We start from the raw sequence: 72,089 nt of genomic DNA, 5'->3' as shown, positions 1-72,089 counted from the left end.
GTGGAATGGTGTCTGCACATTACCTGACAGGACCACAGTACGCTGATCCTCCTGCTTTGGCCTTATATTTATGTTGGTCATGACCCTTGGTAAGCTAACTGTGCTGTGTCTGTGCGAGTGTGCAATATTTAAAAACCGGCTAGTACGCAACTGTAACAAACCAAACAGAAAACCCAACTGTACGTGGTGCTCCACTCATGCCACCCATGGCATTAACCGAGGGTTTGTAAAGCCCTATTTGCACAGGATTAGTTTTATCTAGGGACCACATGAATGTGGGACGCATGTTTATTTATTTTTTTATTATTTTACGGTTTTCTTGCGTCCAGTGCCTACTTTTCTTCTTACTGCCCGCCATGTTGAAAACAATGTGAGCGAATGTTACGCAATATGCAGTGTGTTGACATCATATCTGGGAGATGTCCATTAATTTCATCAAAATCTCAGGCTCCGGTTATCCCGTGCGAATGCGCTACATAAAAAGCAGACGTTGGGGAGTCATTTATATAGATAATACCTATCTCGTGCGAATGGGGCTTTAGCCACACCTTCAATGCTGCACTGACTTTGCACAGTATTGATGGACTTGGACCTACAGTAGAGAGCTGGGTTTGTGCCAGTGCCAACTGTCTTTGCTGGTATATTTTTTTCTTTGATTCTCACCATAACACTTCCTCCTCTTCCTCTGCCTGCTCCAACACATGCGTTCACACCTATCAGAGAGTTTGTTACATCATTATCACTTGCAGTCTGAGAAAGACTATGTGAAGATATACAATATAAACCCTTAAATTAAGCTTTCATGTAAATAGCCATTTAAAAAAGGTTGCTGCATTTACATTTTATTGTCTAGAATAGTGCAGTAGAATATCATTTTTGGTTTAACTACCTTTTTGTAAGCACCAGTGTTAATTTGCATTTACTTTGTCTTAAAAAAAGAAACATTTTGATTTTGTCTTGATGCAGTCTTGAGAAATTCTTTATTTTATTTTACATTAGATTGACAAAATAAACACTGATTTTAGTTTAATACTTTATCTCAATATTGTCGTGGCTTGGGTTTTAACAAAGGTGTAGCTTTTTAAGTAGTTTTAGAAATATCACAGACAATATTCCATAGACTTAGCAGCATTCTAAAGCTAAAATGTACCATTCACACATTTAAATTGAGCTCTGATTAGCATCTCATCAGTGTTGCCAACTCCTCAGTAAAGAAAATAGTCCCCATAGGCACAAGGCGTCACTGTAACAGAATTGCCTTATTATATAACTGATTTGCATGTCTAATTACTGCTGGAGCAGAGTGAAATCACATCACTAAAGCATGAATGTGTGAGAAACAAGTGAGCAAATAATACCAACATCAATATTACCTTAACCTAAATATTAATCTGTCAAAGCTTTTCTTAATGTCACAATTCTAATTCTTCTGAAGAGAAATACAAAGTCCATGGTTTTCTTGTGGAATTGGGCTACTTTGGAGGGCCAACCACCTTCATCTTTATGACTGGTATATAAACCTTCAGATTGAGCATTTGCTATTCTAATTTTAAGCACCCACTGGGCTGCAGGCCGCTACTGGTCCATGGACAATTATTTGGTATCTGGCAAAATACAATAAAGTCTTAAAAAAATGAAACTTTTATTTTCATTTGTGTTTCGGATATTTCTTCATAGAAAATCACCACTTTCACTTGTGTGTTCATCGCTCACACTTCAGAGATGGTGAACAGATATGAGTCATGAGCACAGATATAAATAGATATGAACATGAATTAATGTCTATGCAACATGTGTTTTAGTGTGCTAACCATCATTTCTCACCTTTATACACTAACTTGCTGCTAACTCACAAAAATAGAAAAATAATAAAATAAAAACAATTATTTTGATTTTAGTTTTTGAATGTTCAGTCAAGATTTTTTTTTTTGTAATAGAATATATTAACAAATATCCAAGTGTATATTTGTTGTAGATTGTGCTATAATGCTTTTGTTTACATAGTCTCAGTTTAGCCTTAATCTAGTTTTTTCTCACAAAACAGAAAATATTAAAAAACTATGACGAGGCTTGATAGTAAATAGTTAAAGGAGAAAACCTGATATTTTGCAAATAGTATGTAGCAACAACAACATCAGCACTCCCTTAAGGGGGTTTTAGGGGCATTTGTCATAGTTGTCTTGAACAAAACATTCTGTACAATCTTTCTGTAGTTGCCGTAAACAGCTGGGGGGCCTGACTCCACATGTTCAGTGTCTGGTCAATAATCACTTTACATTCTTATCTCAGCACTCTGTCACTTTAGCGCTCTTACACTGAAGGCTCTCAGGAGCATTTGTTTTCCTCCTACAGCACAAGAGCTACAGGGACCACGCTGAGACTGGCTGGCATACTGTGCAGGATTGTGGGCAGTCTAAACACCGTCTTGCTTTGCAAACGTATCCCAAAGTGTTTTAATGTGTGTGTGGGCAGTGCAGCATCCTGAATGTCAGCAGACCACACACACCACAGGTAACACCTTTGTGTCTATTGTGAAACAAGGTGAACAATTGTTAAGGTTAAGGGTAGAGTTCAAGAGGGCAAAGGAGTTAATCCTATAGTTATTTATGTGCTGGAAAAACATGTAAACCTAAACAATATTAAAAAAGAGACAGCATATGCAGGACTTTTTGTCATGGGTACTGAACATCAAATCCCAACGACAACAAACTAAGAAATTTAAACTTTTGTTAACATTTAGCTCCTAAAGCCTGGACTAAACTTACAACTATTACGTTTTGAGTTTGTTTTTTTATTGTTAACTAACCCACTAAAAAAGCAACTTGTGCTTGGGGTTGGACAGTAGCAACACAGGTTAGGTTTACCATATCATGTGTTGTAAAAGTAATCTGAAAGGCTTGTTTTGCTTTTAATATTGTGTTTAAACTAGTGGTGACTTCATTAAAAACATTTATCTGATTAATTACAGACCTTGTAATTAATTAATCTTGATTAATATAAATGAATCACATAACATTATTTGACACAGGCAACATTTTTTCCAATTTAAATGTATTTTGGTATATGACTGAATCAATGAAAACAATATATGAGCTTGAAAAACAAAACTGCGTTTTGTATTTTCATCACTGAGTACTAACATAACGTGCAATATGAACAAAGAATATTATCACAAAGCACAAACTTACATTTAAGCTATATTCATGCTTTTCTGGATTTTCATGAACTTTCTAAAACTAATTGGTTTTTGTGTATTAAAATACTTGCAAAATAGTGGCAGAAAATAAACAGACCAACTGAGGAAGCTGATGAATTTTGTTTGAAATTGTATTTCTGGATAGCAGCTCATAAGTTGATAACTTGGGTGAAATGTGTCACGATGCATCACATTTTTTTTATTTTACTGTGTTATTAATTATTCGCAATTAATGCGTTAAAGTCCCAGCCCTAGTTTTAACTGCTAGCTTAAATCCTGCATGATTAGGTTCCTTTATCAGTTGGTTTGCCCAATTGGTTGTATTGATTTGTTGAATTGTTCGCCGATCTTTATTTTTTCTAATCAATATAGACAATCAATAAATATAGCGAGGTCAACCACCTCTGCTTTGCCTAATCTTTGGCTTTTGGATCCAAACGTACACACTTCATCACACGTGCAGCTATGGACTGGTGCATGCTATTAAGAAAATCCACATACTGTATCACACGGCCACTGTGATGTGTGTTAGTTACTTCAAATACAAAGGCTTTTTAAAGCTGATATCCAGAGTTTCTGAGAAATCTATGTTTATGTATGATTCTTTTGAAATGCGAAAAAATACCTAACTAGTCTTTTACTATGGTCTACTGCTGGTGGTCATTCATATACATTAATGTATATAAGTCCCTCCTTCGTCCTATAGACCCCTATACAAATGGAAACAATCGCCCAGTGCACCCAGCCAATAGGTTTCGACTTCCTGTTTTTGAGACTGTCAATCAAAGTTAATACGGAACTGTGCACAGAAACAAGGTCGTGCGTCACAACAGCAAACAGGTAAATATGATTTTGGCTCTTACCTGATCCATTAACCTACATCAATGCTACCCAATGCAACCTTGTTATGTTTCGCGATGCGCATGCAGAAAAGTAGAGACGCGGCTTCTGGTAAATTGCAGAGGCAGGGGGAGGAAGTGGGGCTGTTGAGGGCGGGACATCGGGATGTCCGCTCAGAAACTCCAGATATCAGCTTTAGACAACTTGTGAATGGTCAATCATGGTACTTCATGTTTACATAACCCTGTCATGAAGGAAAAAATAACTATTTTTACCTGTGTTTGCCATGTTGTTGGTCTTTTCCATCTGAATTGCCTGACTTGCAATGCTCGTGGGCATGTGGTGATTAAGGAAACACTCAGAAAAAGATGACATAGTCTTCTAGGAACTGATGGTTGGTTTATCATAATGTATTGTAAATAAACAACTTTCATATTGAAACGGTTTCCATGTCTTAAACACTATGAAGTAATGTGTAGCTTTTTCTTTGACTCAACCCAGGGCAAAATGAATTACCCTTGCTTATACATGTCAAAATGTGTTCATCAAATGAAATGACTTAATAAACAGAGTGTGGTGTAGTAAGACCACAATTATTCATTTGGAGTAAACCTAGTTTGAAGAACTTAGAATTTAGACTATGTATTGGTTTTCAAACAGGACAAATTATGTAAATATCAAAAAATAATTGTGGCATAATTTGGAAAAATATTTAAAAATTAAAATAAAAATAAAATAAATAAATGGGATCAATGAATGATTGTAGCAATGTTTAGCACTTCATCACAAAATAGATTGTTTTTAACTGATGGCAGTGTAAGTCTTTGTAGTGTAAGCTTTCAAAAACAACACAACAAGACTGTGTAACCACAACTACATTAATCAATGTCTGGTCCTCATGTTTGGAAAGAGTGCAAGTGTTGCATTAAGAAATAAGTCTTCCTCCTGGAATTCCCCATTATGCACCATAACCATTAGTTCACATTTCACCAAGACTTTTTCTTTCCATCTATAACTAAAGCATTACTCAGTCAATAGGAAATTGGAACAGTGCTCTTACATGTGATGGGGAGGGCTTCATAGTGTGGGATACTAGCTGGAGAAAACTTGAGGCTATCTGGACATGTTCACATTTCTGGCCAAGGGGAAGACATAAACATCAACATAAGTCAAGGAAGTTTCATGTTGTGCTTGTTGAGATCGTTAGATAGGTTGTCATTAGCAGATGTTTGATTTATTTTTCTACCCCCTGGTAGAGTCTGGCTCTTATTAAAGAAGTGTTTCATGTCCGTGGAACGTGCATGTTGGAATTCTGAGTATGTACTGAGCAGCAGTTACGCCACGGTCATGTGAGGAGATAAATTCATCAAACCAGAGCTTGATGCAACAATAAAAACCAGACAGTGACGTTTACTGACTTATTTCATGGGTCACGAGAAGAGGAAGGAAAGCTTCTAGATTATTGTGTAAAGTTCTAATTTTGCATTTTGGTTGTTAAAATGTTGCAATTTGAGGGGAGGGACTTCGTTTCAAACCCGTCATTTTTGATTAAGCAATTACTTATTCGCCTTTCCCTAAACCTGTTTGGATGACTACTGAGACTGGTTGAAAAGATTCAAATCTGTTTGGTCACAAAATAAACATACCATGGTATTTAATACTCTGTGCTGATTATTGAAAATGACACACATTGTAACTGGATTGGCCAGCAGAGGTAATGGATCACTGAACAAAGTAATGCATTTAAATTAAATCAGAATAAACAGTGCCAGCAATAATAAGTACTTATATGTTCACTTTGGAGCATATATTATTAAAAGAGGGTTTGTGTTGGCTACCTTTCCCCAGCTTTAGATTAAGATCTGCAAGCCACAGCACTTTAATTTGGAATATCTGATCCGATTTTGTCCAATTTTTTTTTTCTTTTTGGCTCAGTTGAAATTTCCAGCTGTTGTCTTGGGAAACAACTTTAATAGCATTGATTGCATTCATGTTTCCTTTAAAATTGGTTGAATAAATTATTGGAAATTATTAAAATCCTACACCATCTGGAAGAGTTCTCCTGACAAGTTGAAATTGCTGAATGCAGGTGGTTGTTTTATTAAGAGATCCCATAAAAGTATGTTATGTGTTTCAAAACATTGCTCTGCCTAAAAACGCTCAAGTCATGGTTAGATGAAAGCCAAGCTCCTTCAAGATGCCCAGGCACAATCTGTTTAAGTCGTTATCTAAGCTGCATCTAATCCAGCAATGTCTTTTTTTTTTTTACTGTGAATTTAACTCAGCATGCAACTCAAAACTTGCCTTCATGGATTTATTTTTAGCAATGCAAGGCAATAGTTAGTATCTCAATAGGCAGCCTTCTGCTTTAGGATTTATAGTTTGTGTTCGATGTTAAGTTGTAAAAAGCTGAGAAAATACAATCATTAACACTCATTTTCTTACACACGTATTATTACAACTGTGGGGCTTTGACCAAACATCTTTCCAAAGGGTAAGTGTAAAACACACCGGAACCAGAGCAGACTGCTGGTCTGCTTTGTGTGCGCTGTCAGTTTGTATTGGCTCTGGATCAAGTCCTAAACGATCCGGACCAGATCAATGGCCTGTTTGCCATGGCGTAGGAACACTCTGGATGGATTTGTGTTGCAGAAAAGCTGACTGTCCAATAAGAGCAACGCATAAATCAATAGATCCAAATATCTTATCTGATTAAAGGAGCCAGAGTTTGGGTTATGGTGCCCATGTGCAAACGACTGCCGTTGGTAGCGCTAGGTATTAAAGCATGGAAAAATGTTTTTTACTGCCCTCACAAAAGCTGTGATTATTTTATGTAAAAGTCTCTAATTGTAAAGTTTCTAACATATACTCAATTGTTTGCTTCGCACCAGGAACATAGTCTGTAGTCTGTCACCAGTTCATTTGGATACCACTTGGACCATAACACAGCAAAACAAACAGTGAAGAAAACAGCTGGACGAAATCATGTGAGATACCAGCTGAAACAATTTCCTAAACAGTTCTATGTGTGGGGCAACCTGGTTCTGGGACCTGGAGAGTGAAAAGGGGTGCAGCGGACTTCCCAGGATTTCTGATCTTTTTCACTCCAACAGAATGTGCTCTGTGTGTGCAATACTTACAGGTAGTGCTTTATTTGTTTGGCAGGGGTAGTTAAACTCACCTCTCTGGACTTTTGGATAAAGTCAATATTAGTCTGTTTGTATCCTAGTTTGGCTAGCCACCCAGTTCTTGTTACTGTAACATAGGTTTAGTCCACTTGGTGCGTTACCATGGGATAGAAGTTGCCAATCTTGAGTAAGAATCTGTCCTAAATAGTGGACATTTCGAGACAAGGCACAACTGGAATATTTGCTGCCATGTGCAGAGACAACAAAGCACAACAATGTCTTACTTTCAAACCCTCAAGTCCTCCAACCTCCAAAATCTATCGCTTACTGTTGTGGGTCTTTACGTAGCAGGGTGTACTCACGACAACAAGGGCCTCGTAGACTTACAGTAGCTTGTATTCGTTCACAAACTGCTTTGGTTGATTGTTGTTTCCTTGTTGTTGTTGCAAAACCAGCCAGGACCCCTGATGTTACAGCTGTTGCTCTTTTTCACTGCATCATGTCAGGAAAGGGGTTGAGTTGTGAGGAAACGACCCATTTCCAGGACTGGCAAGAAACTAGTAAGTATTTTTTTTAATCCATCTTTTTTTGAACTAGTTGCTCCTTTTCTGGTCAAGGGCGTCTGCTGGTGCCTATCCCAGCTGTTATCTGGAGGTAGGCGTATGGTAAACCCTGGACGGGGTGCCAGTCCATCACAGGGCAATCATACTTACACATAGACAACCACTCACACTGTCATTCACTCCCACTATGGGCAATCTAAAGACTCCAATCAACCTATCCTACATGTTTTTGGACAGTGGGAGGAAACTGGTGTACCTGGAGAAAGCCCACAAAAGCACAAGCAGAACAAGCAAACTCCACACAGAAAAGACCTACAGTAAGTGTCTATGTCAGGGCTTGAATCGAGGACCTTCTTGATATGAGCCAGATGTGCTAACCACTACTTCACCGTGCTGTCCTGAATTTTTAATAGTTGTGAAAAAATAATAACAAGAGCACTTAAAGCGCAAACCTCCACCAAGCCCCAAATATCCTCTTTGCCAGATATTCACAGTTATCTGGATCAGTGATTCTTGAACATGGTAACATGATCATTCACACTTTAAAGAGGCAGTATTATGAAAAAATTGCTTTATAATAGTTTTGCTACAGTGATATGCATCCCTTTAGCCTCATTCAGAGGGTCAAAGTTGAAGAAATTCAGTTTCCTTCTTTCCTTGTTATTCCATATTTAGTAAAAAGTCAGCTCCAAACAGGCAAGTTGGATTTTTCTCACCAGGTGACATTACCTAGCGAAAACTCCTCCTCCTGACAATCCTGGCTTCTCCTACCCTATATAGGAATGTGAGATCCTCCCTCTCAAATTATCTCACAGCTAAAACAAACACTGCGGTTTAATATAGAATATATATCATACTTTATTGTCATATATGTAAAGCTACATACACATAATGTGTTCTCTGCATTTAACCCCTTCCCGAGGAGCAGTGGACAGCCACGGAGTGGCGTCCAGGGAGCAGTTACAACCGCCTCGTTTCACTTTTGAGATGATCTGTTGTGTTTGTGATCGACCCAATGAAACGCAGCGATAGAACAAAACAGTGGACTATCACCTTGAACAATTCCTGTAATAATTAGTGAAGAGGATGACAAGAAAGCTACATAGCATCTACAGTGAGTGTTTGAAGCAGCTGAAACAGCTGATTGACTGTGCTGCTGTTGTCGCACACACACCCTGAAACAGTGTTTGTCTGACTCACAATCACAATAGTCGCTTAAATAGCCATGTGTTTTACTGTAATGTGCAATGTGTAATGTTTGGCTGAAAACAATTTTTTTACAAAACAGTTGGTAAAAATGTATGGGCTATTTGTAGAAAAATCCCGATGAAATGAGCAATCTGGATTGGTAGGGTCATTTAGGAAACAACACAACATAACTGAGTTAAATTTAATTAAGATCTGTCCATTACAAACTAACATGAATTTTTTTTAATGTCACCCTTGATGAGAGACAGGGATTGTGTTTTATTTTTGAAACTCATCCAGAATCATTTTATTGATTCAAATCCCCTACAAAATTGAATGGCATCTTTCATGCCAAAAGGTCTATTTGTGGTTGAAATTTTCAAAATCTGCCTTGTACTTTCGATGTAATCCTAATAAGTAATTACGTGTAGCTAAATTAAATTAACCAAACACCTAGATTTTAAAAACAAATTTTACCACCCCTGTCAAATAAACTCAATGTATTCATGGTCCAGATTTTCAAATTGACAACCCAAAATGTGCTGCAAAGACTAAGTTTTGCAATTCAACAGTCGGGACAAGACTGGTGGCTGTAATGTTGTCAACCATGTCCTGACCTGTTCAGCAGAGGTGGAAAACACTAAAGGTATTTTAACTTGACACCTAACGACGGAACGCAGTCCACGGACCCTGACATTCCGCTCCACCCCTGTTTAGCCTCACAAAGTGACCTTTCATTTTACACTGCAATTTATGCCACACACCGCACTCAGCAGATTTAAACACAAACATAGAAATTAACTCTGAAAGGTCTGTAATAAGGCCTTGCTCCAGTGTGTGTTAAAGGCAAAGGCAGATGCTGTGGGAGATGCTGAAATGCCAAGGATTTCTCAGGCTTTATTGTATTCTGACCACTGGAGCACCAAGTGTGTATTACAAAACTTAGAATATGCCCGTGATTGTTATAGAGAAACCACAAAATGCATCGGCAATAAGAATAAGGGCTTTAAAAGGCTTGGACATAAATTGTATGTTTGCATCATCACTAAGTTCATTATAAATGTTGGTTAATGGAGGCAAAGCTAAAATAAAAATTCTCCATGTATTGAGATTTTGCAATCTTTCGTTTGAGTCAAACGTTTGCTGATTCAAAGAAAGAAAAATAATTAAAATACCTTGATCTAAATTATTCATTGTTTAGTTCTGTGTATAATCGTACTGCATTTAATTCTGCCTGCTGCCAAATGCCAGGATACTTTGTCAGTGGATATCTTTGCGGTGGGATGGATTGAAATGAGATGCTTATGGCTGCAGTATGTAAGTTTTTTGGCTTCATTTGTTTAAAAATCAATAATAATCTTTGAACATGGACCATGGACCTGTGTTCCTTCTCTTGGCTGTGTATTTAGGCTTTAGAAATCTAGGAGCTTGACGCTACCTTTCAGCCATTCGAAGATCTTTCTACAAACAGAGTGTTGAATGAGTTGTTTTGGGTATTACTATTGGCTGCTCGACTGAAGTCGATACACATTCATTCATGTCCTATCGGTAGTAAAAGTGTAATGGCAGACTTTCCAGTAGGAAAAGTCCCCATTGCAGTATAATGACTGGCATACACTGTGCAATTTTTGGCTCATTTTGAGCCAATTTTTCACCTATTTTTGGGATCGGGCTGAGTTTCGGCTAAATCTTGTGTCGTGCATCGTGTAGTATGCATGGGGTCACGAACAGCTATTAATACCTCACGGCCAGTTACCGATCAGCAATCGTGTGGTTGCAAAAGAATCAAGCCTGTTTGAAATCCTGGTTGCTCCTTGTGACGGTATCGCACTGTTGACGCAGTGCCACGGACCAGCTTACCTCAAACTCTCACACTGCGCATGCGCAAACACCGTAGGGCTGCTGTAGAATTGACGAACCGTGCTGCCCAGTTTCTGGTCCAAGTGTCTATTCACTTCCAGGTTGTTCTTCTACTTCTTCTTCTGTTTTATTGGCAACGCTTCAGAGTTCTTCTTCTTTTTTTTATTATTGGTACGTTGCATTTCCGTAAACAAGACCCCCAGCTAGTTACTGAAAAAAAGTAGCTAGTTATCGTTACTAGTTACTTCATCCACAAAGTAACTCAGTTACTATTTTGATTACTTAACCAAAAAGTAATGCGTTACTGGAAAAAGTGACATTTGAGTTACATAGAATTAAAGAATGTATTATTTATTTTGGGTCATTTGTGTCTGTACAGCTTCATATCAGTGCTGTAATAATATATATTAATCCACTGTTGATAAATTGCTATAAAACAACCATAAATGATGTGCATATAAAGCACAAAACAGTTGCTCCAAAATTAAAACAGTAAATTTTCAGCCTTAGCACAGTAAAGTGCTAAGGCACTTTACTGTGCCTTAGCACTTTACACCTGGAATATGTGCATATTCCAGGTGCACATTCTGCTGTTGAAAATGCTTATGAAAATAAATGTGGAAAAAACAAATTCACAGCATTTTTCTCAGCTACACTGTGATGTATAAAAGACATAAGTTTATTTTATAACAGCTAATGGTTTGCAATGCTTTTATTTTGAAGGTATTTTGTGTTCGTTTAAGGTCACATGATATCCTGTTAGTCAGATCAGGAAATGCAAGGAAGCCACATGTCAGATCAGCATGTGAATCCAGTTCCATCCTCAAGAAAGGACTGATAAATCAATGTCGCAAGTTGTTTAATCTGATTGTGTACATGTTTAAGTTTATATATTAAGGATTATTTGTTTAAAAACGTAGCTAATAGGTCAAGGTTAAAAAACGTTTTTACAAGCCTACTGTTTACAGGATAGTTAATGCTAGTTCATGGCTTTGTATACAGTACAATGATAACTTTATAAAAGAATAATACAATATTTGTTTTGCATGTATTGTTATTGCAGTTTTCACTCCATGTCACTGTGAAGGAGTCACCAGTAAATCAACTTTGATTACAACGACGACTCATCTCTTCATTTTGAGTGGAGTTTAGCTTGGTCTTTAGTCTGCAGCTTCTACGCCTTGATGAGAACACTAAATACACAATGCTAGACATATCAGGCTAATGAGCTGCTGTTAGCAGTGACCCAGCAGCAGCGACAGGCTTTTTATTTACAACAACATACCGTGCAATAGTTTGGCTGATCTGTCCCTGGAGAACAGTCACGCCGTTAAAATCCAGCATCTGCATCTTTTAGAGACAAAAATAATACGTGTATTTCCGCTCTGGGAAGCTCGTCCCGCTCTCGCATTGACTCGCCATGATTGGTGCATGTGATGTAAACAGAGACACGCTGACAATGCTTCTTCTTCTACTGTTTTACCGTGCTTGGCACGGCGTCCCGTAAAAATATGTAGCGCCACTGTAAACAGGAAGTACACTGCATCTATCAAAGTAACGGACAAACGCATCATATTGTAACGGTAACGGCGTTGCGTTACAGTACTAGTTACTGTAAAAAGTAACATTGGGGCGGTAACGGTGTTATTTCTTAAAAAAATATTGCGTTACAGTACTAGTTACTGTAAAAAGTAACATTGGGGCGGTAACACGTTACAAGTAATGCATTACTGCCCAACACTAGTCAGAGTGTCGGTCCGTATAGTGTGAGAACATTAATTGTGAGCTGCAAAGAAACGGACTCTGCAATTGAGTCGCACAATTTGAGCTGAAGCTGAATACAACAATTGAAAAAATTGCACAGTGCATGTCTGCCCTTAGGCACAACAGTTACATGCCAAAGCAAGCCAAAAAAGGAAGACCAATGTGGAGAAGCAAAAGTCTAAAGGCACAAACATACTAGGGCAGAACGGACTCCACGCATGTCCACAAAGTGGACGTTGGTGACCATGTGCAGTCCGGGCAACATAGTGGTGTCAGAGGGAGAATGATAACTATAAATTATGTGTAAACCATAGACACACATATCCAAGGTAGAGATAACATGCACAATTCATTTGCAGTCTGGACGCGGAGTGTTGTGGATCAGCTCTGACCGGTAGCCGGATTGCTGCGGATGCCTACAGCACTTTGGGATGGGGCTCAAGGCAGCAGCCGCTGCAAATTGAGAGCAATAACTAGAGAGTGATACGTGCATCAGAAAACTCTCCAATAACACAAGATAAACTCCCTATATTTGTCATTAGTCTTTAATGAGAAAAAAGTGGCTAAGAGCTCCACAGTCATACGCTTTCATGAAGATGTTGAATAATTTGAAAGAAGGAGAGGGGGGAGTGTGGTTAATTCCATTCAATTGTCATGATTCTACATACTGCAGCTTTAAGCACTCCATGAAAATACCTTTTTTTGTTCAGAGTGGAACAAAGCCCTTTAAATTGGGTTGGATATAAGCATTTTATGGATATACATATATATATATATATATATATACATATCCTATGTGTTATGTATTATACATACATATATGAATACAACCATTTAGCTTTAGCTATGCACTTATTTTGACTTGTAATTTTTTGGCATTTTGTTGGAAGCAACATTGACTTTACATGGAATGTAACCAGTGGTCATAACACATGTAAAATGTTAAGATACAGCTCTACTCTAATGCAATACTGTATATAATCAAGCAGACTTTATTATTACCAATTTACTGGCAAGAAGCAGGAAACATAAACTCTCCTTTAAAATACTTACAAATCTAGCACAAACATGAAATCAAATTAAGGGTGGACTAAGTTATGATGAAAGCAATAACAATAGTGAAACATATTTGCTCGTGTCTTTCATTATATTTAGCCACTTCAGAAAAAAATCATTAATTTTCTCTTGGGACCCCAGTCAACCCATTATCAACAGCAAATTTTAATAAAACATTTTTGTTATTTCTTCATCAAAATCTATTGCAACGTCCTTGCAGACAGCTACAAACAGAGGATCCTACAATTAAAAAACAGAATATGTTGCCGAGCATTGTATATAGCATATAATTGATCATCCTGAAGTCTTTGCGTACTGTAGCTTGGTCATCCAGAGGTTGCAGGGCCCATCAAACCCCATCTGGAAAGCCTTTCTTCCCCCAAAGGGCAGATCTAACGGGTTATTCACACCTCTCCCATGTGGTATGTATTTGACATACAATCATGGGGAAAAGAGATTAGGTCGCTCAACTGTCCCAGACTAAGGGTTCAGTCAAGTGTGTGATACATCCGACCCACCCCATCTGCCCCATCTGGGTCTGCTTATCTCTTACTTTCTGCAGAAGAGGTTGGCCATCAGTCAGAGGGTGATACGAGCTGTGGTTTAGAGCGATTCTCAACTAGTGGGTCGGGACCCAAAAGTGGGTCGCAGATCTGTACTGGCTGGGTCGCGGAAAGCTGGCCCCAAAAAAACACCAAAAAATACTTAATGTCTGTCATGTTGGACTTGTCGTTTATTTTGAAAGAATTTTTTCTTTTGACAGGCATGCTGTGAAATGCATGTTGCACAGCAAAATATATAGATTTATGTAAAAAAAAAAAAAAGACTATATATGTGTGTTTTCAACATCTCTCTTTGAAAAAACCTAAATTTGGTTAGTTGAATTCAAAAAAAAAAGTGGGTTATGAGTTGATGATCGTAGCAAAAATGTGGGTCCCAGGGTGAGACGAGTTGAGAATCCCTGGTTTAGACCCTAAGTTTACTCAATGGAGATTTCTTCGCACACATAGCTAAAATATGTGGAGTTTGACAGCTCGGATAGTATAAGTCACCAAGCCATAACTCAATAGGCCTCCAAAATGATGTGTCAAAACATACATTCACCTAAATAACTAATTCATGATTTTCACTGACTTTGACATTATTGTCCCAGTATTGTGTGTTCAGCAGCATTCATACCCAAACAATGTTGCATCCTATTGAGTGACACAATGATAACATCCCCAACAAGTTTAGCCTTTACCCATGTTAGCTGAACATTTTTGCCATGACACAATCTTGTTTTCTTCTGGCTTTCATCTTCTTAGTTTGTCATTGCATTCCAAAATAATTTGTAAATTCGTATAAGAAAGGAAGTTCAAAGAGGGACTAAACAGGAGTGAGAGAGGAGAACCGAAATAGTTGAGGGTGTGTAGGCCTGGGTTGGACCACTGGCATGCATGAGGAAACAGCCTTCATTCCATAAAGCAGCAGATGGTTTAGAGGCACTAAAGAGTGCACAGCTCAGCCGCCCACATGCAAGTCCAGTGGTCCTTCCCACCCTCGGCTATTCTCGGACTCCCAACCCCTGTGGTAGTTTTCACTCAGCAACCACACAAATAAAACCAGAGTGAGATGTACAGGAGAAAGTTTGATACTAGAAGTCGAGATGCTTCCTGTACTGTTTGTATTTTGTTTTGTTTTTATTTTCTATTTGTCTTTGAGCTTATTACCTGTCTACTGTATCAACCATACAAAGGCAGCAATAAGCTGACCACAGCAACCACATCCCATGACTTTTGCATCTTCTGTTTGGTTTTTACAAATTTTGTGGCCAGAATTCTGTTAACAAATGATGTCCTGCCAGGAGACTGAATGCTAATATTAGCATGTTGCACAGTAGTTTTTAGTGCAGAACAAATACACTATCGCCAAAGGTATTCACTCACCCTTTCATATAATTAAATAAAGGTGTTTCAACCACTTCCATATATACTGTGCAAGGATGCCACCTGTGTAACAAGTCTAGTCTCAAAATGTCCTCCCTATGTAATATTTCACAAGCAACTGTCAGTGGTTTTCATAACAAAGTGGAAATGATTGGGAATGACAGCGACTCAGCCACAAAGTGGTGAGACATTTAAAAAGGCAGAACTGTGTCTGTGGATGCTGAGGTACATAGTGTAGAGTTCGCCAACTTTCTACAGAATAAACTTTATTTGGACTTAAGAATAACACAAGATCAGTTCATAGACCGCATCATGAAATCGATTTCATGACTTAAGAGCTGAATCTAAGCCGTACTTCACCAAGTAGTGTAAAGCATGCCTTTAATGCAATAGAGCCATGAAGATCTGTTTTCTAAAGGAACAAATTACATTTTTCCGTCTGTACATATGAGAGACCAGGTTTGGTGGTAGCCAAGAGAACCATAGTTTTGGAGACTGTTTAAATATTTTTCAGGTGTTGTTCTCAACCCTTTTAGAGACAGTGACATGTAACGTCAATATGCATTAGTAAATACTAATAAACAAATATTATAAAACTGAACCTTGAGAAATGTCATGTGTGCAATTGTGTGTGAGTCATGATTAGCATGATATACTTGTATGATATGTATGTTTTCAATCACCCAGAGAAATGATGGTCAACTCAACTCAATCAAAGCTGAAGCTCCTAAAAGTTAGTTATTAGCCTACTCCAGGGACAGCACTACACAGGGGCTAGGGGGTATTATTAATTTATTGAGTTCAATGCGGCCCATTGATTAACATATACTACAGTGTGTGCGTGTGTGATAGGGGTTGGGAGGGGCGGAAGAGTCTTTTTTTTCGCATTATCTTAGGGTTCACTAGTAGTCCAATGCAATGGATAATTAAGAAAAAAGAGTTCCCGTAGAAAATGAAGACCAAGAATCCTCTCTCCCAGGGAGCCTCTACAAACTTTTACCCATTTCTGTCACACTACCTGTCACCTCCGCTTCATGCGAGCACAGTTTTTCCTGCATGCGGTGCGTTAAAACATCACCTGAGAAACCAAAAGGCAAACCCTCGACTCAGCAATCTTGCCTGCCTGTCCAAACACGCAGAAACAACAACAAACACATTGTTCTTCTATAAAACAACTAGGGTGAGTTAGTTCTTCCTTGATGTTTTGCATTTTGGATTTACTGTCTGATTATTGGCAGGCGAAAGAGTGTCTGTCAGGTGTTGAATAGGTAACTTTTGCTTATTATTTTTTTTATTGCCATGGCCTTGTGGTCACTTGTATTATTCTTAAGTAATTTGTTAAATATTCTTTGACCAAATTCAGTTAAAACTACATTTATAGCTAACACTCTGTGTTGCACAACTTCTTTTATTGAAGAAAAAATGAGAAACTTTTTTTTTTTTTTTTTTAATTCTCAGCACCCCCACATATGAATCCCGCACCCCCTTAGCACCGGGAGAGAAAAACTCCTGGCGCCGTTCCTGGCCTACTCACTAGTGTTTCTTCTAATGATCAAATTCTGAAGGGTCATATTTCGATTAATTCTGTTTAAACGTGTTGGATAAAAAAAACCATCCAGATTGTTTATTTAAAACCCCCTACGATCATGTTTCTCCCATGTATTACTCTGTTAGATATCCCTGTAGCCATTATACCACATTCCCACATGGCACCAATCAACCTGAGAAATACAATGTTATGAAAACTTAAAAGTATGACCAAAAAATAAACCAGAAAATATGACCCAGAGTGATCCTTTAAGGAAGCCCCGCCCAAGGTAAAGACATGTTATGTAAGACTAAAATTTAAAGTCTCCCCTTTAAACATGATAACACAACAAAAAATGTGATATGTAATCTGATCACTTATCTGCCTTCAGGGACTAAGGAAATTGGATTTATAAAGAAGGAATTCCAAGAGGCAACAGGGGAAAAAGACAATAAAAGATTGGTGCAAAATTGCACTTAATGAAAAATCCCTTTCTGCAATGAATGAATGAATAAATAAGTAAATACATAGATGATTAGAGTATTCATGAACCTGCAAAAATGTATTCATCCACCTATAAAACTGTCTAGTGCTGCATCTAATTCATCCTTCAAACAGAATATATAAATAATAGATGACATGTCTTGTATAATGGTATAATGTTTCATAAAACCCGATAATACCTTTACTAAGTTTATCTCCTCCTTCTACATACTGTATATTGGAGGGTAATTGCAGTGTATTATACTGTGACTCACTGTTTAAGAATTAGTTTACATTTTAAAAGTTGATCCAGACTAGTGTAAAAAGACATAAAGGAGGAAAAAATAACTTGCATTTTTGTTTTTGTGTTGTTTGATTATTTGACGTTGTATTATGTGCCCTCTGTTGATAATGAAAGCAGTGTTTTGGCATGAGAGTGTTGTTATATGCAGGTATGATACCAAAGAGTACAACAGAAGACAGACAGGGTAACGGTCGGCAGGATAACAAAGAGACCACACAGCTACATATTAATAAACAGTTTGAGAGAAGGATCCAACCTGGAGTCCCTACTGACTCTGAATAACCCTTCTTTCTTCTTCTACTCTCTGTGTGTGGGTAACAGCTGAGGAGCTACATATTTAAACTGTACGTTCTTTCTCTTCATGGCCTTTCTTCAACTTACTTTGAATGAGTGAATTAATGAGGTCATTTTCTGTGATGTCTTTTTTAAGAACAGACTTGAAAACTGCTAAAACTTGTTTTCCCACAGCATATTCATTTAAAAAGTTTGCTGTTGTCTCTTTCCGAGCAATTAAAAAGAGCTCATTAAATAGTTTATATTCAAAGACATTGCTGAATGTGTAGGAATGTCTGGAAGTCTGTGTTCTACTGCTATTCTGACATTGTCCATGCAGAGATCAGAATAAATGAATGTTGCTATCATAACTATAGAATAGTGTAGTGCCATTGCGTATGGCACGACAGGGGGTACTTGAGAGAGAGAGAGAAAAATTAAGAAATGAAAACATTAAAATAATGGGGCTTATGTTTATTTTTTGTTAAAAATTATAATAATGATGATGGAAATGATCTTGCTTAGAACATGAACTGAAAATATAAGGGTCAGTCTTCGTCCCCTAAAGGCGGGATGACCAACAATGATAAAAACTGTTCAGGAGGCACTAAATAGCATTTAATTCCACTTGTTTACAAAATGAGATTCATTCAAATGTGTGTTATCACTCATAAACTCTATCATTATGCTCTATAGTTGTTTTTCCATAGTACCCTGAGCAAAATGTTGGACAAAGGGGGTATTTGGATTTCAAAATAAGAGAAAGGGGTACTTGAGCCAAAAAAGTTTGAGAACCACTGGTGTAGATGATTTTTAAGCATCTATATAAACGATGACAAACCATCCTAATTACCACAGCTGACGGATGAGAACATTTTTTAGTTTTTTAGTTACTGCGCCTGAGCATCAAATACCTGCATCTGGAAGGAAGCATTTAAAGGGATCCTCCACTGCATGAAACATACAAACATTGGCATTTGCTGTATTTGTAAACGATGCTGAAGAACGCAGAACAGGAAAACTTAGCAAGAGCTGCTGCTTCAGAGACACTGACATCCACTAATCCCCATTTTGGCCTCAAGGTTGCTTAAACCCTTAAACTTGCCCATTTTTTCATACCTCTATCAACATTAGGAATTTAATTTAACTTTTCCTTTCTGATACCTTACTGTGTTAAATTGTGCCATGTAATGGTAATGGATGCATCACTGTCTCTTTGTAACATGAGACAAATTTCCTCTGGAAAGCAATACTGTACTCTGACTGTGCAAGAATGTCAAATCAGTCAACAGTTTATTCTATTCTAGACTGTAATCTATAAGCTTCTTATTGCAGTGACATCACAAGATGGCCTATGCTAAAGTCATTCTACAGTAATTAATGATCTTTACTGTTCTTTTATGTCCCATTTTGAATGATGGCGCACACAGTTCATTGTAAAACCACTTCTTCCTACGCTTCTAAAAACTAGATTTCACCTTGGTCCACTTATAGGAATCCTGAGACATTGTGTGTACTGTACATCAAAACCACATAGTGTAACAAACAGTGTCTTTTAAATCTTAATATGATATATTTATACAATAATAGTAGATGAATTATTGTGGAACTTGTTCTTCCAACCATTGTTTTTGTAACTCCCAAAAAGTTGTTTTTTTTTTTTCTTTTTCCAAAAGCATCTTTTTGCTGTACTTAATCTCAAAGATCTCAGACAGTTCTTTTTTCTTTAAATGGTCTCATACTTTCTGTGTAAGGATGAAGTATTAGTTTCTTGAAGCCAAATGAGGAACAGTGAATCAGACCGAATTTGATGTTTTCTTCACATATTGTCTGTATGTATGAAAATTGGGTGTATTTGGACCATGCTTTCTCTTCTAATGTCACACAATTATAATACTGTAATGTTAGTGAATACACCAGACATGTTACAGGAGACATGACTCAAGTCTGGAGATGTCAACATTAAGTACAGGTGGTATTTAGGAGAAGATTATGCTGATCTTTGGTTTACTCCAGCCTGAACCACAGTGAGCTCTAGTCTGTGAGTCTCCCATAATTTATTGCACTAAATCTCTATCAGTTCTCTTTTCTCCAATCTTTTCCTGTCCTGAATGTCCACTAACTTCAGTTCTTCAAAGCAGGTTGGTCTCCACCACTGGTTCTGCTGAAGGTGATTTCCTTCCAAAGAGTATTTTTATACAACAATATGCTTAAATGCTTGTTTATTTACAGTGAATTGATGCTTGTTTTCCAGATATCCCATATTTTTCAACGTATAGTGCCCTTACACATTATGTATTTACTATCAAGCTTTGTAAATTAAATAGTATTACAACTTGAATTACACACTGGTGAAATAAAATGCTTAAATGAAGAATGTAGGCAGCAGAAAAACCACCTTCACCTTTCCTCCTCTCACGTAAAAGCGTTTTATCTCACAACAGTTCCACCTGCTGGACATTTGATATATAAAGAAAAACAGCTCATTGGAGATTTTATGCAAGAGGTTATTGAAATCCAGTTTGATGGTGACATATCTACGTTCTAAACTACACACACATATATATATATAATTTTTTTTTAAAGTATAGTGAACTTGATTACATCTAAGTTTAAGTAACATAAAGTTTGAATGCACAGTACTTATATTAACTGGTTTGCCGTAATGTACAATCCTTAAATAAATTGTGTATTTTGAGTTCCCTGTAATTACATGTTTAAAATGAGTTGATGAAACACAATAACATTCTATAGTTGAGTTCCCAGTTCTTGAATTAACTTGCATGTTGTTGATAATTATACAGCAACTCTCTTCGACTGTGGATCAGGTGGTAGTGGACCGTCTCCTGATCGAGAGGTTGGGGGTTCGATCCCAGTACCTGTCTATGTGTCGAAGTGTCCTTGGGCAAGACACTGAACCCTAAGTTGCTCCCAGTGGTCGACTAGCGCCTTGCATGGCAGTCCTGTCCCACTGGTGTGTGAATGTGAGAGTGATTGGGTGAATGAGCTGATATGTAAAGTGCTTTGAGACTGCTTCAGTGTGGTGATAAAGCGCTATATAAAATCAAGTCCATTTACCATTTTTACCATCTTCTCTATTCTACCACAAAAAATAATAAACACACAAAGGTCATGAGGGTGGCACCATGATTTAACAATTATTTCACTTGCCAAAACTAAAAAACAGCATAACATTAAAGATTGCAAGGATGTATTCCAGACAACACGGTTCAAAAGAATACCTTACCACAATTTCCAATTTAAACAATTTATCAGCCATAGACATAACCTTTCACCAGTTTTTAATTTAATTGTATTTTCTTTTTTGCTTAAGTGTCTCTCATCAGGATTGTGCAGTGAAGCAGGGAAGCATCAAAAAGACATTAAAACAGGCAGGACTGCAACACTGAAGGTCTCAGGATGAATAGTCCTGCTCTACAACATACCATATGATATTAATTAGACTTAGCATGATTGATAGCATTGATTTAGATGTATTGTATTGTTAAAATCATCAGTAAAATCAATTAAAATTATCAGTAAAATCAATTAAAATCATCATGACATCAACAACATGACTAAAAATCTCTCTCTCAATCATATGCAGTAGAGAAAAAAAGTGCCTTTAATTTTGATTTAAAAATGTTCACATTGGATGCTGACTTCAGCTCTGCTGGCAGTTTGTTCCACTTCTTTGCAGCATAACAACTAAAAGCAGCATCACCATGTTTACTGTGAGCTCTGGGCTCCACTATCTGACCTGTGTCCATGGATCTGAGAGACCTGCTGGATTCATACCTGACTAACATCTCACTGATGTATTCTGGACCAAACCCATTCACAGATTTATACACCAGCAGCAGAACTTTAAAGTCTATTCTGAGGCTGACTGGGAGCCAGTGTAAAGACTTTAAAACTGGAGTAATGTGCTCTGACCTCTTTGTTCTGGTTAAGACCCGAGCTGCAGCATTCTGAACCAGCTGTAGCTGTTTGATGCTCTTTTGGGGGATTCCTGTCAGAAGACCATTACAATAGTCCAGTCTGCTGGAGATAAAAGCATGGACCAGTTTCTCCTGATCTTTCTGAGCCATTAAACCTTTCATTCTAGAGATGTTCTTTAGGTGGTAGAAGGCTGTTTTTGTGATAGATTTGATCTGACTACTGATCTGAGTCAATCAGAACACCAAGGTTTTTGACTTGGTCTTTAGCTTTTAAAGATCGAGACTCAAGATAATTGCTGACAGCAGTCCTCTTTTCCTTGTTACCAAAGACAATCACTTCCATCTTGTCATGATTTAGTTGAAGGAAGTTTTCACTCATCCAGCAGTTTACTTTTTCTAAGCAGTCACACAACACCTCAATGGGACCATAGTCATATGGGTTCAGTGATAGATATAGTTGTGTGTCATCTGCGTAGCTCTGATAATCAACCTTACAGTTCTGTAAAATTTGTCTTAAAGGAAGCATATAAAGGCTAAACAGAAGAGGTCCAAGAACAGATCCCTGAGGAACCCCACAGGACATTGATAATCTGTCAGATTCAAAGTTTCCAATGTTTACAAAATAGCTTCGCTCCTCCAAGTATGACTTAAACCATTGCATTACTTTTCCATTTAGTCCAACCCATGTTTGCAATCTGTGCAACAAAATTGTATGATCTACAGTGTCAAATGCAGCACTTAGAATTGACTCAGTTGGTTGAACACCACCTTCTCAATGATCTTGGCCATTTTTGGAAGGTTGCTGATTGGTCTATAGTTAGCCAGTATAGAGGCATCCAGTGTTCTCTTTTTTAACAGAGGTTTCACAGCAGCTACTTTCAAGGATTTTGGTACGGTGCCTGATTGGAATGAGCAGTTAATTATCTGACACAAATCAGTGACAATTGACTTTACAACAGTTTTAAAGAAGTTTGAGGGTATTGTGTCAAGGCAACACGTTGATGAATTCAGCTGCTTAACAGTCTCCTCTATTGTTTTTGGGTTCACTGTAATAAACTCTAACATTGTAGTTGACTCATCCCTCAGTGGTTGAAGCTGTTCAAGCTTTTTGTGATTTTGCTGGTTTGTTCTGATGTTTGACCTTATTGATTGTATTTTTTCATTGAAATATACAGCAAATTCATTGCATTTTCCAGCTGACAGTAATTCAGGGGCTATCTGATCTGGGGGGGTTGTGAGCTTTTCAATTACAGAAAACTTGCTTGCTTTGAACAAGCCATCATTGAATTTTCGCAGACTTATTTTGTACAGTTCTAGATGAATTTGGAGTTTTGTTGATCTCCATTTACGCTCAGCTCTTCAACAGTCAGATTTCAAATTCTGCATTATCTCAGTCCTCCTCCAAGGTGTTTTCTGTGTGTTTGGTTTTCTCTTAGTTTTGATTGGAGCCACCACATCTATGACATTACAGACTTTTCTATTATACTCATCCAGAAGATCATCAACTGTCTCAGCACTCAATGTTGGTGTCATTGCTATGGCTTCCATAAACTGTGCACTTGTGTTCTCATTTATGTACCTTTTCTTTAAACACACATAACTAGGGGGAACAGATGTTACAGTCTCTAGGTCAAAAAAGACACAGAAATGATCAGATAGAGCTAAGTCTCTTACATCAACAGCAGAGATATCAACACCTTTAGAGATAATCAGATCCAAAGTGTGACCTTGAGTGTGTGTCGGACCAGTCACATGTTGTGTAAGACCAAAAGTGTCCATTAAAGCATACAGTTCTTTGGCAGTATTGTCCATGTTATTGTCTACATGAATATTTAAGTCACCTGTTATTATTAAAAAGTTGTATTCAGTGCATACAACTGACAGCAGTTCAGCAAACTCATCCATGAATTCTCCAGAATATTTTGGGGGTCTATAAACGACTAAAAACAGAACTCTTGAATCACCCTTCAGTAAGAATGACATATATTCAAAGGAGATAAAATCCCCAAATATTATTTCTTTGCACTGAAATATTGATTTAAAAATGGCAGCAACTCCACCACCTTTCCTGCAAGTACGACACTTATTTAAATAAATAAAGTCTTGTGGTGCACTTTCATTGAGAATAGTATTACTGATACCATTCAACCACGTTTCATTAAGAAATAAAAAGTCCAAGTGATGTGTCAAAATAATATCATTAATTAGTAGTGACTTGTTAACAAGAGATCTAACATTAAGAAGAGCTAATTTTAAAGACTTTACTGGAGACACTGGTGGACTTTTTGGATGACATGTTATAGGAGTCAAATTTTTATCTCTATAAAGCTTTGAGGGCCTAAACATGTTCACATTCTCATGAAAATGTGAACGCATATTAAGACTGGCACACACACACACACACACACACACACACACTAATGACTTATCCTCCTTTCACCCACCACTGGAATGAATTTAATGGCCATTTATAAATATACGTATTTCATCTAGCACTGCACAGTCAAAGTATTTCACACATTCATATTTTTTATTTTAAACATACATGGTGTTTTGGTTGTGTTATAAAACAATCTTTACAATAAAGTTGAATCTTTATAGAATGAAATATTCCTCTTAGCAGCCTGTTCACTTGGATGATGTGTTACTATGCTTATGGAAGTTATTAAGAGTTTGTAGAGCTAAGTATATGCTAATTAATTATAGCAGCTTTCATTTGTATGCCAAAAAAATTTGTGTCATAGTTTAACCCAACCGTCATTGAGAGTCATAGCGCCACCTATTGGTAAAAAAAAAATCATAGGCATAATCCTTGAAAATGTTCAGCTACGTCCCAACACTTTAAAATTTCTGCCACTCCACGACATGCAACACACCCCAACGTGCACCACGTCCCGACATGCTTGTGGTTGCGAGGGCCCGTTCAATGCTGCTTGCAGCTTTAATTATTCATTTATTTTTTATGTTTTGCTGGTTTTAGAGTTTGAACTTCACCTTTTGGTGTATTTGAACGAGTTGTGGCACAAATTATTATTGATGGATGAAAAAAAGTCTCTGTGCATGTTAAAAAATAAACTGATAAATGTTGCTGTGTACCTCCTGAGAGGTGTTCAAGCACCCCTATGGGAATGCATACCCCAGTTTGAGAAGAACTGTTCTAGTGTATATGCTATTCATGACCACATTGGATACTGACTAAGAATGATGGATGGTTTCCAAATGATTTTTTTTTACTAAGGTTGCTACTCTTATAATGTCCATAACCTTAGCTGAGATGATAGTGGAGATGAGAGGCAATGCACCAAATTTGTGTTTTGCCTTGTCTTACGAGAAAAAAAAAAAAAAGGAAAAAAAAGCACAAATGATATTGTTATGTTTGGTGACTGATAAATTTGACAACTTTTATCAAAGATATATAGCTATTTTGTGTTGGTATTTAAAATATTTTAAACACAGTGTTAAATAATAGATTGCGGATCGGAAGAAAAGTTGTCTTTTTCCTACTTGACAAGTAATGTCTGAGATTGGTAATGTCTGGGCTACTCCTTGGCCTTACAGAGGGTATATTGTAATTCTCACAGTTCTCCATTTTATTAAACTCAGGGAGAAAACCTTGAAAAACAAAGTAAAGATAAGGAAAAAGAGTTAGTGAACATATCCAAGCATTAACTCAAATTCACAGAGCTAAATTTAGCTAGAAAACAGCGCCAGTCGTTGTTACCTGTTAGAATTGAAAAAACACATGATACTTCAAGAAGATAATTTCTTCAATGCAAAATTATATTTAAAAAAAAAAAAATTACAGCTTTCAATTTAAATTTTAGCAAGTCAGGGTGAAAGCTATAGCTTGCTAACATATCTCCTCAAATCAACTAATAATGCTCACTGCCAAAATCAATATGGATTTTATTGGGTAATAATATTTTACACTGCCAAAAAAGTTTGAATTTGTCAATTTGTTTAAATTAAAATATACAAACTTATCTCAAACGCAGTTTTCATTTAATGACAACTAGAAGGACAGACAACATTTATTTATTAAATCAGTATCCTAGGCAGGAATATTCCCACAATGTCGCTAAAAATCATAGCTGTTATTGTGCTATAATGAAAAAACCACCAAACAGAATGCATATGTCCAACGTTTGAAGCTTCAATGCCCCTCCCATTTATCAAGCATTCACTAAGAAAAATGTCTTTAACTACTCTTAAAATAAGCTTCTAAAACATATGTTTTAGGTAACAGCCCTTTTTTCACGTCAATATTACAGCTGACTTACTCCAAATGTGTGTTTATAATATTATGGGGTTGAGAAAATGTGGTTTACTACTATTTTTTATGAATTCTAATGTTTGAGACCACAGTGACTGAGAACCTTTTTAATGTGTGTTTTCTGTTATGCAGCACAAGGAGAGAGAGGAGGGATTCATCAAAGTTCAGGGACTGCAATTTGTCAGCGTAACGTTTCAATGTTATTTAGTAAGCCATTTAACCTTTCAAAACTGAGTCTTTTTGATGGCAGAAAAATACTTTTTTGTGCGAGACAGAGCCCCCGTAACTCTCTGAGCGATCGATATCTGCTTTTACATGAACTATAATATCTGATTGTCAGTGCAGACAGGACAAAGGCAGGAAGAATCCAAAGAATTATATTAATTCGCCCACATTTTTGGTATCTGGCAGACCAAAATAGGTTAAATATATAGGTATTGAAACCAATTTATATTTTATTGTCAATGCTGTATCATGATATTCTCATGATTATCAGGACAAATTTACTCCTAAACCTATAGCTATTTCTTTTTTCAGGCAGAATCAAAAATAACATCATCAAACATTAGCACACGAAGAATATATCTTTCTTTTACACAAGCTTGTCCTACTGATGTTAAATGAAGTATGTAGCCTAGGCTACTAAAGCTATCCAAACAGTGATCATTTAGTATTTAAAACACTCTAAAGTGCCTAAAAGTGCTAAAAAATAACTAAATCCAAGAATGAACAGCTTTCTTTCCGTATCCTGCTTATTACTATTCAATGTATCAGTGTTTGTTTAAAACACATCACATGCATGAAGCAATCTGCTTTTGTGTTGCCAGATAGAACTGATATTTCTTCCCATGAACTGTCAAAACCACCAAATGTAGCCTACACTGCCTCCTTTCAGAAACTCTAAACCCAACCTGGCAACACACCTTCTGCAGTGATTGCTGCTACTCTGTCACAACTTTAATAACAGTAGCGTCTTACTTCCCCAGTATAATGAATTAAAATGTGTTTATTTATTGCTTACTGTTTCATTTTTATTCAGGCCTATTGATTAATTGATTATATAACACACACACACATACACACACAGTTGCTATAGAATACCCATTGGGAGTTAATATTTTGTGTCATGCTCAAGGGCACTTTTGTAACCTTCTGATCAAAGTACAACTACAAAATACATTTGTTTATGTTTGTTTAAAAAGATCAAGATTTTCCAGAAAAAACACAACAAACATGGTTTTCTGCATACAAGGCATTCAGAATAACTAAATGCTATTCATTAACAGATTAGCTATATGCAAGTTTTATAACAAATTATATGTTCAAGGTACAGAGACAAGAACATTTTTTATATATATATTTTTTCTCTTAATCAATAGCAACCTTTCGGAAAAAAAGACATTGTGATCGTCAATGTGTTATGACTGTGTACTTTTGGCTAAAATAAAATATCATTGAATGAGTAAAAAGGCATGTTGTGCAAAGTAGATGTGTAAGGTTTTCCTCTTGGTATGAGCCTATGGTGAAGGGTTACATGTATAAATAGAGAGTGCAATAGTTAATTATTGTAACTCTCCCTCCAACTGAATTGAGCAGAGGAAGCTCCAGGTTCAAGGTTGGCTTGATAAGTCTGGCTTTGGGGAAAGTTTGTTATTCTGCTGCAAGTTCTGCACAACTTTCCTTTGGAGAACACACAAGTGGAACGCAGATCCAGTGGTATGTAGTTACCTAAGCTTCCTTTATTTAAGAACACAACAGATCATTTTGCTTAACTTTAATGTTTGGTGACGTGTTATGTCATATTATTTTAAACTAAAGATCATTTTATTACAAAGGAAAGAAAGAAAACATACAATTTACAGAATAAGTTCTTGTTACTGTTACTTTTGTTTCAATAAAAAACCTCTGAATAGAAATTAAAGTTTGTAACCCAGGTGAAGTGAACTTTGATCAATTGATATATTATCTCCTGTTGACACAAAGATCGACCTTTGTCAGGTCGAGAGTAACTGTCAATGTACAACTAAGCTAATAAAAACATTGACCATTTATGAGAAAATATACACACTTTTCAATACACAACAATAGCTTCAGATCTAATGTGTTTTTCATTTGTCCAGAAGGTGTTGGAAATTTTTTTTATGTAAACTTGTTAATACTACTTAAGAAATATTTCTGTTTACAGTCAAACAAAAGTAAGATTCAACAATGCAAGAACTCCACAACAGATCATTCATAAATTATGTGTTATTCAAAAATATATAAATAAAACAAATGCATTACGGATGGATATTCAATTTACATACTGTCCAAAAAGACAGAGGGACACAATATAACAAACACCAACAAACTGGCTATCTATTATACTCAAATGTATAATTACACTGCAGTTTTCTGGCCATTGACTCAGCTTTCATTGCTTGCTCTTTTTGTTGTTGTTTTTTTTTTTTTGAAGTAGCTAAGAGCATATTTATATTGAGCATTGGTGACCTTTTTGTGCCTCTAGGCATGTAGATGATAGCATTAAATCATCTACATGCCATGTACGCACACAATAGGGTACAATTTCCTCTTGTGTGAGAGAGCTCCAGTCCATGCAATATCTACTTTGATTGTCATAATTTACTGTCAAAGGCAAAGCCTGAAAATTAATTTCCATCCCAAAAGGTGAATGATCAGTTGTAGATAGCTCATAAAAATGCTTATGTCTGTCAGTGAGGCATGTGCATCTGCTGTAGCATGACAGTGATTCAACCAAGAGGTTATGTGCCATGCCTCACTTACAAATGGACTTTGGATGACAGAATTACCACATTATCCTCACAAAACTGATTCAAATGATTAGCAAAAAGTGACTTTGTGTGTCTCTTTAAATTTGCTATGTAACTTGTTTATTTAATCAACTTCATTTTTTTTTTCTAAAATAAATTATTTTATTGTACCGGAGTGTTTGTGCGCCAATCCGGAACTCTTAACTCTTACGTCACACAGTTCTCAGGGACCGTTTAAGATGTAACACCAGAGAGCTGTGGTGGAGTAAACATTAGCTGTGTGCTACCTGTGAAGCTGTGAGGTCTGTAAAAATGTTGAATTATGCTTTTTTATAGCCACACATTTGTCTCATAAAGAAATATCCATTTTAATTTGCATTAGCTGTTCAACCATAGTGACGTATTATTAATATTTGTTTGAGTACATTCAAATCTAGGCTGATCTGAGCTAAAATGAAAGCAAGGTTGTCATGGACAGTTTATTATTATTATTATTATTATTATTATTATTATTATTATTATTATTATTATTATTATTATTATTATTATTATTATTATTATTTACACCAGTGGCTGTCATATGGCATGATGATTCTGATTATGAGTTTATCCAGGATTGTCTGTGTGAAGCCTTAGTAACGCAGTGCAGTGGACTGTAGACGGAATAATAATAATAATAATAATAATAATAATAAGAGGAGAGATCTGTTTGACCTTTGACCTGTTTCATTTATTAATTTGAAGGATGGTTGAAATAATTAACTTCAGTCTTCTAATGTGTTTCTAGTGTTACATATGCTCAACTTCTAAAATTTGTATTATTATACTTCTAATATTCTATTATTAATATTGTTATTATTATTGTGTTTAACTAGTACTCAATCTACCAAGCACAGCAGGTTATTCTTAGTATTTTCAGTGTAGTGTAAGTGTAAAATGACGTTTTTAAGGTTACTATACTGGGATACTTTGTGAATAATTAGTTAAAAATAATAAATGTTTGGTTTCTCTTTTCCATGTATAATACTTGTTTCTTAAATGTAGTGTCTCTTCACAGGTTAGACTAGCACTATTATTACGCTGCTTGGCAGCGTAGACATGGTTTGATGGGAGCTGTTACAGCTGGGCAAAAAAATGATTTATGGATTTATCAAATTTGTAGATATAAACAGATTTTATTTTGCAAATTTGAGTTTAAAATATATATATATATATGTATATATATATATTATTTTGTATTTATTTTTTTCCGTCCTTGTGGGTTATCGTACCGTAGCCCCCTCTTTGTTTACATGTGTTTACCCTCTGAGTAGGCTATATGTGCGCTACAGGCATGTTTAATTTTTATTCGCACTATGCTGAGATGCTATGGGAAGAGTTTATTATTTTTTCAATTGTAATGTTATGTGTTATAAAAATGTGGAGTTATCTGATTTCTTAATCAGAAAATTTAGGCTGCTGTGAAGTTGCTGTTGGACTTTTGCTTAAACCTGGGTTAAAGCTTGAAATTGTTGAATGACAGAGCTTCATTTACTTTTTTATTTTGGGATTGTTCTATGCATTTTAACTCTGCAGGACAATCACAGAAATAAAGTTGCACTTTTGACAATATATCTGCTTGCCACAACCCGAGCGAGACCCCTGATCCCTACTGAGATACTACAGTCCCCTCCAAAAGTATTGGAACAGCAAGGTCAATTTCTTTGTTTTTGTTGTATACTGAAAACATTTGGGTTTCAAAACATGGATATTAGGGGTGTCCCGATCCAATAGTTCGATAGTCAGACAGCCAGAAAATGAATGTCGGATTTTATTGGACTGCATCTAAAATCTCAGATATAAGCGGACAATAAGCAGACCATTTTCTGCTCCAACTTACTTCATGCTCGGACTGCAATAAGTGGAGATGGAGGAGTAGTAAGGGTAGTCAGAAGTTTAGTTAAATGACTGATTATCATTTGTTTTCTGCTCTTGTTATTAGACATGTTTATTTTGTTTACACTATATATATATACAGTATATATATATATATATATATTAGTGAAGACTAAGAGCAATGATTACATTGTTTTGGGTACAGTCAGTGAAACTGGAGATGTGAACTCTCAACTTTGAGCAGTGGACAGTGGACAATATTGTGTTGTTGTTTTTGTCCCCGTCCTCAGTTGTTCCCACCATATACTGACAGCAAAAAATAAATGAAGTGAACTTGAATTGTTTGCACTTTAAAAGTATAATTTGTTTTTATTCGATTTATTTAGGTTATTTTTCAGGGTCTTGTGATTTATTTTTTTATTTATTTTATTCAATTGTAGAATGCTGTAGACATTATTTTGAAGGTTAAAAATTATGTAACCAACTGGTTAATAATAAATGGGTTAGTTTCTCTCATACAGTACCTACTGTTGCTGACTTTTGTTCTCTGTTTGAGTAACATCACTTGATCACGCCTTTTCTAACATTCCACACTACAAAATAAGTAATAAAAGTATGTATGATTTGTGCTCATATTGTATCGACATCGGTATCGGTCAATATCCAAGGCTGCAATGTCGGTATCGTATCGGAAGTGAAAAAGTTGTATCGAAACACCCCTAATGAATATGAGACAAAAGTTCAGAATCAGAATCAACTTCATTGGCCATGTATGTTATACACATGAGGAATTTGACTCGGTGAACTGTGCTCTCTCTGTTCCAGCTTTTATTTCATGGTATTTACATCTAAATGGGAGTGGTGGCCTAGTGGTTAAGGACGCTGGGCTTGTAATCGGAGGGTTCCCGGTTCAAGCCTCACCTGGGCCGTCACTGTGGGATGTTGAGCAAGTGCCTTAACCCCAAACTGCTCCCCAGGCGACGCAAAATGGCTGCCCACTGCTCCTCAGGGATGGGTTAAAAGCAGAGGACGAATTCCATTGATGTACAAACATTACATGGCCAATTAAAGGCGAAAGCCCCCCCGATTTTTAAATGTGTTAAACATCTCAGGACAGAGCATCTTTTGTTTGAACCCACTCACTTTTCAAGTGAGCAAAAGTAACAGGAACAGACTTTATTAAATTAATTAATGTATTAATTAATTCTGAACTTTTGTCTCATATTCATGTTTTGGAGGGGACTGTATATGGTACACAGGAAGCCTCTATCATAAGAATTTAAGGTGCTGTTGAGCTGTTGATTTTCCTCCTCAGTTTCTCCATTCCACTCTACTGCCTGCCTGCTAATACCTCTCAGCGAAGTCATTTAGACAATAGTTTAAACAATTCAATCAATACGTAAACTCTAAAAACAAATAAACTAGAGCATGTTTAATGAGAAAACCATTTAATTAAACAATTCTGTATAAATAGAAAAAAAAAGTTTAAAAGTGATTAAAATAAATGGTGAACGGAGTTCTATGTATTTAATTGTGTGTTGTATCATTCAAAGACTCTGAAATCAGTCTCTTTAATCTTTTTTGATGCAGGCCTTAAGGATGGCCCACTCATCCAGCAAGGTGCTGGTTCTTGGTGCGTTAACTGGGGTGGCTGGAATCAGCTTGGCTGTGGTGTGCTATCGAGGTTTCAAATCCAGGAGGAGAGCCTCATGTCCTGCCTTCAACTTAAACTGCACCAACGTAGAGGGTCCTGGCATGACGGTGGTGGACGGACTGGGGGGTTTGCAACATGGTCAGGCCGAGGTGCTGGATCGCCTTGAAGCTCTGATTCAGTGCGTGTCCGAACTGAAGGATGAGATGAAGGCACTGAAGAACGCTCTGCCAACGCTGACAGACCAAGTCCGAGTCGAGCTGGGGGGACGAGAAAAGACCCGTCGTGTCAGTACTCTGAGTAGGACCACGCCAACACGAAGGAAACGTTTGGCAGGCGCCGTCAGCGAGGGCAGGGCCGAGGCGCTGAGCTCAGAGGACGCTGAGAGCGAGGGAGGGTGAGTTTGTCTAATCACTGAATAGACACATGTTGTTTCCAACTCATCACATATTTTTGTTCCTGTCCAGACACACACTTGGTTAGCTTTTTCTTGATCCCAATGATGCACACAGAGATTGTAAATACTCAAAAAAAACTTTATACTTGCCTTCAGGCTTATAGTTTTCACACTACATGACACCCAATGTACACTCCTCCCCTGACAGACTTACATCAACTAATAATTGTGGTTTAACTTAAAAGACTACAGCTTGGATGGATAATTGTTCCACTGCTGATTTTTTTATTTTTCATTTTTCAATTTACAAACCTTTTTTGGTTTGTGGAAAAAGGGATTCAAATCTCAATGATCTATTTACCTAGGTAAATAACGGATACATATTTCCTGTGCTTCAATAATTCTAACCAAGGTGGAACAAAGTAATAGAAATAAAAACAACCCAGTTTATTTTTGTACTACAATTCAGCAACGGTTATCAGGTTTTTTTCAGGCACCATTCTATAGCATACTCAAATAAATATGCTACCCATTTTTTGGGGAAAATGCAGCAAATATTAAAAAAAAACAAAAGAAATTTCCCTCTGTAGCACACAGTTTATGACTCACATGGATGTTGTTTACTTGAGTTTGTGCTATATTTGGCGACTTTCTACATTTTTGAATAGGGACTGAGGGAACGATTCACTCAACTTCCGATACGATTCACGATACTGGGTTTAAGATATGATTCTCTCACGATTTATTTTACAAAATGAGACTGTAGACAAATGATGATATAATATAAAATATTTCTTTTTTTTTTGGGAAAATACTGTACTATTTTCCTTTTATTTTTCATTTCTCAAAAGAATCCCTTGATAAACTATTCAAAACAATGCAAAGCATTTTTGTAAACTAAAGGCAGGCAGCTACTATGGTGAGCAGAGTAAACCTATCAACACACAGTTACAGTATCTCTCAGCTGTTCGCTGTGACAGCAGCTGTTTTAACGAAGCTGGAAGCGGTGGAGGGGTGCTAGTTTTATTTACATTTCTATTTATTTTTAATTTTTAATGTGTACATTAATGAGTACAGACAACATAAGCCATGGGTTTTCTTCCAAAAGTATTCAAAATAAGTAAATTAAAAGCTAAATCTGTGGAGGCGGCCACTGTGGACTGAACTAAGGAAGAGAACATAGGAGGGGTCCCCAAGGCGGAGGCTCGTCCCTCCGAGCATAAAGGCAGGAAAATGGCTGCTAGCAGGAGATTTAAAGATTACTCAAAAATATGTGAATCAATCAAAGACACACTGGAGGTTTGTTTTTCAGGAGGGAATGACACACTAACATGATATATAGTTTGAAAAAGTGATTTTTACATGATACCCCCCTTTAAAATGTAACTCACCTGCTCACAGTCACTGGGAACTCATCAGATATGGATTATTAAAGGTTCGCCTTAGTTTGACCTCCAGTCGATATCGGTTTTGTAAAGGAAGCATCTCAAACTGTACAAAACTCATGTCACCAGAACTCACATGCCAGTGTTTTTCTGGTAAAAATGGGCATACAATGGGATGGCTGATTGAATATGTTTTAGGTATAAGATGTCATGAGTGTTCTAAAGAACGGCAGGGTGATAGATAACATGAATTTAATCAAAGTCTTCTTGATTATGCTCTATATATTACCGACATGATCTTTAAAGACAGCCTATTGCTTCACATTCTATATCTTTATTTATGCCCATTGTCCACCCCTGTAATGTTATCAAAACCTCTGTGATGTTTTCCACTAAGTTTGAGTGTGTTATACACTTGTCTTTTTAGACTTATGTTTTTGCATGAGTAGAAATTATTTAGGAACAGACAGGGTCGATGTTTGCTCCCCATTCCAGTCTGGCAAAATAATTTGCCTAAAATGCCTTGGTATGGGCGCAAGGTGGTTAGCACGTCCGCCTCACAGCAAGAACATCCTGGGTTCAAGTCTTGGGGTGGACACTTGGGTCCTTTCTGTGTGGAGTTTGCATGTTCTCCCTGTGGGTTTCCCCCGGGTACTCCGGCTTCCACTGTAGGGGTGGGATCCTCTGGGTACCTCACGATACGATACTCAATACAAAGCTCACGATATGACGATACTGCAATTACCGATATATTGGTCAGCAATCAATCTACGATAATCTATGACATAAAAGGGAAAATTAAATTGTTTTTACAATTTTTATTTTATACCCCTGAAAGAAAATAAATTGGAAAAGGTGTCCTATAAACAGTGACACTATTTTAGTGCAACATTTCTGTAAATAAGTGTCAACATACCAATGTAAACAAATAAGTATCTCCAATAGTGCTTTCTGTAAACAAAAAATAGGGTCTTTCTAACCAGTGACACCATTACAGTGCAATATTCCAGTAAACAATATATTGGTTCCTTCAACAAGACGTACCTGCACATTTTAGTGAAAAAGCAGAAATGTTTTTGGGAAAAAAAAAATTAAAAATTGATACTTAGCGGGACCATATCGATAATCGATCATGCGGAAAAATATCGTGATATATCGCCGTACCGAGATATTGTCACACTCCTAGTCCCAGGCACTTCTCAAAAATCACTTTTGCTAATAGTAGTGTCCACCCCCAACACACACACACGTGCACACACACACACACACACACACACACACACACACACAAAAGACATTTATTTATGTCCACCCCTGTAATGTTTACAAAACCTGTGATGGTTTTCCACTAAGTTCGAGTGTGTTAAACACTTTATTTGTGCTTGGGTAGAAATTATTGTTTTATTTAATATACTTCACTCCCCATTCCAGTCTGGAGAATTAATTTGCCTAAACTGCCTTGGTATGCTGAAGCCTTAACAGTTCTTTTCCTTGGAACTGAGGGAAAAACAATTCATAAATAACATAACCTTACATCAAAAGCTTCTCCATTTACCATTTTTGGATATGGCCATTTCATATAATTCTTTCAGAACTCTTTTGAACTGTTTTGTTGCTGTTGTTTTTTGTTTTTTTTTTTAAACTTAATGCCAGCACAAATTGGATGATTTATATTTTCCTCCAAATGCTCAATTTTTGTTTAATTCCACTAACAGTGGAGCATGCGGTAATCAGTTAATTTAAACTATTATTTGGAGGAATGTCTTTCATCGTTTCACAATATCATTTGAGACAAATTTTGTAAGCTAAAAAGCAGGAGGCCTAGTTTTAACAAAGATCTAGTAAAATGTAAACAAGGAGATGACATATTACCACTGCACACTGTGAGATTTACTATGGCCCTGATCAGTCCACGCAATTATGGAGGATAATTGACAGTCACTGACCTTTTCCTATTTGAATATGAAATTATATTGAGTCATTCTTCAAGTCTTCAACCTGAATGACTTTATACTATTGTTATGAATGCTAAGAAGTACTTGTGCTTGCACATTTAATGGCAATTGTGCCCTTCCTCTTTACCACAATAATTAGTTCACCTGTTTGAACCTCTCAGTTTTATCTGTGACAGGTTGTATATTTTGCCTCAGGTGATGCAGAGTCATAAAGACTAATAAAGAAACTGGTCTTTTACCTTCTTGAACTCATGCCAACCTAAGGTTTGTGTTCCTCTTTACTGAGCTACTAGTTTAAACCTCAAATCTAACCTGGGCCACTGTGGGATGTTGAGCAAGTCGTCTCACCCTAACTGCTTGTAATGTACGTCACTTTTGGATCTAATCAATTAAACTGTAATCCTGTTATGAAGTAAACAAACTGGATGAAATAGGTTACGATGATAATCCATGACAATTTTTATTGTAAAGTTTTATCTGGATTTCATTTGATTCAATTTCACTTTTCAGCGTTCAAACGCTGCGAAATATTTCAAATCATGACAAAACCTGAGAGAACACATGGCAAAAGATGCTTTAGCACAAATCTCTTCCTTTTCGGATCTTGAAAGCAGTTGTGCCTGTTGGTCGATTGCTTAACCTGTCTTAACTTCAGCTGCATATTTGACAGAAGCAAGCCACACAAAGCGTGAACAAGATGCCATAACAACAACGCAGGGTGCAGCCGCATCCAAAACACTCAGGGTTTAAAGTGTGTGGCGATCCTTAGATCAGAGCCCTTTAATATGCTTCCAATGAAATTTCTATAGCAAATACCAAGCCCAGTACGCAGACTAAACATGGTGCACACCCACAATAGTTATTCTTCTTTGTGTTCACTGTTTCTTCTAAGAATCCCATGGGTCATGTTGGGGTGTGGGAGATGTTGTTATTAATGACACTGATCTTTAATACAATGCTAAATGTATAAAATATAATCCTTCTAGAATATTACACATGTAAAACAAGTGTTAACAGGTTAAAACTGATAAGAAGGAACCCTTGTTTTTCTGTTGTGGCTCATCATTTTCTTGTGGGGGTACTTATCGTTTTACATGATCATTAGCTTGGTATTGTTATGGGTAATCTACATTACTTGGAATGGGTATAAGTCAGTTCGTAGGTATTAACACTGGAGTCAGATGAGTCTTCTTTTATGATTTCAGCTCACGTTGCCTCTACTTAACCCTCCTGATTTGCTTGGGGGTGCAGACAGAGACGTACGGCTGCCCTCTTCCAGCTGTGATCCTCTGGATTTGAGTGATGGTTCTCTGTGGCATCAAATGCTCCTAATTACAGTTTGGGGTTATTATGCTCTAAAAGAAATAACACACCCGTATGATTAAAGAGCCTACCCCGCCACTCCTATGTTCGTGTGAGCGAAAGGTGTGGAGGTGAAGTGGAAATGATGCTGTGAGGAAATTCCAGCCCCTTAGGGAGTGTGTAAGTGTTCCCTCAGAGGAGCCGGTAAACATCTCTAATCCTCACATCCTTTTTAAAGGGCTCTCCATGTCTGTTCCACTAGCTTAGTGTCATAAGATCCCCAGATAATTTACCTCTTGGTTAGGGCTTCTAGAAGTTTGTTCAAATCCAAAGCTTTATATTCGAGACAATATTATTAGAATTTAGTGCTAGCCTCGTTGTTAAGGAAGTTGGCTTGTTCAGAAGAGGTCAGAGTACATTAATCCAGTTTGAAAGTCTTTACTCTGGTTCCCAGAAAAGACTGTGTGAATAGGTTTGGTCCAGAATCCATCAGTGAGATGCTAGTCAGGTATGAACCTAGCAGGTCTCTCAGATCTATGGACACAGGTCAGATAGTTGAACCCAGAGTTCACAGCAAACATGCTGACGCTGCTTTTAGTTGTTATGCTGCAAAGAAGTAGAACAAACTGCAGCAGAGCTGAAGTCAGCATCCAATGTGAACATCTTTAACTCCAAGGTTTTTTTCTCTACTGCATATGACTGAGAGGGAGATTTTTAATCATATTATTGTTGATTTATTGTTTTTACTGCTGATTTTAATGTTCTTATTGATTTTTAATAGGGATGTCCCGATACACCTTTTTCTCTTCCAATACAATACCGATATTACAGCCTTGAGTATTGGCCAATACCAATATCGATGCGATACGATATCAGCACAAATCATCCATACTTTTATTACTTATTTTGTAGTCTGGAATGTTAGAAAAGGCTTGAGATTAGTCAAACAGAGAGCAATAGTCAAAGATTCTAGTTCACTTCAGTTATTTTTTACAAAAACAGACCAATATCCAATATCAATATTGGATTGGGACACCCATAATTTTGAAATTGTTAAATGTTTTCTGTTGCACTTTTTAATCATGTATGTGTATGAAATGCGCTATACAAATACATTTTCCTACATTCCTTGTAAGCAGAGGGTCATCAGTTTGTGTCCAATGTGGGCCATTACTGTGGAACCTTGAGCAAGTCCCTTAACCCAAACTCTAAACCTTTAACTGCTACACCGTGACTGCCCACTGCTCCTCAGGGATTGGTTAAAATCAGATAAGACATTTTGTGTATGTACCTGTACATATTTGACATTTAAGTTGATATTATTATTATTATTATTATTATTATTATTATTATTATTATTATTTGCAGCTGGTGTAAACATCATTGGGTATTTGGCTGTTTTAGCAAATCGTGTTTTGAAGTTGTACAGTGTGGGCCTAATGTGACTCCATCATCAGTATATGGGAAACTCGAAATTCTTTTGAATTACAAATTATTTTGTTCAGGCCTTAAGTGTGAATCTAGATTCCCAGGAGGGGGCAGCATCTAAGTATAAACAAGGACTTTAAAAAGTCAAACAACCAGCTCTGCTGCCCAACATTAGAGATATCCAACAAAACACTGTTTTATTGGTGATTGCTTTGAAAATAATTAACTTTATCTTGTAGCATCAAATATTTAGTACTTTTATACATGTTTTGCCTGTTTGTCACGGAATCTCGTGTGCAGCCAATCTTGGCAAAGCAGTCTACCTGTTCTCAGTGTGTAGTTCTGCATATTACTGCTACAGATGTCAGCAAACAACTGAACAATTAGTGTGACGTGTGACATATTGTCAGAGTTATGCATTGGGACGTGTCAATCAAAACGGAGTATGTCAACAGTTTCAGCTGTTTACTCACTCTTCATGTGTCACGATGACTTCCTCAAAACTACCTCTCAGCAGGTAAAGAGACACATCAATCACACTGTCGACTCGCCAAGCTGTCAGAAGCCTCATTTCCAAGTATCTTGTAGGAACTTGTATTTCCCACTGAGTTCCCACTGAGCTTATTCACATCGCAATGCTGTAGCTCAAGGACATTGCAGCTTCTTTTTATTTCCCTTTTCACAAAAAAACAGCACTTGTGACATTGGATAGTTGTTGATTTAAGCAAGATGTTTTGTTTTGCGACGGGCAAGCCTGATCAACTCAGAGAAATGTTTAAAAAGAGAGAAAGGAACTCATTGTCTGCTTTGTGATTAAAAGATTTAGTCTGACTTTGCTGTGACGTCTTCAATGTGTTCCTCTGCAGCTGTATTAATTCAGAGGTTTACATATATCTCCTAAAATTAATTGCTCTATTAAAGCTCTTTCGAACAAATACTTTAATTGACTGTAGTTTTGAAATGGATAATGTATATCTTTTAAGAGCACTCATTCAGCCCCCACAGCTTCAACTTCTGAACTTTGCTAAAGAAAGTCACTTCATGTTTTCTTCTTGTATTTAGCTCATACCTGTCAAGTTTTACATTTGAAAATAAGGGAAATTTTCTTGCACCCACTACCAGCCGTCCGACCCGCCCAACCAAGCTCCCGCATCCCTCATATTTTAAGACGGGTGTACAAGATATCTAAAATACCCACTTGTCAACCACATACTAAATACAATTAAGTGATTAGAATCTGGTAGGTCGACCTTTATTAACATTGAAATGCTGTGAACATTCCTACTTGGGCTGGGCAATATGGACCAAAACTCATATCTAATATATTTTCTCAAAATGGTGATATATGATATAAATCTAGATAATTTTATCAAATAAAGTCTGACCAGAAAGACAATTCTGGGGTTAAATTTGCTGATGCAAAATGCTACACAGGGACATTTATTAACAAACTGCTGCACAATATGTGCATTCAGAAATCCATCTAACTGAGCTTTACATGTTGATATGAGAAGTAAAAGCAGCGACTCCTAAAACTAGTATTTTGATATATAAGCTTTAAAATAAGCTGTATATACAGTATATATATACTGTATATATATATGTATATATATATATATATATATATATATATATATATATATATATATATAGATAGATATATGAAATATTCTAGTTTTCTATATCGCCAAAATAGAAAACTCGATACATGTTGAATCTCAATATATTGCACAGCCCTAATTCCTAAGTTATAAAACAGCCTAAATAAAAACATAAATGTGTATATGAAGCACATGTGTTTATTTAATGTACTTACTGTTTATATACAAGTCAACACGTTGCATATTTACTGTTAATTTCACATTGTCTTTAAGTTAGACATTCATATTTTATTTTCATTATGTTTTTTATTTTAATTTCTCATGCTCACTCGTGGTTCTCTGGTATTCACTAATGACTTATTAGACACATTTGTTGCAGTCTTTACATTCTTTAACACTTTATAAAGCAGTTTACATTTGTGGAGCTTGTGATTGGCTGGTTTTTCATGGTGACTTACGTCGTTCCTTCCGCTGTGGTAGACGTTGAAATGTCAGTTATTAATCTAACAGAACGTGTAACTGTGTCCCATCCTACAGCTCTTTAGGAAGATAAACTCTCTGTTACATTTCACAACGTATTTACACGAGTTCTCATCAGGGCGATGCCTTCCGTCTTCAGGTCAGGGTCTCCTAAAGACCCCTAAAACTAAATTTAAGACCAGAGGAAACCTGGCGTTCCAGGCTGTAGCTCCCAGACTCTGGAATAACCTGCACCAGTCTCTCAGGGAGCTCAACTGTGTGGACACTATTAAAAAACTGCTGAAGACTACACTTTACAGAAAAGCTTTTAGTTAACTGGATTTTAATTTTTATTTGTCCTTTAATGTTGCTGTTCTTGTGATGTTTATGCACTCTTGTTTTATTATTCTGTTGTGTTACACTTGTACTTTTCCCACAACTCTGTACAGCACTTTGTGATTTTATCTGCAAAAAGTGCTTTATAAATAAACTACTTACTTACTTACTTTGTTTTCATCTCTCTCTCTCCTGAGTTGTTTCCGGGTTTGTTGCCGCTGTCAGCACTAATCTTGCGAGAGCTGCCACCCTGGCCATTTCAGGTGGCAGTTCTCGCGAGGCTAGTGATGCCGTTCAGTTAAGTAAGGCATCTTTTAATTATTATGACATTAAAATACGGGATATTTACAGGAAAATAATAATACGGGAAGATGGCGGGAAAGAGGGGTAAAATACGGGAGTTTCCCGGCCAAAACGGGATACTTGACAGGTATGATTTAGCTCATAATGCTAAATCTGGTTTTCTAATAAAGTGATTAATGGAGTTTTAATGTGATCCACTAATTAAATCAATGCAATTTCAATGTAAAATGTACTGAGAAACAAATATAGATACCAACTAGTGACCACTTGTGTTTAGTGAAAATGTTAACCACTGTCATGTATTTCAATGTACTATGTTATTGTTGACTCTGAAAATTTTAGATTTTCAGATACATGTTTGTTTTTTTAACCTTTGTACATGATAGTTTACTCTTTAAGCAAATCTATAAAAATCAGTCAAGGCAATACTGTTTTTAAAAAAGGAAGATAATTAGGGGGCAAAGCAAACCCTAAGACTTGTAATGAAGTGCACACCTGCTTCACAAGGTCACAAAACCCTATGAATAATATCATTATACAAAGATGAGTTTTTTTACCTTTATTTAACCAGATTGTAATGCATAATAGAATACACCTTTATTGATCCCCAGAGGGGAAATCCACTTTTGCAGCAATGCAATAAAAGAGCAGATAGTAGAAATATATATTAACCTTAGATAATAGTGCAAAATGTACAACTCTATAATATATAATACTGTATATATTAATATAATGCAAATAATACAGTATTATTTAAATGCAAACTGTTTTAGAGGTTGATTCTATGCATATATTCTGTTAGTTAATCAGTTTTTTTTTGTTATTATTATTATTTTTTTTTTGCAAAGCATTACAAAGTGAACAACCAGGATAAATTATTGACATTAGTAATGCCATCTTTTTTCAAATGACAGCTTGGGTATTTTTGCCCTGGGTAATGAGTAAGCCATTGATGCTAAAATATGTTGGTGCTGCCTTTTGGTGACGGAAAGATTTAATATAAATACCTCAACCCTCTCCAGCATTGTTGGCTTTCATTGGTCTCATTTGCAGACACTGAATAAACTGGTCTACATGTCCTGGAGCTCGATAATGTTGGGATGGTAACTAGGGTTTGTTTTGAAGTGGGTCACTGTGGTGACTGTTAGCCTATTGCTTAACTCTATGGAGAAATCCCTTCATGGCCCCCTTGGGATGTACATGCTGAATAATGCTCTCCTTCGGCAAACACACAGCCTATTGAAGTAGAAATGTTCAGATTTGCATTTGTAGTCATAACTTTTGTGTAAAAAAATAGGTGAAGTAGGAAGGTGGCTGAGTCATTGCACAACGTGATTTATTTTAGGTTAACAAATTGTTGTATCTTGATGTTATTTGTCATTAATCATTAATTGCCTCTTTAAAAAAAATAACTATTTATTTCAATAGTTTTTTTTTTTAAAGCTATAGGGAGCCATTGCAAAAGAGTCAAAGAGCCACATGAGGCTCCAGAGCTGCAGGTTGCAGACCCCTGCTCTGGGAAAACCACAGCTGAACATCTACCCCCATCTCTCTCCAATCACCCGCCAGCCTCACGTCCGCTCGTCCCCCAAGCACTCTGTTGCTTCGCGTGCCCGGACACCTGTCCTCAGTGTGTGTTTGTCCCAGTGTCCGTGAACGCAGCACGGACTCCCAGTGTTGGTGACGCAGCATCTGTGTGTGTTTGGGGACATGGCGGCGCGTGTAGTGTCCATGTCGGACCCTGATTCACAGGAGGAAGACTCAACAGGACGAGGAAGTTTCCTCCTTTTGGATTTTCACACGCACTCGCACAGATGCGACCAGATTAAATTCTCACTCGCACACACTGAAAAAATAGTCACATATGCGACTAATTTGGTCGTAGTCTTGAGCCATGCTATATGGTCAGGGTTAAAAGTGTGTGCTAAGAGGTGGAGTTAGCAACTTGCCTCTGGCACGGCGCACCTTTTGGGTCTGCAGTGTTTTTGTCTGTGGCTCGTACCAACACATCCCTTCAGAACCATGGCTTGCAGCCCAACTACTCTCTCATAGCTGAACATAGGCTTCTAACCACCAGTGACGCACATGGAGCTTCTGCCAACAATTAATAGAAGCTTTTCATGTTTTCACCTTTGTCTTGTATGTTTACCTCCTCTGTAACTATAGCTTGTTTTTCTGCCCCAAATGTCTGAAGTGTTAGCCCACGTTGTCTGTGCACGCTCGCAGTTATTTAAAAAGGCAGCATTAAATCTCTGATGCAAGCGTTGCACGCCTCACCTCACTAAACACTTCTGCCTGTGTATGAAAAGAAAGCCTCAAGGTATCCACGTTTACACATCAGGAGTTTCTGAACAACTAGCATTTAGAAACAATTACAGTAGGTGATCTAGTTATGTAAGCAGACTGAGTGCATTAATGTGTAAACAGGGAGTGAAAATTGATCCTATATAATCAACACTTGGCAAAAAGCTGCTTGTAAAAATTGTTATCATAAGTGGATTCTGATTGATCTGCAAAAGTCCTCACCTCAGGTGTACCACCTCACGAGCAGGCGGTTTTTTTTTCACTTGTGAGTAAGATATTATAGATCTTTGAATTAAGTGAATTTCCAGTAGAAAACGATCAACATTTAGGTGGTTTGATGGAGCTTCTTGAGCTCATTTTGCACTGTTTGCTGAGAGCCTAATAGCCTGCCCAGCTGATTCTGAACATCAGTGAACCTTTTGTCACTTACGTTGGTTCTGTTTAATAGCACACGCTGACAGCAAAATGAAGCTCTTCCCATTTCTGATGCTTTTAGGTACATAACTGCGCTGACAGACTCGGATGAAGAAGATGATGAAGAAAAAGAAGATGAAGAAGAAGAAGAACAAAGCGAGGAAGAACTAAAGGATGGAGAAGAGCCTGCGGACATGTTAGCCCTCATTGACAGGATCGACTGTTTACATAAAGGCAGTGAGTCAGACAAAAGAGAAAGTCTCAGCATGCTGTTGGAGCAAAAAGAAAAGGTGTGTTCACTTTTAGCAAATACACATTTGTGTTTTCAATGCTCAAACCAAACAGTCATTTAACACTGAATTATTTTTCTAGTTTGGACAGAAATCACCTTTTCTGTGGCGGCTAATTCGAGCGTATTGTGATGTTCATGACATCAGCTCCACAATGGAGGACAAGAAGACACTTGCGGAAGCTGGTAATTTAACAACCATCTCTTTTTTTATTTGATTGTGTCATTAACCACAAAGGTACCACTAATGTGGCCACATTTAGCTACTAGTCCGTATAAGATAACACTCCTTCATTGAGGAAACAGATCTGCTGAGTTTATTTTAAGCTTTTAAAACATAGCTCAGGTAAAATTATTATTTGAACACTGTAACTTGAGTAACTTGGTGCTTTGTATATATCCCCATTCAGTCGTCTCTTTTTTGACCTGTCATTTTGTTTTGATTCCTTAAGAAGTAGAGCGATCATAAAAACATAACATCATCTACCTGATGACCAAATACAGTCTATAAAAATTTGACCTGGCAACGTAGGCTAACGCAACTCTTTCAGGACCTTTTATTTAAAAAAAAATTATTTAATCAAGAGCCAGACAGACATTTTTGAGGGGTATCTATAAGAGTTACCAGTGATCTTCCGTGTTGTACTATGCGGTGGTATGGCAAGCCCTGTTATTTAATAGCTAGTCCAGATATGTAATCTTGATGGCCGCACTTTAAATTCTTACTAGTCAAAATGAACGTTTCGGATATCTACAATGACATTCTTCCTATCCACAATTGTAATTGTAATGTGTTGTCACCAGTGACGTGTCGTGACCACTAGGGTTGGGTAGGCACGTTGCAAATCGAGACCACCAATGACAATTTCATATGTTTCTGCTGGCAAGTGTTAATTCAATTCAAATCAATTTTATTTGTATAAAGCAATTTCCAACAAAGTCATCTCAAGGCGCTTATCAAAATATAAAATTCATAATAAGAAAGAAAAAACCCAACAAGATCCACATGAACAAGCATTTAGCCATCTAACAAAATCAATATCATAAACACCATTAAAGAAACATAAACAATTATTTAATATAGCCTCCATACTCTCCCAACAAGATATATCTCATGACACGGCAGCACATCTGTTGTTTGTGTTGGAAACACAGAAACACGGAGAAAAAGGCAACAACAACAACTCCGAACAGCCTCAGTGAGACACATCCATAAAGCCAATCCTTTCTTTTGTACCATTCACTGTGGAAAGTATGAAACATTTTCTGATTTTACCTTTGCTGAAGGTCTGGTAACTCCGGTGTTGGTCTCCCATCTTTTAAAAAGCTGTTGTTTTTCCTCAAAAGAAAGTTTTTCTATCATCTCTGGCACTGTCATCCTGACTGTAGCGTTATCCCGCCCACTAGCTAGAGAACGTAGCGGCAGCGGTCACATGGCATCAATTCCCTAATGTACTGTGAACTTACGTATAGCATTTAGCATAGCACAGTTATGTCCAAAGGCAGCTCTCTACGCTGCCTTTGGACGTAAATGGTTGTCATCTTGGGGACCTGACTGCGCATGCGCAAACACGTAAAAACACACACACAATTATGTTGTTGATATTTATAATGTTAATACCATATTGTAAAATATAGCTAGTAAATGTTAAAAGGACTTGCCATAGCGGTAGTACTATTTTGACTAATAGACTGTTTTGTGATTTTGCTGATGTTCAGATTGGATTTTCTGTCCACATCAGTTTTCCTCTAATCAGAGCTGCAGAAACACACGTGTCATAGCATCTGACGGTGTTACTGTTAGTGATGCAGACAGTTAAAACAACAATCCTTCATATTCTGCATTCATGATTTAGATATTATTAAAGCAGATGATGGAAAAAACTTTGATGGTTCTTGATTAACGGTATATCACGTTTTGTTTTCACAGTCAACCTTGCCCTTGACTCTGCTAATCCATTCCATTTCCTTCTTTCATCTTCACAAAAGTGTTCTAGGTGAATCTTGTGTTTGATTTGTGTTCCAGTTGAAAATCATTGAGATGATTTTTTCTTCCACTCTTAGGAAAAACAGTGGGTGAAGTGGCAGTCAGCGTGAATCCTACATGTGCTGAAAGTCATCAGTGGTAGGTGTAAGGTGTTTCCTTACTCTCCGATTTCATAATTAGAATCCATATTGTTTTGTTATATAAACAAATAATAGGATTATCCAAAAATTCGACTTCATCGTAAGCGACTTTGTTCAAAGTTAGTGAGCAGTTTAGTTCCAAATTCAGCCTTTGAGACTGAATGAAACTGGGGACTTTCCTCAAATGAGCAGGGCTGCAGGACTGGGATGTTGAGTGACAGCTTAGCCTGTGAAGCACCTGTTTTTCGATATTAAAATGAATTCACATTTTTTTCCCTTTGGAATACATTTTTATATTTTATCAAATAGCTCAAACCAAAGCAAGCAAAATCTCTGAAATCAGATGGCAGGCCATTGTACTGTTAAGTTTAAAGGAGATGTATACAAAGACATTGGACCATTGGAGCTCTTGATACTTAGTAATCCAATTCATAGTAAGGGTGACCACATTTCTGTGGGTGTAAGACTCCTTGGATCTGTGTATCCTGCTATCATTTCAAACACATTTTCTGAAAGTGAGATCTGGGTTTGTTATGGGCGTTACTCTTACTTCAAGGGCTGCTGCTTCTTAATGGTTAAGGTGGTTGCTGATAACAATGTCTGTATGTTTGGGACCAATCAGACACATTTTTGTTGTAGCTGAGCTGTGTTAACACGTTTGTTTTGATTTCTTTTATATTTCTCTTTAGAGGAATAGACCACCTAATACTGGTTGATAGCCCTTACACAGGGTTTTCCTACTATTCTTTTTCTTTTGAAAATATACGAACAATATGACCAAGCAATGTACAGTTTATAAAATGAAAGAGTAAAGTTAAGCTTGGTATATGAGATACTTGCATTCTGCCTAGAAACCTCCTTTAGCTACAGCTCTCCTCCCTCCCACACCCACCTGAGAGCATCTAACTTAGTTCTAGGAATGTAAGCAAGGGTCATTATAACTCGGCCATGACTGAGGGCACATGACACCAGTTTTGACATCTTGTGTTTTTAACAGATTATTCTACGAAAAAGCAACAGTAAAATGCAAAATGTAACTTTGAGATAGCACTGTTTAGAGATGTGTTTTTGCATTCAGCATCTATATGACATTTGGTGTCATGTGCACTTTAAATAGCAAAAATCATCACTTCTAGGGGTGGGAACCTCTGGGTACCTCATGATACAATGCGATACGCTATACAAAGCTCACGAGAACGATTATCTCACGACATGACGATACTGTGGTTATTGATATATTGGTCAGAAATCAATCTACGACAATCTATGACATAACAAGAAAAAAAAGATTCAGTGAAATACTACAATTTTTATTTTATATCTCTGAAAGACAATAAATTGAAAAAATGTCCTATAAACAGTGACACTATTTTAGTGCAACATTTCTGTAAATAAGTGTCAACATACCAATGTAAACAAATAAGCATCTCCAATAGTGCTTTTTGTAAACAAAAAAAAAGGTTTTTCTTACCAGTGACACCATTATAGTGCAATATTCCAGTAAACAATATATTGGTTCCTTCAACAAACAGTGACAAAATTTCTGTGAAGACCTACCTGCACATTTTAGTGAAAAAGCAGAAAAGGTTTTGGGAAAAAAAAAAAAAATCGAGAAAAAAAATTGATACTTAGCGGGAGCATATCGATAATCGATCGTGCGGAAAAATATTGCAATGTATCGCTGTATCCAGATATTGTCACACTCCTAATCACTTCCTCTCTTTTACAGTAGCTGTGCCTTTGTGTTGGTGGCCATGAACAGGTTTACAGCTTTACTATATGTAAATAAGTGCTTGTGATTTCCTGGTCATTGTTGTTGCCCTTGTGTCTCAGAATCGATCAGCTGTTTCGGTGTCAAAGTTTCAGTACATTTTTAAATGGTGCTCAAAATTGTAGCCTAGAGTTATGGGGAATTTCATACTCATGGAAATCGAGGAGAGCCTTCACTCTGCTCCCGTGCCACCCTGCTTGCTGGATGACTCAGTAGAAAATCCCCTTTGCATTTAATTAATTGTACAGTGGGCTTGATGGCAAAAGGAAACCTGTGTACTTGAGGTCACAATTGCATTCTTCATCTGAAGCACTGCTCATGTCAAAACTTGACTGCCAATACAAGGAATCCACTGCTGCAGTGTAGAGATGAAGATTTCTCCAGATGTGGCAGTTGGAAAAGAAAATAGGCTCCATTCAGCTTCTTTGAAATAAGCATACCATTCCTTTGTTGTAAACTAATTAATTTCTATACATCAAGTATGAACTTGGTCCCTTTAATTAGAAGTATATGTTACTGTCAGTTACATACCATGATTTGGAATAATGTGTAATTGAGATCATGTGCTTACTTGGCGCAATCACACATTTGAAGGTTTCTCTAGGAAAACCTTTTGCTGCAGCCAGGAGCAGCTTTGGCTCAGTTTGTTAGGCAATAATTACACATACCGCTGCAGCCAATATGTCGAGTGAAATATAAGGCTGTGTGTGTTTAGCTAATTAAAAGCTCCAGCTTTAAAAAGCTTAACACTTAATCCCCACAGCCCGTAATAGTGTTTGTATGGTTTTTAAACCAAGCAGAAACAAGGTTGAACAGACGGAGCAAAGTAGGCAAAGCCACACTTTGAGTAAGAATCAGACTGGAATCTGGTGCCAGGCAGCATTTCAGGAAAGTTAATGTCTGAGGTATTTGTTTACTTACTGTTATAATCCCGTGAGAAAACTTGTCACCTGCTTTCCTGAATGTCCTTTCAGCTTGTCACAGTTTGGCAGATGTTTAGACGTGCTGCCAGTTAGTTCCTGCTCAGCCACTGAAACCTCTGACTGAAACTGTTTTACATTGTGTGAGAGAATGAAGAACTTTTAAAAAAATTTCAATGCCACAAATGCAGATTTCACGCTTCAAAGAAATCTGCCTAAATGGGTGGATTCCACTATAATGTTAGGTTTACACATAATCTCAATTCTCAGATTTTCTCATTAAATCAATGCAGATGAAAATGTGTGAATGTTAGAAATGAATTGCTTTAGCGTGCTTAAAGTTTGTGTTGGTTTCATTTTTCAAAGATCAAAGTCAAGAAGTCTCATTTACTGAGTGACAGCTTACAGGTTGGGTGAGGATGTTGAGGCTAAACGCACCTGCTCTGGTATCTGTCACATGCCGTGTGAGACTAGAAATAGCAGATCTGCCTACATTTATCAGTGGCAAAATGCGCTGAATGGATCGTACACTCTATGTTACGTGTTTGACTGAAGCAATCCTGATTGTGTTGGGTTAGTGTTTCAGCATGTGTAGTGACGTTTGTGCACGTTTTTTTCAGGTGCAAACCTTTAGTAAATTTGCACCTTTGAATCCTAGCTCCCTCTTTCTTCTTACATATTACACATGTTTGACACATCTGTGATTATTTTAAGCTATAAATCTCACATGCTAAAACACTCTCAAAAACAAACAGAAGGAGCCATGCTGTTTGCATCATTATGTGCAAGTGCTGCAAATCAGGTAAAGGCTTTTGTTTTGATTAGTGTTAGTTGTGCCCTGATGCAGCCCAGAGTGATAGATTTCGCCCTGTTTTCTTAAAACCCTGGTTTATATTGAAAAAGTTCAAATGCTTTTTATTGAAAACTGTTGATGTACAGCCACAGGCTTCCTGTGATCTGGGAACCTTACACAGTCAAACCCAAGCCCTGAGGTGATGAATGAATGTGATGTCCCTGCAACAGTCATTGCCTCCCAGAAGATTATGCATAGTTTCCCACTCCTGTCATGCAACACACCTGTATACTTTGCCCATGGAGAGGTGGGTGAGGAATCCTTTGAAGTTGGATCCTTTTGGAGGCGCTCATTTAAAGAGCACATTTCAGACAACTTCCACCTCTCTCATCCTTCAGAAATGCTCTAGTTCAAATGCAGCATTTCAATATCACTGACATTAATACCAATAATAATAATTCATTTTCAATTTTATTCTCATTAAATAATTGCATTTTTTTTTTTTTTTACTTTATTTGTTTGGATGCATTATACATGCGTTAGGTTTTGTATTAGTCGTACCACAACAACTCAAAACTTGGTTCTTATGGAACCAATCAGTTTACAGCTTTATGTTCCCGTGCCGACACAGGGCACCAAAACCTAAACTTTTGCATTGAGAGCCTTGAGTGTTGCTCTAATAATAATATAGTAAAGTACATACACTTTACTAGTGAAGCAAAAATGTGTCACTTCTACTATTAGTAAGCCTTATGTGCTAATACATTGATGGGAAAAAGCAAATTCCTGCTTTTCACTGCCTTTCAAAAATATTATAACCAATCAGGGTGCTGGACTTGGTTTTAATTCCTCCGACTTCATTTGCCTCAGATCTTCTAGTACTACTAGACAATTTTTTGGCTTTACTTGTATTACTAGTCGACTAAAAACTGTCTACAAGTACTAATCGTAAACAATTAAAAAAAAAAAAAAAAAATGTGTAAAGGATTTTGTGCATTAGTGCACAAGTAAACAAAAATACTCTAAATGACTTCAATAATAACACAAAACAACTATAAAAATACCATACACAAAATGACAGGAAAAAAAAAATTACACCAAATGACTTAAAAAAAAAAAAAAACACAAGCAACAATAATAAAATGACAAAAAAAAATACACAAATTTCTCTAAATCCCAAAACAGAAACTAAAATAAAAAAAAATGACTGAGAAATACTCAAAATGACTCCAGAAACACACAAAACAACTAAAATATACAAAATGACAAGAAAAATCCACAAATGATTCTTAAAAACACACAAAACAGGAACATTTAAATACAAAATGAGTGAAAAATCCACAAAAACTTATCTTTTCGGGAATAATGTTCAGATGGTCATTATTCTAAAGGCTGTCATAAATGTTGATAATGTGACCCTCGGATCAGACAATCAATAATGGCCCTTGCTGTGATTAAAGTGTCCCATGTCTGATTTAGGGTGACGTAGGTACTAAAATGTTATATTTCAAAAAAATGACTTGCCTTTTAAGGTTTTACTTCCTGTGTAAAATATGATGTAGAAATGTGTGTCACTATAAAATTGTAGAATCATAAATGTTTTCTCTGAGGATGTTTTTATTAATATATAATTGAAATTTGATTACCGAGTATTTTAAAGCTTCTGTCTTTTTTTTAATTTAAAGATGGATTGTGTTATTTGTGTAGTTTTGGTCTGTAAAAACGTATTGTGTTTTGATACCATTGGTACGTGCTACTGAGTGTGTGCCAAAGTGTAAATTTGGGTTGAAAGACTTCCTGCAGTGCAAGCATTGAGTTTCATGGGTGAGATTTCATGGCGGTGAGTTTAAAGCCTGTTTGTATAATCTCAGCAGGCTGACGGCAGTGAGATGTGATTGCAGTCCGGTGTCACCTGCTTTGTTTATAGGAGTGTTTTCAAGGATCCCGCTTTGTGAATTAAGCCCCACGTAAATCCCTGACTACAGCGCCTCGCCACTGGAACAAAGGCCTGTGGATTAAACTGGGAGACTGTGCCAGTGTCAGTCAGAGGGCAGCTCTGAGGGAGTGGAGAATGAGACACACTGACCTCCACAAAGACTACTTTTCAAACCCGGGCCTGGTTGATGGAAACAGCATTGTGCACTGTTCCCAGTCGCCATGGAAACAGTTGTTTGTGTGCCTAAATTTCAAGCTCATCGCGGTGGAAAGTCTTTGAAATCAATCGGCCGTTTCCATCTAGCTTTCAACACTTACCACCTGTTATATTATTAGTGTTCAAGATTTTATTATATTTTAAACAACAAATCTCTCTTTTATATTGCTTTGACTTTGTCTCTCAACTCTCATTTAATATCTCCCCTCTCTCGCCTTAAACTGTGGTGGAGAGATAATATTTCGACTCCCTGTAAAAAAAGAAAGAATAAAAAAAAGCGTGTTGCCCCGTGAGGCTCGACACACCTCTGAAATCGTTTTCCCTCTCTCTCTTCATTCACTGCCTTCTCTCCCCCCGCCTGTGTGTCTTTACAGATTCAGAACTGCCACAATAGATGTGTTACATAAAACCAGAAACAACACTTTATCTCCTGCTGGAGGTCAATTTGAAATGTTAGATGTTTATGTTGTAAATTATACTATATGGTAGTTACTTACAGACTCATAACTGCTGTTTGCTACCTTTGCTGAGCTGGACTTGTCCTATCCAGAGGTGAGGTAACGTTTGTTCTACAGCCCTCAATGGGCACTGATTACTCCCCCTCTCTGGTATGCTTCCCCAGGTGGTTTCCATCTCACCATAAAAAAACATGACAAAATGACACTGGTAATTGTGTTGACTAAAAGTTTTCGTTATAGTTTTCGACGACTATATTTTTTTATATAGTTGCAGTTGGTTTTGTCTCCCTTCTGCTTTAGATGGTGACGATGCTGGCGTCCTTCCATTGTTGTGGAAGGAGGCCGGCTTTCCACGCCCAGGAGATGAAGCATTGCAGCAGGCAGGGTCCTCCGAGCGTCAAGACTTCGGCTGGGATGCCGTTAGGGCCGGCAGCCTTGTTTTTTTTCTGAACCTCGGAGAGCAAGGGCGGGGTGTCCAGAGCTGGGAGGGCGGGTAGTTCTGGTAGCTGCTGGATGATGGCTGGGTCGGGGTTGTTGGCTCTATTCAGCAGCTCACGAGGTGTTTCGATCAGCGCCCAAGAATTCCAGCACGATCTTTGTGGAGTGTCGTGCCGTCTTTGCTTCGGACTGGGTGCAGAGATCCCCGCTGTGGTCTATAGGTCGTCTTGATTACCAAGTAGAACTGTTGGCAATCGTTGTTTTCCGCAAAGCTCTGGATCTCTAGAGCTTTTTCCGTCCACCAGTCGTTCTGCATCGTCCTGAGTTTGCGTTGGGCACATGCACGAAGGTCGCTCCAGCGGGACCGAAGGGCAGCTGAGGATGGGTGGCGGAGTACGTGGGCATTGTTCTTCTCTCGCAGAAGTTGGTGGATTTCCTCCGCACTCTCATCAAACCAGTCTTGGTGATGTCTCTGGGTGGTTCCGAGAGAGTTGACGTCCCATTTCTTGGTCAAGTTGCGCGGTGGTGACCGGGGTTTGTGGCTCGACCAGCGTGATGGCTACCAGGTTCGTCACTTTGACGCGCCACAGTTCTGCCATAATGTTTGGGTCGCAGTCTGCGCGCGGAGATTCAGTCGAGGGTTTGGCTTTTCTTTCGCACAGGTGGTTGAATGTGCAGACGGAGGATACTTCGTATGAGATGATGGTCGGTCCGACACTTTGCCCCTCATATGGCACTCGTGACATGGACATCCTGGAGGTCGGATTTGCGGACGATGACATAATCCAGCAAATGCCAGTGCTTGGACCACGGATGCATCCACAATGTCTTGTGCATTGTTCGGAGCTGAAACATGGTGTTGGTGATGGATAGCCCGTATTCTGCGCAGAGGCTGAGGAGCCTGAGTTCATGCTGTTGCTGCGGCCGACCCCGTGACGACCAATGACACCTTTCCACACCGTGGTCTGTGCCAACCCTGGTGTTAAAGTCGCCGAGCAGTAAGATCTTGCCTAGGATCGTGTGCAAGGTCTCGTAAAAGCGTTCTTTCTGTCTTCGTCGGAAGTCAGGGTGGGGGCGTACCGCCCCTTGGACAGAGGCAGACGTAGGGTCATAGTGCGCTCGTCAATCCGGTATGTCTGTCGATTTCTTTTTTTTGTTTTTCGATCGCTGAGAGGGATGTCCTGGCGGGTGCGGTTCCCCGCCCAGGAAGTTGAGGGACAGACAATGTTTAGGCCACCTTTTCTAAGCCCTTTCCCGTGAGGGGTGAGCAGTGCGGATCCTAAAGATGGCTGCACAGTCGCCCAGTTAGCTGCCGATGGTTGCTGCTGCTCCGGTCCTAGCCCCCAACGACCATCTTGTCTGGGCCGCCTACGTGTGGGTTGCTGGCTGAGGGCTTCCAGCTGCATCCACAGCCTGCCCCCGTCACCAGCAGGACTTGGAAGGAGCTCACACAATGAGACGTGCTCAATGAAGATTTAAGTGGAGGGAGGGTGCGCTGGCCTTGATCCACTAACTTGGTCACCCACAAAATGATCTGGTGGCTTGGGGAGGTCCACGACAACCGTCTTCGAGAGCGACTGCAGCGTCCTGCTGGCAGCTCGGTTTGCTTAGGGCTGCCTATCGCTTGGCGCAACGCGGGTTTTTCATCAGGGTTACACCTTCCCTTAGCCTTTGGTTAAAGAACCTGGCCGCAAAGCTGCGGAAAGGTATCCATTACCCAGGACAGGGGCCCATGCCAGATACTGTCAGCCGGAGTCAGCTGAGCCTGGGACTCGTGTCAGGCAGGGTCATGCCCTGAAGTACTACCCAACAAGCCCTCATCACACATAAGGCATTTAATAATAAAAAATATACTAAATTAGTAAAATAAAACAAAAAACGAAACAATATTTATACAAAAAGTACACAAAACGATAACAGAAATGCTCAAAAATGACAAAAATGGCTCCAAAAACACACAAAATGACAAAAAAAACATACTTTACAGAAAAATACACCAGACAACAAAAATATCAAAATACACAAAACTAAATATTTATACAAAAAATACACAAAATGACTCCAGAATCACAGTACAATGCCAACAAAAAACAATAGTTATACAAAGAATGTACAAAAACACAACAGAAGGATACAAAAATACACATAATGACTCCAAAAATCATACATTACAGAAAGATACACCAAACAAAAGAAAAATAAAAATTAGTAAAAAAAAATAAATAAAAAAAAACACACACACATTTGTCATGCGCATGTCCCATAGAATTAAACCTGCACCCGCACATATACCCCTTCAGAGTCTCAACAACTCTGTCTCCACCCTTTCCTCTGCACACACCCAACACAGCATAACGTGGATGGCTGTTCATCATAGGAATGGGATCCACACAAGGTTCCTGCTGCTTAACAGAAGGTTTTCCTTGCCGCCATGATGAATTTCATGTTGGGTGTGGGATACATACAGTATGTATGTGTATATACGTATATATGCATATGTGTGTATCCATAAAATGAAGAGTCCGTCCTTAAGACTGCTCTACTGTAAAGTGTCTTGAGATACCATTGGTTTTTATTTTACCGCTATACAAATAAAAGATTGATTGATTGATTGAGATTGAGTCATAACACTATAGAGTACAGAGTATGTACAGTACACCTCTTTGTACATCCAACTTTCAAACACATACTCATTTGGCCATAATTGACAACTCTACTTAAGCTCCCACATGAATGCACACTTCCGATGGGCACTGTTCTAATTCTTCTAAAGACATATGTCCCTGTAGTTTCCACAAGATACTTATATAATTAGATTGAAATGTAATCTTAACAGTGGTTTAATGACAGCCATTTCTCAAAATATATATTTTTTTGTGTTATTTAGTCATGAGAAATGTTTTTTAAAGAAAGTCAAAAGTGGGTGTACTCTGATTGCTGTACTGATTAATGTGATTATTGTATATCTTTTATATATCAGTAGTTAACCACTGCAAAATGGAACTGTTTTAGAGTTTGTGTTGCTTTGCTTTAAGATGTAGCAACCAGATTGCAAAGCTACTGAATGCTGGGAGCTCCTCCCGTCACATTAAACTGGATTAAAACACTACAACAACACCTAAGCACCCCAGCTCCATTTCCTCATGGCACCTCTTTAGTAATCATTCATTCTGAGCCTTTACATCCAGCAGCATGTTTTCTTTGTAAGTCATGCAGCACAGCTGCCAATAGATAGCATCTCTGTTCCTCTGATGTTTTTGGAGCTTTCCACTCATCGGGCGCCAACCAGTGGCAGTATGACCACTCCCCGCACAACCTTAAGATAATAAATAAGGATCTTTTTGGTTACACTTCCACATAACTTGTCTTGCAAAGATAATTCTGGTGGCATAGCAGTGATAAAAGCATGCCTGGTAATTGTCCAGTTAGGAGGCGTAATGATTGTTATTAGATCGTTTAGCATTGGCATTGTTTCAGACTTTTACCATTGCCTCAAAATTATAAAGGTTTCTAGATGAGAGGATTTCATCGTGATCTTATATCAGCTGAGCTCATGTGTCAAACTCAAGGCCCGAGGGCCAAATCCGGCCCTATAGTAGATCCAATTCTGCCTGCAGGAGAAAGTATAAATTAAAGCATTCATCATTGTGTACATTACAAAATAATTTAGTTGAAGATATCTGCAGTCCCTCCAAAAACAAACATTCAGCGAAACTCCACAATATCTGCAGGGCTCACAGTTCACCCATGCTTACATCACATGACTGCAGTCATTACTAACCTGAAATTGTTGAAAGAACTCTCAATTTTTCCAAAATCCTGCAATTTCCCTTAATTTATGCCTCAAAATTTCACCAAAGGTCAATCATTGCATGGATATTGTCAGTGTGTTACGTACTTTACATAATCATTTATACGTGGAAGTGCAAAATTGCTTATAATCTGCTTGAGATAAAACTGTTCTGTAATTGGGCTCCAAACTAAAATGAGTTTGACAACCCAATATCAGCTCATGCTCGTCCACTCTATTCATGTCCTCCAATAGCACTAATGTCCTTTTTGTTATTTTTGTGGGCACGCCATATGTTATCTATACAAACAATGGTCAAACAGTTGTAGATCAAATCTACCAGGAGCACCACCATGCCAGATGCCATTTGCACTACTGATTTCTCATTTTAAAAGGTGTTTATGTTCCGGGGAGATACCAGCAGGGTAAAAAGCACTTGTGGTGAAAGTCCTTTGATCACTGCTGTCCTCTGCCAGCACTCAGCCTGTAGCTGACATGGATAATCCCTCTCACTGTATTTCCTCTCTGGAAACAAGATGATGCAGCTTGGCTGTGATTATGTTGTTTATTTAGGACTTTGCAGAGTACACCTTAAAGTCTGGATTTTTCAACATTACTTTGGTTGGCTTATTGATTTGATTTGTTGCTAGTGACCCAGAGGAAAGGTGGTGTGACTGAGAATCCATCCAAGCTACACTTCTCCTTTGGACTACAGGCAAAGAAAAACAGCCTGTTGTATTCATTTATTGTCATTCCTTGTTAGGAGTTCTCCCCAGCATGAGTTAATGAGCACAGTGCTGAGTGGAGGCTGTTCAATGTGAAGATTGAAGCTGTTGGAATGCAAAATATTCTACAGTATAGGCTTGTTTAATATAGATTAAAACTCTGGCTAATTTTATTACTTTTACTGTCTTCTTGTAAACTGGAGTTATTTGAATTATTATATTATAGTTCTTGTTGTCTTGTTTTTAGGTTTTGTTTTATTAATTTCATGAAATAATGAATTTCATTCTCAACACTACAGTGTATTTATTCAGTCTGGTGGTTTTCTGTACAATTTATAAAATATGTACCTACATTGTAGCAAATCTGCAAATAACTTGTGTGATTTCTAGCATCTTGTTTCGCATTATTTGTGCAGTTATGTCTAAAATCTCTGAAATTGGTGTTTGCTTTGGGTCAGGACATTCTGTGAAGTGTTTGTGTTGCTCCACAGGTATGCCATCATGTGTGGCATAATGGCTGAATACGACACCTTACAAAACAAGATAAAGAACGGATACATCTTTAAGGTAAGATTTTCAAACAGCTCTTTAAACTTCATATTATGTCCACATATATAAAACATTGATATACATATAAGCATTATTAGACATTATGGCTGTGTTCGAAATCCCATACTAACGTAGTACTCATACTCAGTTTGACATCAAAATTTGTAGTGCATTCACATTAGATAGTATGCAAAGATCGAGTATGTGAGAAATACCAGGATGTATACTATATCGGGACATTTTTTAAGTATGCACGGTGGGCACATTAGTCTTACTCAACCACCCTATGATGCATTGTGAGCAGAATGTAAAATAGTCCTGGCACCAGCTTCAAGCTAAAAATCAAACATCCCCTTTTCAAAACAAAAGCATCTCTTCTTGTCTTGTATTCGTTTTTAAAGCTTTTCTAAATAGGGCTCTTGTTTTGAAGTTAACCAGAAGTTTCGTCAAGAAATGGTAAATGGTAGGAGTGTGAAGATACACTCAGCTCACGAGACGAGACGCAATATTGGGTTCATGAGTGTACATAGTGCAAATAGTGCAAATAGAGCCTGACCAAGTATGTCATTAACAACATGCTGCAACTACGCAGCCATGTTCTTTTAACTGTTAATAGACTTCCACAAATTGAAACTAGAAGTAAAATGTACTCCTCCTCTTCTTCTCTTCCTTCTCCTGCTTTAGGTTCTGGCAGGCTAGATGTAGCAAAGGTGCATTACTGCCCCCACAGGTCACCAATAGAAAGTTTGGATAGCTCACAAAAAAATTTTTTAAAAAATCTCGCGAGCCAGATTTTTAATCCGACAAGAAATCTCTGAGTTTAATCTCGCGATATATCATGGCATGAGATCTTGTCACACCCCTACTAAATGGACTTGTTTATACATATCATTTATAGGTCTTTATCTCCACCAAAGTAGCCTCAAAGTGCTTCACAAGTCGACCATTGATAGCAACTTAAGGTTCAGTGTCTTGCACAAGGACACATCTCCAAAAATCTCCGAAATGTCGGCATGAAATATGTTTCCACGAGTTTTATGGATCAAATGAACACATGTTGATATTCTGTTTGGTTACTTTCTTGCTGAAAATGTTTTTAGAACTTTCAAAGGTGGAGAATCAACAGAGATATATAGCCTCAGTGTGCTTCAATTTTTGTCATTATAGGTTCAAAATACATCTTAGGAAACTTTGAAGTATACTTCAGTTGGAACGGCCATCATCCTAATCATACGAGGAGTAGTAGTAGTAGACAGTATATCCTCATTGAGTTTGTAGTGTGTAGTACAGAGTGTGCCATTTCCAACACAGCCTATGTGTACCCTAAGGAACTCAGTGTTGTTACTCAAACTTTGCTACATTAAAATTGAATTTATTTGCTAGATGTATTAAAATTGAAATTAATGAGTTAAAAATTCACATTTAGACACAGCTTAGTGAAAACAGCTTCAACAACAAAGTATATCTTTCTTAGTGAGATGAATTTGCTTAAAGACCATTAAAAAGGACCATCATTTAAAGTTGTCCCAACATTGGTCTAACGTAGTAATTCTACAATGAGGTCGGAGTCGTTCACAGCAAACAACTGTGGTCCTGGTTTGTTCCTGCATTTTACTGGACTGAATACACACTTATCTTGTACAAGTTTAATTTGTTATTCCTGATGACCATTTAGTAACAATTAATTTAAATTATGTGTTCAAATAAAACCCTTAGCGTTTTGTGTGTGGTAATAGGGTATGCACACAATGTTTGCATTTTTAGCTTAAAGCAGAACTAAATAACTTTTTCGCCTTAATAAATCATTCTCATAGTCCCTGTGAGGGTAATACAAGTGTTTACGGGGTGATTGGGGGGTCTTTCATATCCCCCTGCTGTCTCTGGCCAGAAAACCACAGTTGTAACTTTCTTGCCTCTGACCTGGTGGCAAGACGTACTGCTTTACAGCAGCCCAATACAAACTAATGCTAGATTATGACGAGCTTTGTGACTGCACACAGTTGTCTACAAATTCACTTTTCTCAAACTTATATCGTGGCGGAGCCAGCAAAAAAAAGGCAGAGAAGACCTTTTTCCGAGGAACGGAGCAACTCCATGCAGTGACAGCTCAGCAGCAACACACAGCAATCACACACAGTGTCGGTCGCAATAACAGGCAGGCGCACACACTCGCAACCCAGCACTCCATCAGGCAGCACACACACAAATATCCATCTATCTATCCATACATTCATCCATCCATTCATTTTTAGAGCCGCTTTGTCAGCACACAAACACATTTCCACACTCCCTTCCGTATTACTCCCACATCATTCATTTATTTTACTTGTCTCTCTTCCTCATACTGTTCACATGGTCACATGGGACTATATGTGTGAAAGCACCCTCAGTGTCACTGTTGGTGCGCATGTAGCTGTAGCTTATGACAGTGACATAACCAAAAGGGACCTTTAGGGGGATCGCTAAGTGCAAGTTACTTAGTTCTGCTTTAAAGGGAAAAGATCAAATTTCATTTTGAAACCAATTCCTGCAGAAAACTGGGACATGTAAATTAGTTCCCATTTTTTTCTTTCGTCCGTTTATGCTGTGTGTATAGACTAGAGTAAACCACTCCCATCGCAGACCAGTTGCACAAGATGAAAAAGTTTATGTAACAACTGCACGTAGCCTTTTATTTTGTGTCAGCAGCTTTCCCCTCAAACACTGTCTTTACAACTCTTGACAGAAGAAAAAAGGTCCAACACTGAGAACAGAGAAAGTCTTCAGAGAGCAGGACAATGGAAAAGAGTGCAGGGAGGGTGCATGTCAGCTCAGTGTCGTGGCTGGGCTGAGATTGCGTGTGTGAGAGGTGTTTGCTAAATACTTGTGGGTTGGTGAAGCAGGAAAGATCAGGTCAGAACAGACGGCAAGGGAAATAACAGCCGTGTCATGAATCAACAGTGAAAATCTTCTCGCTGTCTGTCTACCTGTTTGTGTGTGTTTGTCTCTGTGTGTACGTGTGTGCCTCCACTCCCAGGATCATCTGGATAAAGCCATCGAGCTGAAGCCACTCGACCCCTTGTCCTACTACCTTCTTGGCCGCTGGTGCTACGCTGTAAGTGACATCCTCACGTCTCCAAACACCATGACCTTGTCCTTACCTCCAGTCACGTTTGCAGACTGTGCTTTTATAAAGGGCTGACGTGACTGCACGGCCTCCTGCTTCTTGTTGCTAAAACACCCACAGCTTCCCCTCGTTCAGTGCTACTGTTTAGGTTTCCCCATGGTTTGTTTTCCCTCTGTGATTTTCTCTGAATTCTCTCTGGGATGGTAACACCAGCCATTGTTAGCTTCAAATCAGATTAGCCCAGCGAGATCATTTCATCCTGTTTCTGTCTAGTCTAATCTTTGCGTCTGCAGTTGTTTTTGATACAGGTCATGATTGTTTTTTAGACCATCAACTCTCGTCTTTCAGTCATTCAATCACCACCCATGTATTCAAAAATAATATGCAATGATGATTTATCACAATTTAAAAACAAACTGCTGTCAAGTGCTCCTGCATTATGTCATTTGTTTGTCTCACAACTTGTTGACACATTGCCTGAAAGGAAGCTATTACAGAGATTGCTGTGATAAAATGATATGATGCTCTTCTAATCTACCAGAGAGGAAGTAACAGAACTGTGCAATTTTAGTGCATTAAAGTTTATTGGCTTTCTGTAGCAGGTCCATGGTCAACAATGATTTACTGTGTATTCTGTCAGTGGTTTTTTTTTGAAAAGTCCTGCGATGATGTCAGAGCAACATTACACTTACAATTAAGCTCTGACTCATAGTGCATGACAAGAAAATTTTGTTTGACTAAAGCTTCTATTGGCCATTACTATGCTCTGCAAAGAAAAACACAAAGCATCAGAGTCAAATGTTGCCATGGTGTTAAAGTTATAGGGAATTGCATTCAATGGTTAAGAAAACACATTTGTTTCCATAAACTTTTGCCCATAAAATTCCTTACTCTACATTACAGTGTTGTTATTAAAGTAGATTTTGGTTTTTCCTGCCTGACCGAGGACGGGAATTTCATCCTTTTTGGAGGGAAAAGGGAGAGAAAAACCACATAAACATTTCAAATGATACCATGGTTGGGATCATTTATGATTGTAATTGCGTAATTGATAATTATTTACAACTATAGCGGAATTGTATTTGTATTTGTAATTGAAAGAATATGTTGCTGTTGTAATCATACAGTATGTGAATTTTAATTAAGTTCAGATAATTGACTTTGTAGTTGTAATTGGCATGAAAATTCTTTACTAACTGTCAATTGCAGTTTAATTAAACGTAAACCTGTGGAACCATGTTACAGTTCTATGGCTTGCACATACATAATTAACAGTTATTAAAATATGTTTTAGATCAAGTTTACCTGTCAGTTCTCTTGGGGATCGTTTTACCATTAAAAAAAAAAAGACTTAAATCGAGAGGTATACTGCAGAAAAAAGGCTCAGACTTGCACCAAAAATGTTAATACTGGTCAATAGATAATGTTATACTGGTCATAGATAATGAAGCCGAAGAAGGTAACCAAGAAATGAGAAACAAATTAGATGATAAATCATATTTTTTAGGATATTTTTCAGCTGATTTAAGACATGGGTCAAACTGACCCATTATTATAAGGGATTCTAACAGAAAGCTTTAATAATTCAGAGCATAATTGTAATTGACTCTCAGGGAAAAATAATAATTGTAATTTTAACAGTAATTGAAAAAATGTTGCCCACCTTAATCACAATTGAGTTGTAATTGAACATGGATAATTGAAGATGTAATTGGAATTGAAAAATGTAATTGGCCCCAAACTTGTTTGATAAAGATGGAAATACGTTAAGTGACACCAAAAAATGAGAATCACTGTTCATAATTTACTATATAGAAGCCGTCATCCATTGGATTTGCTTAACCCGCCTCGTATAAAACTTTATTTATCTCCTGGATTTGGAGATGGTCACAGCAACACGGAAAAGCTCAATCTCAAACAGCTCACAGTGACATTGATGTTGTCGTAAAATATAAATAAATGTAAGCAAAATACATCCTGGAACACACACACAGACCCCTACAGTTTTTAAACTGTGCAAACTGGGAAAATCATACCAACTTGTGGTAAATATGCTGACTTAAACCCATGATCCTCTGGCTGTGAGTTGGCACAGTTTATCAGCTGTAGCTAAAATAATCCAACATGAACCAATGTAAAAGCTTCCTAAATAAATCATCTGTGTTTTGGGACTAACTCCCCAGCTTACCTTGTTACGCTATGCCCTACCTATGTTTTAATCATCTCAATTGTCCCTATCCCATACAGGTTAGCATTAGCACTGCTCTCCCTGGCTCACATTAGCTTTGATCTCTTAACAAAGGTTGGTTTTGTTTCTTTACCAGGAGTTAGGGTTGATTATAGTCAATACACTACATATACAATTATACAAAATGATTAAGATAAATAAATAAAATCTGTAACCCTGGCCCTGCTCTGTAGTTTAGATGTTTGTTTCTTTGTATTGCAGGTGGCACAGCTGTCATGGATTGAGAGAAAAATTGCAACAACTCTATTTGGAGAACCTCCAAGTGCCACAGTTGAAGATGCACTGAGGAATTTTTTAAAGGTAACTACACACACACTGCTGAAAAAATTCTACATGAATGTGAAAATGAAACGGTCTGATAGAAGGAAAATAAACTACATTAGCTTTAACACTTGTGTTTTGGGATGTTTTGACTGTTTGCAGTAGTTTTTGCAGCAGTTAAAAGGGTCAGGAATAGGAGCAGAAAGATTTGGTATGTAGTAGTTGAAATGCTTGTTTTAGATAAATGAATCCAATCGATTAACGTATATTGTGCACATTGCAGAGGCCATTCCAGGAAATTAGATTACTTGGTGAAAACCCATGAAGGCTCAGGAAGAAAGACATACAACTCTGGTAAACTTTGCAAAAGAAGACCCAGTCAGACATGATATTCTCCTGCTGTAGTCTTTGAAAAACCTTTTGAGCAAAAAAAAAAAAAGAAAAGAAAAGTTAGCATAAGGACCGTGCATGTTCAATCATTGTTAACCTTGTGCCTTAACCCGGTGCTGAAGCTTGTTTTCAAACCTTCTGTATTTAGAGCCTTCATCTGCATTCCCACATTTCAAATGTTTATGTAGCAGAGAAAATACATTTGCTCGTGGCCAAATCTCCCTTTGCATGCATGTTTCTTAACCCTCGGTTTGATTTAAGCAGCCTTTGTTACAACACGTCACTTGGGACCTGGAGTAGAGGCTCAGTTGAACCACTTGGCAAATACAGCCCGCAGCTCTGTGCACGTCCTGTTATTGACTTGTGTTTTTTAAAAAGTACACACAACTTTTAGATGACGTCATGAGAAAAATAACACTGAATTTGTGCTTTGATGAGGTTCTAAAATGACATTCGTTTAATGGAGAATACACACAGCCCTGTGACTCGTTGAGGAAAGAGTGAGGGAGTCACTAATACTAATAAAAAGTGGGTAACATTTTATATTAGGAAACACCTATTAACTTTAGGTTATGTATATAACCCCGATTCTATGAGTAATATGAGTGAGATGTCTCACTGTGGGATGCAATCTCTGTCTGCATTCCTCAGAAGCATTTATTTCAATTTGCCAATCGTGATTGGTCGGTGAAGAGCGTCCGTCCGCTAGGGGGTCACCCACCTCCTATAAAAGGAGGACACGGACAGACATTCACCATTCAAAATAAGCACATCTTCTCCTCGTTGGAGCAAGAAGGGTAGTCTGGTGAGACATCTCACTCATATTGCTCATAGAACCGGGGTTAAATACATAACCTAAAGTTCTATTTCATATTTCATGAGATGTCTCACTATGGGATATGGAAACTCCCGTAGTGCAGACATGCTTATCGAGTGGTACCAGCCTCCAGGGCAGAAGTCTGATAACATCAGAACAGTAAAACCTCCCGTGCCATGCACGGGGTGGAAACGTCCAGCATGTAAAAGCGGACAACCGTGAGGGTTGAGGTCCAATTCGCCGCTGCACAGATGTCCTGAAAAAAGCCCAGGATGTGGCAAGACCCTGAGTCAAGTGTGCACGCAGACCCGTAGGCAGCTGCAGACCCTGACACGAGTAAGCCAAAGCAATAGCCTCCACCACCCAGTGTGACCGGCATTGCTTAGTAACAGGCTTCCCCCTTCATAAACCGGCAGATCAGCGGGTGCTGACTGGCCGACTTATCCCTTAAAGGGATGTGGTTCCTCTGGAGGCACCGCCCCTCAAACAGCCTCCACCTAGAATCATAAAGAGACCTAGTGGAGGGGGCTCGAGCCATTCAGGGGCCAAGCCCACAGCGCCAGACGGTCTGGACGCGGGTGGAAAAATGTGCCCCTCCCCTGTGACAGCAGGTCCCTGCACAGCGGGAGCTGCCTGGGACGTGCACACAGCGGCTGGTAAACCTCCGCCAGCCAGTGCATAGCCGGACACAGCGGAGCCACCAAGATCAGTCTGTTCCACATTCCCTCCACCCTGTCTAGGGTGGAGGGAATAAGAGTCAATAGGGGGAACACGTAAAGAAGCACGCGCAGCCTCCGTGCTGCGCAGAGAGAAGAACAATGGGCACTGCGCCGTTTTATTCCCCTGTGAACAGGTCCACCTCGGCCCATCTGTAACGGGCCCACAGCTGCCGCACCACCAACGAGGGCAGCATCCATTCCCTGTAAAGTGGCGCGCCCCTGGATAATAGGTCAGCACCCACGTTCATGATCCCCGGGACGTGCGTTGCTCTCAGCAAAAGGAGACGCCCAACACTCCACAGAATCAGTTAGTGTGCCAGTGACAGCATCCAACGTGAGCACAACCTGCCCTGACAGTTGATATATGCCACCGCCGTGGTGTTGTCTGTCTTCACCAGGTCATGATGTCCCCTGAGAAACAGAAGGAAGTGGATCAGCGAAAGGAACACCACTGACGTCAGGCTGGTGTTCGTGGAGACCACCTTCCTGGACGTAACGATGCCCATAGGCACCCTGTCCGTCAGGAAGCCCGGGGCACGCCAGTGGTGCAGAGCCACGTTGCACCCTGGCGTAATCAAGACCCTCCGTGCGCCATGACGCACAGGATCGAGCCCATGTGAGGCCACCGACAGTTGGAAATTCCTCATGTGAAGGCAACCAAGGCGGATCACGAGGATGGCCGAAGCCATCAACCCGGATAAACGAAGACACAATCTGAACTGAACAGATTTGCACGTTCAAAACATTTATTTCCTGTGTAAGGGACAACTCGCTCTTTTCCGCATTCATGACAAATCCCAGATTTGACAGGTGATCCAGCAGAATGCGTTTGTGCTCCCTGGCCTCCACCAGGCGAATGCCTCGCTTCCTCAGCGGAGCGATCGCAGCATCTATGCAGCGCACAAACACCCTTGGGATCAAAGAGAGGCCGAACGGGAGAATGCGGTACTCGTAACACATCCCTGGAAAGCAAACATAGGTACTTTCTGTGAGGGAGATATATTGGAACGAGGAATCTCGTGGCACGACATCTCATCACACCCCTAATGTCATGTATTTGACCAATAGTGCGATTGACTCATTATGGGCAGTTGAAGTGACTGCAGCGCTACAGTCGTGTTTGTTTACTGTTATTTGTATTTGTTGCATTAAGCTAAAGCGAGCCTTTCTGTTCATCTTCATATCTAGGTTGAAGAGATCCAGCCATCTTATTCAAAGCTCAACTATGTGTTTTTAGCTAAAGTAAGTATTAAAAAGGTGTGATCAGTCAGATTGAGGATCCTTCTTCAGACCTTCCTGTGACAGTGTCTTATCCTTGGCAGTGCTACAGAGACATGGGACAGAGGGAAAATGCTAAGAGAATGTGTGAAGCTGCTTGTTCAGTGGAAACGGTGTCCAAAGATGTAAATATCACCACATAATCACAGTTCTGACTCCTGCTTTTCATTAAGCCACCTCTGTGTGATAAATGAATAATTTTCCTTTATCTTTTTTTTAACTTCAGGATGATGAGGCTCAAAAAGAGTTGAGCGACCTCTGTCCAGCTCTTGGTCTGGAACTACCATGAATAACTCCTGTTGAAGTGTTCTATTGAGTGAAGCTGTTGTGTGTTTATGCAATGACATCTGTGTGTAGGAACCCTGGTCGATGTCCAAAAGGTGGTAAAAACACTGTCGCACATTTGGAATTTTATCACACTTTTCCGACTCAAAAACAGACACCAAAAAGGACCAAAGAAAATTTCTTCAAACCCCAGCCATTCTTCACCGACCTGCAGGCCTCCTTTGCTGACACTCACTTCTCCCCCAAAGATCAAACACATTCCACAGTGGAAGACATGTTACACCCCAGAAACCTTCTCCAACATGAAGTTGGAAATGGAAGAAATAAAAATAAACAACTTAAAACACCATCTGATACTTTAAGGGCAGAACTGTGATTTAAACTAATTCCAGACATGTGACCCAGACTTTAACCATTTTTCTCTCCAGGAAAAAGACTCATCATGTGCCTCCTTCTGACATGTTTAATCATGAATGTAATCATCTTTCAAAGGAAATGTTTATAACCTATCTTCTTTGCCTCTGACTTAAACAGTCAGTGATGCAGCATGTTTGAGAAATGAGTTGAACTTCTCTCCAGTCAAGAAGTTCAGTCAGATGGCACCTCTGGCAACGAACATATAAAAAATTAATAATTAATATTTTTGAATAATAACTTTGTTCCCCTACATGTTTATAGTTAGGTTAATTTAATGCTATATTTGGATCTTGATGCTACTTCACTGTGAGTGAAGTTCAATGTGTCAGCAATAGGACATCTCTTTAAAGCTGTCCTTTTTAGTTTTTAATCTAACTTGTTTTCAATGTTTTTTGTCTGTGATAGGATTTTGAATTTTATTTCTGATGTAGGATATCATATCTGAGATGATAAAATTCCCGTTGATATCATACTTGATCCCACAGTTTGTAGCAGACGATGTTTAAGGAAGTTCTTTCTGCTTTTGTGTTCCTCCATTGTTCGCCCTGTTTTTCTGTTACGTAACCAATGGCACATTCACACAACAGAAGCACAAACATGGCAGCGCTGTGCGAGTGCAGGAGGCCCCACTGCACCTTGCTACCCTCATATCATCTGAAATGCTCCTGCAATGATTTGAACACAAGCTCATCCTTTCATCACGTCCTTTGTGATGTGTTTCATGGGAACTGATGCAGTGTGGTTGTTGACTTTGTTGAAATAATTAAATTATATATCCATTTTTTATTCACTTCTTTTAGTAGTGCCCTCACAGGATGAAGGTGCAGCACAGTGGGACTTTTAAAGACTTTCTGGACTCTTTTATACAAATGTGTCAACAACTGCCCTTGATGTTTTGTTTTTACTCTGGGTAAATATTCTGAAATTTGAGGATATGAAACGTTAGTGATCTGACAAGATGTTTGGTTTTTCTTTGACATATCTAGAACAGTTTCAATAGTTTGGACCAATTCAAACTGACATTGTTGTGTATCTTGTATTCATGTGTTGCTGTTTAAATGAATTCCTAATGTATTTCTATTGGCCTGTTCGCACTGCAATGTTTTCTGCTTAAAAACACCAAACTTCTATTTCTTTTTGGCTTTTTTTTTTTTAACACAGAAACGGTGTTTGTGATCCTTCTGATCAGCAGCATGATCACAACTTTAATCATGTATTATAGAAACAATGGTTGGTCGGGTTCTAATCACAGTTATCTAAACACGTCTTCTATTTTTTTCTAGAGAATCTCCACTGTGCACCTGGCTCTTAAAGGGACGGTATGTAAGCATTCTGATCTTCTAAGCACCGTGTCCTACTTTATAAACAGGCCGATATGATAGTAATATCTGATTTGTAATATTGAATTCTATTGGGACGCAGTTTTTTGTTGGTTTTGTTAATACTCTGATTCATGTGCACATTGCTCTAACACTGTTTTATTGATGTGGGACAGTTTAAGACAATAGATTTTTTCAAATCAAGTTAAAGCTGATAATCATAATAGTTAATGTTAAGGCAGTCCAAGGTTTATAAAAAGCCTTCCTGACAATACATAAAACTATTGCTATATGTTTAATTAACTGCAGTCACAGAAACATGCAGGCATGCTAAGGTAGAGTGGGGTAAGAGTCTGATGACCAGATTTATAAACCTGAAGGTGGCACTTATTTGCTCAAAACGTTTTTGTAGTCAAAAAAAGGAAAGAAAACAAAACTTTCATAGTAGAAAAGTGTTGTTTTTCACTTTGTTTTGTGCGGTTTCACCAATTCCAAATGCAGAAGTCTATTTATCAGATTCTTGTACGCATGCACAACTCACTTGTTTATTTTGACAGATAATTAAATGGTTTTTACCTCCAGTTTAACCCAATGCTTATCTGGTCCATCATTATATTTTAAAGAAGTGGTTCTGTGCTTGCATTTTCTGCACACTACCATTGTGCAACCATACAGCTAATTATTGGAGCTTTTTACCACTCACCCAGTCATATTTGATTGCTCCTCCAAGCAAGCCTGGAACTAGTATAACCAGTTGGTGCTTCCCTTGATGTCCACCGTTTGTGAGCTATCATTTCCTACCCTCTTTATTGGTTCAGCTGCAAGGTACTTTAAAAAATACTTCAAGGCTAAATTATACACTTCACCTTGCAAACGTTCAATCAACCCTTAGGTTGTTGGGTGATTTTTTTTTCTCTCTCTTATCTGATGTTTTATGTTTTATTAAGTATGTGAAATTTATCAGAGGAAAAGGTCTCAACGATGCTCTTTTTAGCCTTTCTAAAAACAGGCTTAAACATGCAAGTAGAGTCCCATACAGTACACATGTATTTTATGTGTTTAATTCAACATAGTAGAACAGTCAGAGCTTCATACTTTTCATTCATCTTTTCCATCTTTCATTTGAATCAGTCTGCGACTAAGGGGTTTTTAATATAATTTATTTCTTTACAAATCAGAGGCATGGACTGCACACAGCACAGAAATGTTCATAAAATCTCAATCCAAGTCAAACTAAAGCTCTAAAACACTGCCATTAGAAGAGTTACCCCTTCTATTTCATGTCCATTCCTAATTATTGTTCTGTTTCCTGTTACCCTAACCCTTTGAAAGATGTGAAATTTTTTTTTTAATGTGGAAACTCTACGGCACGGGTTCTCAGTCTCTTCCTGGGACCCACATTTTCCAATGATCATTACATTGTAACCCTTTTTTTTTTTTTAGAATTCAACCAACCAATGTAGTTTATCAAAAATAGCTGTTAAAAACACATCTTTGATCTTTTTTTAAAACATCTATATATTTTCCTGTGCAACATGCATTTTACAGCATGCCTGTCAAAAGAAAAGTTTCTTTCAAAATGAAAGACAAGTCCAACACAAGATACATTAAGTATTTATTTATTTTTGATTCGTTTTCTGCGACCCACCCACTACAGGTCCGCGACCCACTTTTGGGTCCCGACCCACCAGTTGAGAATCACTGCTCTACGGTACCATTTGGTCTATCCTATTTTAGAGCTTGTCAATTTGTGATTATTAAATATGATGTAGTTACAACTTGAAAGCAATAAATATAAATAGTTTTTTATATATTTCTATCAGCACTATGAATGTGTTTTTGAAGATGCCAAAGTGACTACACTATCTAATGAAAGGGTTTATCAAATCTGAATATACTGTTGAATAATGTGTGTATGGAATGATTAAAGGTACTAATGTCTATAAATAAAACTGTACAATCTGCACAAGTGTTGTTAGCATGTTCTTTAGCGGCATGCATGGCTTCTGTAGTTGTTTTTTTTGGGTTTTTTTAAATTAATTTTCAAACAACAAAATTCCACACCAACATAAACATACCAACATAAACATACACAAGTCCAGGGCAACTAGAACACTACATGATGAAACACACAATCTGCACTCAAACAAAAACTAAACTTAAAGAAGGGATGACTTAAGTTCTTTAATTGCACTGTCCCACATATTGGTGGTGCCCACCTTAGCATCATGCATCCGCGCCATGGAGAGCTCCAGGTAAGCAATGTCAATAAATGTCATGACCCACTGGTGTCAAGACAGCAAGTGAGGGGGCTTCCACCTTGTGGCGACCATCTTTTTGGCAGCCGTAAGTCCCGCCAAAAGGACTCTTTGTTTTGCCCTGTTCAGTCCAAGCCGAGAAAAGTCATTCAGTAGAAGGACCAGGGGAGAATAGGGAACCAGGCACGATAAGAGGAGAGACAGGTTACCAGCCACCATCTCCCAAAACTGAACAACCCCTGGGCACTCCCAAACCATGTGGAAGTAGGTCCCCACCACGCCATCATGGCACAAAGTGCAGGTCGGATCCGGCTTGCACTTCATGGAAAATAGTCTACGTGGTGTCAAGTACGTCCTATGTAAAAAGTTCAGATGTATCTGTTGGTGATCCGGATCTGGAGTTGTTTTTTAAAGGGGACATATCATGCTAAATCCACTTTTTTAGCCCTTAAATGCATTTTGTTGTATATTTA

The 72,089-nt window shown here is 38.1% G+C and overlaps 1 protein-coding gene across 2 annotated transcripts; it reads left to right on the top strand.

The window, feature by feature from the left end:
• The first annotated feature begins 27,905 nt into the window (after positions 1-27,905).
• rmdn2 (regulator of microtubule dynamics 2) lies at positions 27,906-68,118 on the top strand. 2 transcript variants are annotated; one of them, XM_028468668.1, is made up of 11 exons: positions 27,906-28,041; positions 32,562-33,019; positions 44,589-44,796; positions 44,879-44,981; positions 46,860-46,920; positions 58,461-58,536; positions 61,535-61,612; positions 64,074-64,172; positions 67,248-67,301; positions 67,382-67,462; positions 67,564-68,118. In XM_028468668.1, exons 2-11 carry the CDS (start codon positions 32,571-32,573, stop codon positions 67,624-67,626), a joined length of 1,272 nt encoding a protein of 423 aa, XP_028324469.1. In that variant the 5' UTR covers positions 27,906-28,041; positions 32,562-32,570; the 3' UTR covers positions 67,627-68,118. The 2 variants fall into 2 exon arrangements, with proteins under 2 accessions (XP_028324469.1, XP_028324468.1); XM_028468667.1 differs by lacking the exon at positions 27,906-28,041 and adding an exon at positions 29,321-29,398.
• The last annotated feature ends 3,971 nt before the right edge of the window (positions 68,119-72,089 follow it).

The sequence above is a fragment of the Gouania willdenowi genome, chromosome 15 (genome assembly GCF_900634775.1).
Source record: "Gouania willdenowi chromosome 15, fGouWil2.1, whole genome shotgun sequence".
Lineage (NCBI taxonomy): Eukaryota > Metazoa > Chordata > Actinopteri > Blenniiformes > Gobiesocidae > Gouania > Gouania willdenowi.
This window is presented reverse-complemented; position numbering and strand designations above follow the sequence as displayed.

Coding starts and splice junctions, on each gene's coding strand:
- rmdn2 (XM_028468668.1), top strand. CDS start 32,571: ATGGCCCACTCATCCAGCAAGGTGCTGGTTCTTGGTGCGTTAACTGGG. Junction 44,982..46,859: donor GAAGACACTTGCGGAAGCTG/GTAATTTAACAA, acceptor TTCCACTCTTAG/GAAAAACAGTGGGTGAAGTG. Junction 46,921..58,460: donor TGTGCTGAAAGTCATCAGTG/GTAGGTGTAAGG, acceptor GTTGCTCCACAG/GTATGCCATCATGTGTGGCA.